A 72089-nucleotide genomic window follows, 5' to 3' on the forward strand; every position below is an offset into this window, starting at 1 on the left:
TTTGTCTTTTGGTACTTAACAATATAAAAAAAAAGTTTAATTAAAAGTTTTCGGTAGAGTTATTTTTCCATATAAAGTTCTAATCATGTGTTTTTGAGTCTGGGTACCTAAAAAGCTCAAAATCTCTCATAATACACTTTTCTCGTAATGTCCTTTCTTTTTTCCATGTAGGATGCTTTGCGTGTAATTTGGCACTTTTATACTTAACAAGCACAAAAACAATCAAAATACAAGTTTTTGGTAATGTTAATTTGTTTCTCCGTAAAGGTTGTTTTGCATGCTTTTCAGCGATTTTGGATGTAAGAAGGTGAAAAACACTCTAAAGACACTTTCTTGGTAATGTTATTTTATATTGCCAAATAGGGTTCTTTCAATGCTTTTTAGGATTTTGATTCCTAACACTCAAGTAAACACTCAAAAGACACGTTTCCTGTAATATCGTTTTACTTCTTCATATAGGGATCTGCCCGCATTAAGATGTTTTGCTACATAATGTGAAAAACGCTCAAAATAAAGATTTTAGATAATGTTGTTCTTTTTCTCTATATAGGGTGCTATTCATCCTTTTTAGCGTTTTGGTACTTAGGAAGGTTACTTAGGAAGCTCAAAAACAGAAATAAAACTTGTTTCTCCAAACGTCTTTCCATTTCCCCATATAGGATGCTTCGTATGTATTTTGACGTTTTGGTACATAAAAAGGAAAAAAAAAAAAACACTCAAAAACACGTTTTTGGTGATGTTCTGTTTCTCTATTAAGAGATATAGAATATATTTAATTTTCATTCAGGCGGTTTAGTGTTTGGTACCTAAGAGACTCAAAATTCTGATAATGCACGTTTCTCGTAATGTCCTTTCGTTTCCTCATACAGGGTGTTTTACATGCATCTTTAAGATGATGTACGTAACAGACTCAAAAAGACTAAAAATACACGTTTTTGGTAATTTTTTTTTTTTCTGTTTGGTAAGATTATTCGTGTTTGTTGCACGTGTTTTAGCGTTTTGGAACGTAAAAAGTTTAAAACACTTAAAAGACATGCTTATTATTTTGCATTTCTATATAAGGTGCTTTCCATGCTATTTAGCGTTTTCGTGCCTAACACGCTGAAAAACACATAAAAACACATTTCTTATATTGTTGTTTAATTTTCTCGTATAGCGATGAAGCATTATGGTGTTTTGCTACCTGACAATGTGAAAAACATTCAAATTACACGATTTTGGTAATGTTTTTTCTTTCTCCATTTTTGCGTTTCGGTACCTAAGCTAAAAAAAAAAAAAAACTCATAATACACATTTTTTGTCATGTCCTTTCGTTTCCTCATATAGGCTGTTTTTGGTGCTTTCTTTCCTAACAGGGTGTTTGCATGTATTTTGACATTTTAGTTCGTAAGAACTTTAAAAAAAACACTCTAAAGACACGTTTTAGTAAAGTTGTTTTGTATTCCCCTAATGGGTGATTTCGTTACTTACTGATTTGGTGCCTAACACGCCCAAAAAATAACAAAAGACAAGTTTCTAGTGATTTCGTTTCGTTTCTTCATATAGGTTGCTTTACATGCATGTTGGCGTTTTGGTAATTATCAATGTAAAAAAAATACCTGTTTTTGGTAAGTTTGTTCTTACGTTCTTACGTTTGTTCTTACGTTTCTCGTAATGTCGTTTTTATTTCCATATGCAGGGTGATTTGTTTGATGACAGGCGATTTTGTACATAATAAACTCAAAAAAAAAAAAAACACACAAAATACACGTTTTTGGTTAGTGTATTCTGTTTCTCTATATATGGTATTTTCATACGTTTTTAAAGTCGTTTCATATATCTAGATATGGGTCTTTGCATGAATTTTGGCTTTTTGGTAACTAACAATGTGATAACACTCAAAATGCATGTTTTTTTTTTTGGCAGTATTGTTCTGTTTCTCCATATAGAGTGTTTTTCATGCGTTTTACCCTTTTGATACTAAGAAAATAAAAAAAAACACTCATAATACACGTTTCTCGTAATGTCTTTTAATTTTTCCCATATAGGATATTTCCGATTCATTTAGGCGTTTTTTTACGTAACAATCTTACAAAAGACTCAAAATACTTGTTTTGTATGCGTTTTAGCGTTTTCGTATGTAAGGAGCTTAAAAACACTTAAAGGCAAGTTATTGGTAAAAGTTGGTTTTATTCCCATGTAATGTGATTGCCCTGCTTTTTAGTGCTTTATTGCCTAACACGCTCAAAAAAATTAAAGACACTTTTCTGGTAATATTTTTTTTCACACATAAAGCTAGTTTCGCATGCAATTTGGGGTTTTGGTAAGTAAGAATGTTAAAAAGATTCAAAATACACCCATTTGGTAAGGTTGTTCTCTTTCTCAATTAAGAGTGTTATTCATGAATTTCAGCATTTTGGTATCTGAGAAACATCTCCATATACACGAGTTTTTGCGTGTTTTGCCTTGTGGTTCTTGTGAAACTATAAAACACTCATTATACACGTTTCTCGTAATGTCCTTTTCTTTCCCAAGAGTGCTTTGCAACTATTTTCGCATTTTCTGTAGGTAACAAGCTCAAAAACTCTCAAAATATAACTTTTTAGTAATATTATTCTATTTCTTCATATTGGTTGGTTTGCATCCGTTCTAATGTTTTTCTAAGTAAAACACTAAAAAGACACATTTTCAGTAATTTTGTTTTGGATTCCCATAAAGAGTGACTTCCATATTATTTATCGTTTTGGTGCCTAACTTGCTGAAAAACACTCAAAAGACAGGTATCTGGTAAAGTCGTTTAATTTCCTCATGTATGTGGCTTTGCATACACTTTAGGGTTTGGTACATAACAGTCTGAAAAAAAAAGGTAAAATTAACTTTTTTCATAATATTATTTTTTCACATAATTTCCCTGAATTTTGCCAGAATTTTGCCATCTCGGTACCTATGAAGATAAATAACAAAAAAAAAAAAAATCCGTTTTTTTTTATTTATTTATTTTCTCTATAAAGAGTGTTATTTGTGGGTTTTAACTCTTTTCGTACTCATGGAACTTAAAAACACTCATAATACACGTTTCTCGTAATGTCCTTTCGTTTCCCAAATATAGTGTTCTTTTGATGTATTTAAGCGTTCTTATACGTAAGAGATGAAAAACACTGAAAATTCATGTTTTTCGTAATGTTATTTTGTTTCTCAATAAAGGGTGTTTTGCATGTATTTTAGCGTTTTGGTATGTAAGGAGCTGAAAAACACTTAAAGACAAGTTCTTGGTAAATGTTTGTTTTATTCCCATGTAATGTCATTGCCCTGCTTTTTTGTGCTTTATTGCCTAACACGCTCAAAAACACTCAAAAGACACTTTTTTTTTTCTGGTAATGTCATTTATTTCCAACATAAAGCTAGTTTCGCATGTAATTTCGGGTTTTGGTAACTAAGAATATGAAAAACAATCAAAATACACGTATTTGGTAAGGTTGTTCTGTTTCTCAATTAAGAGTGTTATTCATGAATTTCAGCATTTTGGTATCTAAGAAACATCTCCATATACATGAGTTTTTGCTTGTTTTGCCTTGTGGTTCTTGTGAAACTATAAAACACTCATTATAAACGTTTCTCGTAATGTCCTTTTGTTACCCAATATAGAAAGATTTGCATCCATTTTCGCTCAAAAACACAAAAAATACCTTTTTGGAAATATTATTCTATTTCATGATATTGGTTGATTTGCATTCGTTTTAGCGTTTTTCTACGTAAAATACTGAAAAGACACGTTTTCAGTAATTTTGTTTTGGATTCCCATACAGAGTGACTTCCATATTATTTATTGTTTTGGTGCCTAACATACTGAAAAACAGGCAAAAGACAGGTTTCAGGTAAAGTCGTTTAATTTCCCCATATAGGTGGCTCTACATGCACTTTAGGGTTTGGTACATAACGGTCTGAAAAAAAAAAAAAGCTAAAATTAACTTTTTTGATATTTTTTTTTCATATAAAAAAAAATTTCAAAAAAAAAGCTATTTTTTAATTTATATATTTTTTCTCTATAAAGAGTGTTATATGTGAATTTAAGCTTTTTTTAGTACTTAAGGAACGTAAAAACACTCATAATAGTCGTTTCTCGTAATGTCCTTTTGTTTCCTAAAGATAAGGTTCTTTGCATATATTTAAGCGTTTTTATAGGTAACATGATCAAAAACACTCAAAATATACCTTTTTGGTAATGTTATTCTATTTCTTCATATTGGTTGGTTTCCATCCGTTTTAGCGTTTTTCTACGAAAAACACAGAAAAGACACGTTTTCAGTAATTTTGTTTTGGATTCCCATATAGAGTGACTTCCATATTATTTATCGTTTTTGATGCCTAACTTGCTGAAAAACAGTCAAAAGACAGGTTTCTTGTAAAGTAGTTTAATTTCCCCATATAGGTGGTTTTGTATACACTTTAGGGTTTGGTACATAACAGTCTGAAAAAAAAGCTAAAATTAACCTTTTTCATAATATTTTTTTTCACGTGATTTTCCTTAATTTTGCCAGAATTTTGGCATCTCGGTACCTATGAAGATCAATAAAAAAAATGCTATTTTTTACTTGTTTTTTTTTCTCTATAAACAGTGTTAATTGTGGGTTTTAGCTTTTTGGTACTAAAGGAACTTATAAACACTCATAATACACATTCCTCGTAATGTCCTTTCATTCCCAAACATAGGGTTCTTTGCATGTATTAAAGCGTTTTTATTGGTAACAAGCTCAAAAACACTCAAAATACATGTTTTTCATAATGTTATTCTGTTTATCCATAAAGGGTGTTTTGCATGGGTTTTAGCGTTTTGGTATGTAAGGAGCTGAAAAAAACTGAAAGGCAAGTTCTTGGTAAAAATTGGTTATATTCCCATGTAATGTGATTGCCCTGCTTTTTAGTGCTTTATTGCCTAACACGCTGAAAAACACTAAAAAGACACTTTTCTAGTAATTTCATTTTTTTCCACATTCTCGCATGTAATTTGGGGTTGGACCACTAAGAATGTGAAAAACACTCAAAATACACTCATTTCCTAAGATTGTTCTGTTTCTGAATTAAGAGTGTTATTCATGAGTTTCAGCATTTTGGTATCTAAGAAACTTCTCCATATATACGAGTTTTTGCGTTTTTTGCCTTATGGTTCTTGAAAACTATAAAAACATTCATTATACAATTTTCTTGTAATATTTTTTTGTTTCCCAATATAGACTGCTTTGCATTTATTTTTGCGTTTTTTGTAGGTAACAAGCTCAAAAACACTCAACTTTTTTGTAATGTTATTCTATTTCTTCATATTGGTTGGTTTGCATCCGTTTTAGCGTTTTACGCTAAAACTGAAAAAACACGTTTTCAGTAATATTGTTGAAATTGCTGAAAACGCCCAAAGACACGTTTCTTGTAAAGTGTAATTTCCCCATATAGGTGGCTTTGCATGCACTTCCGGGTTTCGTACAAAACTCCGGAAATAGCTAAAATGATTTTTTTTTCACATAATTTCCCTGAATTTTCTCAGAATTTTGGCATCTCTGTACCTATGAAGATGAATAACAAAAAAAAAAAAAAAAAAAAAAATATTATTTTTTTTCTCTATAAAGAGTGTTATTTGTGGGTTTTAGATTTTTGGTACTTAAGGAACTTAAAAATACTCATAATACACAATTTTCGTAATGTCCTTTCGTTTCACAAACATAGGGTTCTTTGTATGTATTTAAGTGATTTTATAGGTAACATGATCAAAAAACACTCAAAATACATGTTTTTGGTAATGTTATTCTGCTTCTCCATAAAGGTTGTTTTGCATGCGTTTTGGTATGTAAGGAGTTAAAAAACACTTAAAGGCAAGTTCTTCGTAAAATTTGGTTTTCTTCCAGTGTAATGTGATTGTTCTGCTTTTTAGTGTTTTATTGCATATAACGCTTAACAACACTCAAAAGACACTTTTCTGGTAATGTCATTTTTTTCCCACATAAAGCTAGTTTCGCATGTAATTTGGGATTTTCGTAACTAAGAATGTGAAAAACACTCAAAATACACACATTTGGTAAGGTAGTTCTGTTTTTTCAATTAAAAGTGTTATTCATGAGATTTAGCGTTTTGGTATGTAAGAAACTTCTCTATATATACGAGTTTTGGCGTTTTTTGTCTTGTGGTTCTTGTGAAACTATAAAACACTCATTATACACGTTTCTCGTAATGTCCTTTTGCTTCCTAATATAGAGTGCTTTCCATCCATTTGCGCGTTTTTTGTAGTTAAAAAGCTCAAAAACACTTTTTTGGTAATGTTATTCTATTTCTTCATATTTTTTGGTTTGCATCCGTTTTAGCGTTTTTCTACGTAAAACACTGAAAAGACATGTTTTCAGTAATTTTGTTTTGGATTCACATATTGACTGACTTCCATATTATTTATCGTTTTGGTTCCTAACATTCTGAAAAACACTGAAAAGACAGATTTCTGGTAAAGTCGTTTAACTTCCTTAAATAGGTGGCATGCACTTTATAGTTTGGTACATAAAAATCCGAAAAAAAAGAGCTATAATTAACTTTTTTGATAATGTTCTTTTTTCCACATAAATTTCCTGAATTTAGGGAGAAATTTGGCATCTTGGTACCTATGAAAATCAATTACTACTTACGGAACAGTTAAAAACACTTAAAGGTATTTAAGGAACACTTAAAAACACTTAAAAACACTTAAAACACATGTTTTTAGAAATGTTATTCTGCTTCTCAATAAAGGAGTTTTTTGCATGCGTTTTAGCGTTTTGGTTTGTAAGGAGGTCAAAAACACTTCAAGGCAAGTTCTTGGTAAAAGTCGATTTTATTCCCATGTAATGTGATTGCCTTGTTTTTTTGTGTGATTTATTGCCTAACACGCTGAAAAACACTCAAAAGACACTTCTAGTAATGTCATTTTTTTTCCAACATAGTTTCGCGTGCTATTTGGGGTTTGCCTAAGAATGTGAAAAACACTCAAAATACACGCATTTGGTAAGGTTGTTCTGTTTCTCAATTAATATTGTTATTCATGAGTTTCAGCATTTTGGTATCTAAGAAACTTCTTTATATACACGAGTTTTTTGCGTTTTTTGCCTTGTGGTTCTTGTGAACCACAAGTTCTTTTCCTCAAAAATAATAAGACACTCATTATACACGTTTCTCGTAATGTCTTTTTGTTTCCCAATAGGGAGTGCTTTGCATCCATTTTCGCGTTTTTTGTAGGTAGCAAGCTGAAAAACACTCAAAATGTACCTTTTTGGTAATGTTATTTTTTTTTGTTATTGGTTGGTTTGCATCCGTTTTAGCGTTTTTCTACGATACACGAGTTTTTGCGTTTTTTGCCTTGCTGTTCTTTTGAACTATAATACACTCATTATACACTTTTCTAGCAATGTCCCTTTGTTTCCCAATATAGAGTGCTTTGTATCAATTTTAGCGTTTTTTTGTAGGTAACAAGCTCAAAAACACTCAAAATATACCTTTTTGGTAATGTTGTTTTTTTCTATTTCTTGATATTGGTTGGTTTGCATCCATTTTAGCGTTTTTCTACGTAAAACACTGGGAATACACGTTTTCAGTAATTTTGTTTTGGATTCCCATATAAAGTGAGTTCCTTATTATTTATCATTTCGGTGCTTAACATGCTGAAAAACACTCAAAAGACAGATTTCTGGTAAGGTAGTTTAATTTCCTTATATAGGAGGCTTTGCATGCAGTTTAGGGTTTGGTACATAACAGTCCGAAAAAAACAGCTAAAATCAACTTTTTTGATAATATTCTCTTATCATATAATTGCCTTGAATTTTCCCAGAATTTTGGCATTTCGTACCTATGAAGATGAATAACAAAAAAAAATCCTATTTTTTATATTTTTTTATTTATTTATTTTTTTCTAAATAAAGAGTGGGTTTTAGGTTTTTGGTACTTAAACTTAAAAACACTCATAATATACGCTTCTCGTAATGTCCTTTTGTTTCCCAAACATAAGGTTCTTTGCATGTATTTAAGCATTTTTATAGGTAACATGATCAAAAATACTCAAAATACATGTTTTTGGTAGTTTTATTCTGTTTCACCATAAAGTGTAATTTGCATGCGTTTTAGTGTTTTGGTATATAAGGAGCTCAAAAAGACTTAAAGGCAAGTTCTTATTAAAAATTGGTTTTATTCAAATGTAATGCGATTGCCCTGCTTTTTAGTGCTTTATTGCCTATCAGGCTCAAAAACTCTCAAAAGACTTTTTTCTGGTAATGTCATTTTTTTCTCACATAAAGCTGGTTTCGCATGCAATTTGAGGTTTTGGTAACTAAGTATGTGAAAAGCTCTCAAAATACACGCATTTAGTAAGGTTGTTCTGTTTCTCAATTAGGAATGTTATTCATGAGTTTCAGCATTTTGGTATCTAGGAAACTTCTCCATATCCTCAAGTTTTTGCGTTTTTTGCCTTTTGGTTCTTTTGAACTATAAAACACTCATTATACACTTTTCTTGCAATGTCCTTTTATTTCCTAATATAGAGTGCTTTGCATCAATTTTCGCGTTTTTTGTAGGTAACAAGCTTAAAAACACTCAAAATATACCTTTTTGGTAATGTTTTTCTATTTTTTTTTTTTTAATTGGTTGGTTTGCATCCGTTTATCGTTTTTTCTACGTAAGACACTGAGAAGACACGTTTTCAGTAGTTTTGTTTGGATTCCCATATAGAGTGAGTTCCTTATTTATTTATCGTTTTGGTGCCTAACATTCTGAAAAACACTCAAAAGACAGATTTCTTTTAAGGTCGTTTAATTTCCTCATATAGGAGGCTTTGCATGCACTTTAGGGTTTGGTATATAACAGTCCGAAAAAAAAGCTAAAATTAACTTTTTTGATAATTTTCTTTTATCATATAATAGCCCGGAATTTTCCCAGAATTTTGGCATCTCGGTACCTATGAAGATGAATAACAAAAAAAAAAATCCTATTTTTTTATTTTTATTTATTTATTTTTCTAAATAATGAGTGTTATTTGTGGGTTTTAGCTTTTTGGTACTTAAGGAACTAAAAAAACACTCATAATACATATTTCTCGTAATGTCCTTTCGTTTCCCAAACATAAGGTTCTTTGCATGTATTTAAGCGTTTTTATAGATAACATGATCAAAAACACTCAAAATACATATTTTTGGTAATGTTATTCTGTTTCTCCATAAAAGGTGTTTTGCATGCGTTTTAGCGTTTTAGTATGTAATGAGCTCAAAAACACCTAAAGGCAAGTTCTTGGTAAAAGTTGGTTTTATTCCCATGTAATGTGATTGCCCTGCTTTTTAGTGGTTTATTGCCTAACACGCTCAAAAACACTCGAAAGACATTTTCTGGTAATATTTTTTTCCCACATAAAGCTAGTTTCGCATGAAATTTGGGGTTTTGGTAACTAAGAATGTGAAAAACACTCAAAATACAGGCATTTAGTAAGGTTGTTCTGTTTCTTAATTAAAAGGGTTATTCATGAGATTCAGCATTTTGGTATGTAAGAAACTTCTTTATGTACACGAGTTTTTGAGTTTTTTGCCTTGTGGTTCTTGTGAAACTATAAAACACTCATTATACACGTTTCTCGTAATGTCCTTTTCTTTCCTAATATAGAGTGCGTTTCATCCATTTTCGCATTTTTTTGTAGGTGACAAGCTCAAAAACACATCAAAATATATCTTTTTGGTAATGTTATTCTATTTCTTCATATTGGTTGGTTTGCATCCGTTTTAGCGTTTTTTCTACGTAAATCACTGAAAAGACACGTTTTCAATAATATTGTTGAAATTGCTGAAAAAAACAAACACTCAAAAGACAGGTTTCTGGTAAAGTCGAGTAATTTCTCCATATAGGTGGCTTTGCATGCAGTTCAGGGTTTGGTACATAACTCCGGAAGAAAGCTAAAATTATTTTTTTATAATGAATTTCTTTTACAAAATTTCCCTGAATTTTTCCAGAATTTTGGTACCTATGAAGATGAATAACAATTTTTTTTTTCTCTCTATAAAGTGTTATTTGTGTGTTTTAGCTTTTTAGTACTTAAGGAACTTAAAAACACTCATAATACACGATTTTCTGAATGTCCTTTTCTTATAGGAACATAGGGTTCTTTACATGTATTTAAGCGTTTTTATAAGTAACATGATCAAAAACACTCAAAATACATATTTTTGGTAGTTATTCTGTTTCTCCATAAAGGGTGTTTTACATGCGTTTTAGCGTTTTGGTATGTAAGGAGTTAAAAAAAACACTTAAAGGCAAGTTCTTCGTAAAAGTTGGTTTTATTCCCAAGTTATGTGATTTTTCTGGTTTTTAGTGCTTTGTTGCATATCACGCTCAAAAACACTTAAAAGACGTTTTTCTGATAATGTCATTTAAGCGTTTTTATTGGTAACATGATCAAAAACACTAAAAACACATGTCTTTGGTAATGTTATTCTGTTTCACCATAAAGTGTATTTTGCATGCGTTTTAGTGTTTTGGTATATAAGGAGCTCAAAAAGACTTAAAGGCAAGTTCTTATTAAAAATTGGTTTTATTCCAATGTAATGTGATTGCCCCCCTTTTTAGTGCTTTATTGCCTAACACGCTCAAAAACACTCAAAAGACATTTTTTTTCTGGTAATGTCATTTTTTTCCCACATTAAGCTGGTTTCGCATGCAATTTGGGGTTTTGGTAACTAAGAATGTGAAAAGCACTCAAAATACACACATTTAGTAAGATTGTTCTGTTTCTCAATTAAGAGTGTTGTTCATGAGTTTCAGCATTTTGGTATCTACGAAACTTCTTCATATACACTAGTTTTTGCATAATTTGCCTTGTGGTTCTTTTGAACTATAAAACACTCATTATACACTTTTCTTGCAATGTCCTTTTCTTTCCCATTATAGAGTGCTTTGCATCAATTTTCGTGTTTTTTATAGGTAACAAGCTCAAAAACACTCATTGTTATCGGTGGTATAGGAATTTTAGATTTATAAATTTATCAGTTATTGGTTATTGGGCAATAAATTTATTGCCAATTATCAGTCATCACTGATAAGGTTATTGTTACCGATTTATCAGTTATCATGATCAATTTTTTTCGTCATCACAACCAGCTATATATATATATATATATATATATATATATATATATATATATATATATATATATATATATATATATATATATATATATATATATATATATATATATATATATATATATATACACCACTTTCAAATTTATCAACATTTATTTAGTTCTTGAAGTAATCATATTCATTTCTCTAGTGCTACTTCCAAGTTTCTCTCACTCTATCACTTTATTCTACGACCACCCATCTTTGTTTCTTTATCCTCTTGTCCCATTTCCAACATATGCTATTTCTTAGCTCCATTTATCAATCTTGACTCCGTCATATTCATGTTAATAATCAGATTGGCTCCATTATATTCAGAATTTTCTGATAATTCTCCACTTTTCATTTTGCATGATTATCTTCATGACTGTAGCATCATTTACAGACATATATTTTCTTTGGTCATTTAGCATATAATTTACATAAAATGATATACAAAATTAGAGCTAGTGTGTGTGTGTGTGTGTGTGTGTGTGTGTGCAGTTGATAAAGACATGCTGTTGCTACAATGAGACAGATCATTTGTTGTGGGGGCTGTTGAACCACACTTAACAAGCTGAGGGAAGTGTAAAATATGTGGTCATTTATATATTTTGGTTGTGTGCAAGTACTGTGAGACAAGTCATAAGGGTTCACATGACTGCTGTACTGACAGGTGTGACCCTTTTATTCAGTGTGGAGCCTGCAGGGGCTGACAGATGATATGGAGTGTTTAAGTCACTATAACAGCAGTTTTGTTTTGTATCTGATGAAATTTTTAAGGATGCTAATGAAGGTCAGTATTGACTTTTTTTTAAGGAGGCAAGATAAAAGATATTTTGTAGCTTTATTCATCCATATACAGTATGTACAGTATTAGTAACAAGGGGAACCCACCAACCTCCTTGTAATCTCCTAAATTTCATTTTCATCTTCCTTTTTCCATTCTCCCTTTATTGCATATTTTCTGAAGTTCTTATATCCTTACCCACTGTCTTTTTTCTCTTCACCTTCCCTTCCCTTCTGTTCCATTCCCTGGTGATGGCACAGAATTATCAACAACAAGCTTTTGACGGCTGAGGATGAAGCCCGAATCAACCAGGTACAGGCCAGGTCATTAGCAGCAGGCATGGCCGCCGTGCCCCGCCAAGCCCGGGTGTTGAACCTGAGACCAAGCCAGGTAGGTGTGTGGCCTGTACATCTAGCCACTTGTACTTCTTGTGCTTCACTTCCTATGCTGTCACATGAAACATATTTATTCCTTGTTTTCACAATGTTTCACTCTTAATTTTTGTACTTGTGTTGTGCTATGTATGTATGGCAGCATGTTCTCAAAACACTAAGCAACATAAGAGGGAAGGAAATGAGGTGGTGATTTATTATTTCTCTTATATGACAATAAAAAAAGTTGTCAAAGGCATGTCAAGTTTGTGTGCAGGATTCTGCATTTGAGTGTTAAAGCATGTGTAAATTCACTTGATAAGTATTTAGCTTTTTAAATTGATGTTTGGATGATAATGTGAAGGTTAACATGGCATTGTACTAATCTCCTAAAAAAGGCTGGGAACCATTTGTTCATAATGTGTGTAGGAGCCTCAACGTATCAGGTGTTTAAGCTTTTAGATTGTGATTTGATAGGAGGAATTATGTTAAGAAGGTCACATGACCTTGGTTGTCCATGTTGTATAGAATGTTTTCCAATTAAATTTCTTTCAGTCTCCCTATCTTTTTTACAGAGATGTAGTTTAGATATTTGATTCCAAAGTCAGTTAAGTTTTTCTTTTTTCATTCCTGATCAACTCTGTGCTCTTTCATAAGAGGCATTGATCTGTGCCTTTTCATAGAAGCATGGTCCATGACCTAGTGACATGCAAGGTTTATTGAAGGGACCTGAAACTGATTACAGTGATGAAATTATTCCTTTGAAAGTATTGATGGCTGATCTCTTTCTATAGGTGAGGGTTAGTGTTCTCTACTGTACCAAATACTGAACTGTCTTTTGTACTATTTCTCCATCTGTATCCTACCCAGTAATGGTAATAGACTGAGGAACTCCCCACCTTTGTTAATTTTTACTAAGTATTGTCCTAGTGGTAATCAGATGCAGCATTGATTTGCTTAGGAGTTGGGTATCTGAGAATGAGTGGTTATTGGCACCAAGTGCAGCTCAGTTGTGGGTAACTCCAGTTGTTGGGAGCATTCCATGGTACACAGATGGTGGGATAGTCTTGCCTTGGACTCTTGCAAATGTGTACTATGTCCCAGTGAGTTTTGTTTTTATTTGACATGAATCCCAAGTTTATTTAGGCATTTCAGGGACTTATTGTGGGTGATGGAGATCTCCACAGCACTCTTCTCTTGGTGGGTGGGTAGCTGTTGAAAAATTCATATGAATAGAGATGTCAGATGTAGGTAAAATAGAGAAATGTTGATTTGATTGTGAACTAAATCCCACAACTTATATTATCTTTGATAAGAAAGGTTTCGTTTAAACCATGAAAATTGGATAAATGAAGCTGAGCATTATTTTACTTCAACAAGAAGGCACACAAAGTGAAGGAGATTGCATACTTGTCTTTAGTTTGTTGTCCCTTTGATGGGGAACTTGTGTATCATTGTTAAAAGCTTAAATCCTGTAAAATAGCATGGATCCATCTGAATCTTTATTCAGTCGAAAGTTTATATGATGTGTAGACTATTCAAGCTTGCCAGCCTGGAGCCTGGAGCCTGCTTGTTGTAGAGTTGTCCTATGTTCTGTAGATTTGCTTGATATTATAAACAATTATGGTAAAATTTTTGTAAACAATTTTGTTCTTTATTTCTGTCAGTATCAGATTCAGTATTTTCTCCATCTTATGGCAGCATATATTTTCAACACAGAGTGAGGGCAGTGTCATTCCTCCTGTCCACTACCCCAACTTCTCCTCCCAACACTACCACAGCAATGAGCGTTCTGGTGTGGTGGCTGAGGATTCTTTTGAAGAGGACAATGCTTCTGCTTCATCTGAGCAGGTCAGAAGGTGGATAGCAGCAGTACTAGTAGCAGACTGGTGTTACCTTGATGCTACTGATACATTGCATTATTTGCATAGTTTTTTCAGTTGTCATGGACTTTGTGTAATATGTATAAAAGTATATGAAGCTCAAGAAACTTGTTGATAAGGTTTATGTTCAGCATACAAATTGTAGGATGCAAAGACAAGGATTGAAATATCATTGCCACAATTCCTGACAAAGCATTTGGTGCCACAGAATATTCAGCAATGTAATGTTTGTTTGGCAAACAAACCAGTTTCCCTGAATGATAGCTTTATTTCTGCAGGTTAATACAGTCTCTCTATGGGGGAGAGTTTGGAGACAAAGCCAAGCATATATATATATATATATATATATATATATATATATATATATATATATATATATATATATATATATATATATATATATATATATATATATATATATATATATATATATATATATATATATATATATATATGGTTTGTGAGCCAAGCATACTGATCATTACACTATCATGTGTAGTTTTGATATGTAATTTAGATCAAGGACAGTGCAGTGAGAGAGGAAAAATTATTCACTAGATTTTTTCAGAGAAGTTTTATGACATAAAGGATTAATTGAACGATCAGTATATATATTGGCCCACTAGCTGCATCTCTTTAACACAGAAAGCTTTCACTAATTATCTTGGCCCAATTCATTAAGTGCATTGCTGTTGTGGGAGGGAAGATATGCAGTGTTTCCCTGCCATCTGTGGGAGTTACATTCCAGAACCTCCTGCAAATAGTTAAAATCTGTGAATATGGGAAACCATCCTTATAAGGATCAGAACTACCTATATTTATAGTTTAAATCTTAAACTATGCATCTCACATTTACTAAGCAATTCACTTTAAGACAATAAAAAACAGTTATTATATGTATAGTACATGATATTTTAATTAAAAAATACAGTGCACTATAAAATAAAAGGGGAATAAGTTGATATGTACAATAAACCCTTGATATAATGAACTTCTATTTACCAAATTTCAGGTATAACATCCTATTTAAGGCTGCTGTCTGCTGCCTCTCTCTCTCTCTCTCTCTCTCTCTCTCTCTCTCTCTCTCTCTCTCTCTCTCTCTCTCTCTCTCTCTATATACACATATATAGCAAATTTTCATCTCAAGTGACCCACTCTCCCCCCATATGTGTTCGTTATATCTTGGGTTACTGTAATTTATAACTGAAAGAATAATTTGGGCTCTTTGGGCTGAAAGACTGAGCTGGTGGTGACACCTGGCAACTCTAAAAACTCCCCATTAGTTAGGTTAGGTTAGGGAAAACTCTGCAAATATGCAAAACCATGAATATGTGAGGGAACGCTGATATATGCTATCTCTTATTTGTTGTAGATGTATTCCATTCTATTGGCATAGAATGATAGGAAAATGGCATCAAGGAAGTAGGAATGCCACCAAACTAAGGAAATAGAGAAGTCAAAATTTAGTCATTGCTCTGTTTTGTGAATTGGTAGATATTGTGCCTGGTGGCTCCACTTCACCATTCCTCAAATCAGGGCGGTCAAGTTCTCAACTTAAGCCAAAAGTATTCTAAAAAAGTAGCTTAAGAAAAATATGTATTTAGTACAGTCCATGTAATGAAAAGGAACTAATCATGATTAAACAAAGAACTCTATGTTCTCCTTTATGAAAGAGTGAGAAATTAATATATTATAAATATGGGAGGTATATATATTACAGTCCCTGTATTGAAGGGGAACTCATCATGATTGAATGGATAACTATGTTCTCTTTTATGAAAGAGTGAGAAATTCATATATTATAAATATGGGAGGTATATATATTACAGTCCCTGTATTGAAGGGGAAATCATCATGATTGAATGGATAACTATGTTCTCTTTTATGAAAGAGTGAGAAATTCATATATTATAAATATGGGAGGTATATATATTACAGTCCCTGTATTGAAGGGAAACTCATCATGATTAAATGGATACCTATGTTCTCTTTTATGAAAGAGTGAGAAATTAATTATGAGCAAAACAAAGTTTACTATGGAGGTTGTTGTTTCGTTTTGAGGGGCCTGGCTCAGTCTGACCATAACCCTATTCAATCGCTAATATCTCCAGAACTATGTGGCTGATCGTAACAAAATTAGCATCATATGATAGCACACCTCTATCAATTTTATATGATATAGCTTTCATCTCTTCTATTGGGTGAAGTTAACTTACTAAAAGTAGAAGGGTGTCAGAAATGGGATTTCTCAAAAACTACTCAACCAGTTTTAATGAAACTTAAGAGGTGTCATGTTATAATTTTAATAAAATTCCTTACGTCAACTTTGAAGTAGCACTGTACATGCACAAAGTCAAAATTACAACTTTTTAAGTAATTAACTGATCAAGCTCAAATTTTTGTTGGTAATAAGAGTAATACAAGTTATAATGAAAAATCATATGAAATTTGCAATACTACTGTGCATATGCAAAATACAATACAAAACATTTTGTAAAGTGACCATCAGTTTTCTGCAATTTTCACCAATTTTCTTTTGTCTCAATGAGAGCGGATAGATACCACTGAACACAAAATGAAATTTCCTATCAAGTGGTATATAGCACAACCACTGGGCTCTTGCAGAGTTTTGAGCTAGAGTGATTTGAATATTAGGCAAGTGTGGGGTGCCTGAAGTTGCCTCTCTCTCTCTCTCTCTCTCTCTCTCTCTTCTTGAAATACCCCTTCCACTGATGCATTACTGACATCTTTGCTCGTTAATTGCCTTCCAAGGCATTTTACTGGTATATTATAACTTTTCTTCATTAAATTGTGTAACATTTGCTGTCTTAGATATAATTTTCTATCTGTACAACATCACCTCTCCTCTAGTAAACCTCATCTTTATTTATGATATGCATGTACAGTATTATGAATAAAATAATAAAAAATAATTAGGTAAAAACCAACTTAAAATTTACTTGATGGGTCCTGTTGATGATGCTCATCAAGGCTAGTGTCTTCTGGTATCAACCCTAAGTCTCTTGAGACCCCCCCCCTCAACTTTTTCTTCATTAATTTCTGCAACATTCACAGTCTTAGATCTAGTTTTCAATTTCTAGAACACAATCTCTCCTCTACTAAACCTTATCTTCTTTTCCTCACTGAAACATAGGTGTCTGAGGCAACTTACAATAGCCCCTTTTCTGTTCCCTCCTACTTTCTTTATTCTCATTTTCAATCCAAAGCTGAATGTTGCGTTTATGTGCGCAATGACTTAACCTGCTGTTGTGCCCACACTCTTGAATATTCCGAGTTTTTCACCATCTGGCTACTATTACAGAGTCACTCTCAAACTAAATTTATCTGTGCTGTATACCTCTCACCTAACTCCTCAGACTATAAGAAATTCTTTGACTACTTAACCTCCAAAGTGGAGCACATTCTGACTCACTTCCCTTTTGCAGAGACCTCCATTCTTGGAGACTTCAATGTTCACCACCAGCTTTGGGTTTCCTCTCCCTTCACTGACCATCATGGTGAACTAGCCTTCAACTTTGCTATCCTCCAATTGGTGCAACACCCTGCTCATATCCTTGACCGTTTTAGAGATGCATACTAATCAGTCACTTCCTACACTCATACCTTATATTACTTCCCCCCTGATCTTACAAAACTAACCCTACAAAACTTTATCATCTTTCCTGTACTTTATTTTTAAACACATCTATATGATTTCAGTCTCATATATGTATCAATTTATATCACCTAACCCTATGTGTCATCCCATCCATCTTCATACTCAACTTTATAACAATATAGATATATATTATTCTGTATAAACCTTATCATATTATGTTTTTATTTATCTTCATGATAGATTTTTCGATTTTAAGTTGTCTATTGTGTTTACTTTAAGTAATGTACTTTTAAATTTTTCATTTGCCTGAAAAGCATCAAGCTTATACATAGGCTGGCCAATAATGTATACCTATCCAATAATGAAATGTATAAACCTAGGCTATAATAAAGTGTTTAAGTGTTTAAGTGTTTAAGTGATACACCCAATATTCTTGACCTTTTCCTAACCTCTAATCCTTCTGCTTATGCTGTTACCCTATCTTCTCCATTGGGCTCCTCCAATCACAATCTCATATCTGTATCTTGTCCTATTGCTCCAATCCATCCTCAGGATCTCCTAAGGAGAGGTGCCTCTGGTGTTTTGCCTCTGCTAGTTGGGGGGAACTGAGGAGGTATTTTGCTGAATTTCCTTGGAATGACTACTGCTTCTGTGCCAGAGACTGTGTGCCGAGCGCATAACGGAGGTGATAGTGTCTGGCATCGGGCCCTACATTCCTCACTCTTTTTCTCGACCTAAACCTTCCAAACCTTGGTTTAACACAGCCTGTTCTCCTGTTATTCATGATAGAGAGGTAGCTCACAAAAGGTACTTGAGCCTTCCATTACCAGAATCTCTTGCACTTTATATTTCTGCCCATACCTAAGCCTTCCAAACCTTGGTTTAACACAGCCTGTTCTCCTGCTATTCATGATAGAGAGGTAGCTCACTAAAGGTACCTGAGCCTTCCATTACTAGAATCTCTTGCACTTTATATTTCTGTCCGGAACCATGCCAAGTCTGTTCTCCAACTAGCCAAAACTCCTTCATTAATAGAGTGTCAAAATCTTTCAAGATCTAACTCCCCTCGTGATCTCTGGCACCTAGCCAAAAACATCTCCAATAACTTTGCTTCTTCTTTCCCTCCTTTATTTCAACCAGATAGTACCACTGTTATCATATCTATCTCTAAAGCTGAACTCTTTGCTCAAACCTTTGCTAAAAACTCTACCTTGGACAATTCAGGGCTTGTTCCTCCCTCTCCTCCATCTTCCATGCTACCTATTAAAATTCTTCACAATGATGTTTTCCATGCCCTTGCTGGCCTAAACCCTCGGAAGGCTTATGGACCTGATGGGGTCCCTCCTATTGTTCTCCAAAACTGCTCCTCTGTGCTTGCACCTTGCCTAGTCAAACTCTTTCATCTTTGTCTATCAACATCTATCTTTTCTTCTTGCTGGAAGCTTGCCTACATTCAGCCTATTCCTAAAAAGCGTGACCGTTCTAATCCCTCAAATAACCATCCTGTTGCTGTAATTTCCTGCTTATCTGAAGTTTTTGATGCATCAACAGGAAGATTCTTAAACATCTATCACTTCACAACCTTCTATCTGATCAACAGTATGGGTTCCGTCAATGCCACTCTACTGGTGATCCGGCTTTCCTTACTGAGTCTTGATTATCCTCTTTTAGAGATTTTGGTGAATCTTTTGCTGATACCTTAGACATATCAAAAGCTTTTGATAGAGTGGCACAAAGCTTTGATTTCCAAATTACCCTCCTACAGCCTCTATCCTTCTCTTGGTAACTTGATCTCGAGTTTCTTTTCTGACCATTCTATTGGTACTGTGGTAGATGGTCACTGTTCTTCTCCTAAATCTATTGACAATGGTGTTCCTCAGGGTTTTGTCCTGTCACCCACTCTCTTCCTATTATTCATCAATGACCTTCTAAACCAAACTTTTGTCCTATCCATTCCTATGCTGATGATACCACCCTGCACTTTTCCGCGTCTTTTTGTAGACGTCCAACCCTTCAGGAAGTAAACAGTTCACACAAGGAAGCCACAGAATTCCTGACTTCTGATCTCTCCAAAATTTCTGACTGGGGGAGAGTGAACTTAGTATTGTTCAGTGTCCCAAGAATTCAATTCCTCCGTCTATCAACTCGACACAACCTTCCAGACAACTATCCCCTCTTCTTCAGTGACACTCAACCGTCCCCTTTCTCTACACTGAACATCCTCAGTCTGTCCTCTGTCCTTTAATCATAATCTAAACTGGAAACTTCACATCTCATCTCTAGCTAAAACAGTTTCTGTGAAGTTAGGCATCAGTCTTCTTCACCAGTTTTTCTCACCCCCACCCCTCCTTATCCGTCCATGTATGTAGTATGCTATCTTTTAGATAGGGTGTAATCAAAAGTTTTCCATCTCATCAACTCCTTTCCTCTAACTGACCGTCTTCAGCCTCATTCTCATTGCTGCAATGTTGCATCTCTTGCTATCTTCTACTGCTATTTTCATGCCAACTGCTCTTCTTATCTTGTGAAGTGCATGCCTCCCCTCCTCCCTTGGTTTTGCTGCATAAGACTTTCTTTTTTCTCTCATCCCTATTCTGTCCACTTCTCTAATGCAAGTTAACCAGTATTCTCAATCATTCATCCCTTTCTCTAGTAAACCTTGGAACTCCCTGCCTGCCTCTGTATTTCCACCTTCCTATGACTTGAACTCTTTCAAGAGTGAGGTTTCAAGACACTTAACTTGTATTTTTGACTAACATTTTTGACTGTTTGGGGACTGGCACCTCAGTGGCTGTTTTTTTTTTTTTTTTTTTGCTGGAATTTTTGTTTCCCTTGGCCTGTGCCACTCCTACATGAAGGGGAAAAAAAGAAAAAAAAGGGAGGTAGATGTGATCAGGGACTGAACCAGGAATGAACATACCAGAATACCAAGCCTTAACTAACTGGACCATGAGGTACCTCACAGCTAATCTAGCTTTGGCTCATTTTTGTGTCCTATCACTGCATTACATGGCTCTTCCTTCTAGGTTAATTTCTGATGTTTCATTAATTTAATGTGGTACAATAAGTATCCAAACAATCCAAAGTGTGTGTCTGGGAAGTGTGGTTCTGGTCTTGCAAGGTTTACCAGAGTATTCACTAGGAAGCCCCTGCTCCATTCATGTTTTCTCCCTTTTTTGGGTGGGACACTCATTTCCTGTTTGACGCAACAAAACAATGCCATCATAAGTTCATACTAGGCTTTATTCTTTCCCCTATATGAAATCTTTTAAGACCATCCCACCACCATGTTGCCAATGTCATAGTTAAACAAAGAAATACATTTCCTATTACAAAATTAAAAATTATGAAAAAAAAAATGTATAAACATGGGAAGTGGATGTGACCAGGGATTGAAACCAGATCTGACAAGCTTAAAGGACAAGCCTTTAGCTGACATAATCATAAAGTACATCACATCTAGTTTAGCTTTAGCTCATGTTTTCACATCCTAGCTGAGGTCTAAAAATGTGTACCAAGCATTTATGTTCCTTTTTACATAAGCTACTGTTGTTATTTGTCGACAGTATATAATTTATTTAGAGCTGCCTGTTATTTATTTTTCCAGTTTTTAGAATAACATCTCACAGGTATCAATAATTTTAACCCCCTGAGCAACAAGCAACACAGTGGTGTGCATTTCAGGGCTCTGATGGGTAATGAATGTATGTGCCTCATGATTTTCAATCCTTAAATCAAAATGAAAGTGGGAGAGAGATATTTTGAACATTACTTAGCAACATTTACAAAGCTGCTCCCTACCACTTTTAGTGACTTGCCATCTGGTATTCTATACAAGGCAAGTATCATGGAAGGAGGTGATCTGCCCTCATCCTAATGAATGGCTAAGTGCAAATGCAAGCTAACCTCATCCACTCCCATTAAGTGCTGTTAAACAAGGAGTCACAGTGGAAGAACATTTCTTTTGATATGTGGGGAAAGCAGTGAGGGCAGGTGGGGCAAGTGAGCTGTAGCCAGTACTATATCCAGCATAATGAACACACCTTTACTTCCTGTTGAACTAAAATAATGAGTCAGACAAAAGTACCACTAGAATGGAAAAGGATAGGTGCTTCTTATGCTGTAAGTTTCATTATTCTAGAATCTGTACTAAATGAGATATAACTAGGAATAAGAGTTATTTTTCTCCAAAAACTCATTACAAGAAGAGGTTTCTGCACAAAAAACCCGTTGCTTAGGGGCTAGCAGAAGTTTCTGCATACTGGTAGTCTAGCTGAGTAGGTAATGCTTGTTGAAAGGTGATTACAAAATAATTTTATTACTGTAATATTTAGAGGCACTAGATCATTGATTATGGGGTATTATGAGTGAAAGAATTCACTGAAGAGTGTCTCTGGTATAATTGGCACCCAATCACTAATTGCACATTATGAAGGGACACTGTAATGTCAGTGTCATCAAATTCTGTCCCCCTCCCCACACACACACACACACACACACACACACACAATGGGCAGCAGAATTCTTATAAAAGAAGGAATAATAACAGACAAACAATATGGCTCCAGGAAAAGAAAATCATGTGTAACAAATCTATTAAGCTTCAGCTCAACAGTGATGACATCATGTAGGAAAGAGAAGCATTTGTGGACTGTATATAACTAGATCTGATAAAAAGCTTTTGACAAGGTTCCCCCATGAAAGACTTATGTGGAAACTTGAAAATATTAAGAGCAGTAGACACCTGCCGAAACGATAATTACTCCCAGTGAGGTCTAAAGCACTGTTCAGGGGGTGCTGTGAACTTATCATTAAACCCAGCTGTGACCTCACTGAACGTTTCCCTTTGTGTCTCACAACACAAGGGGGTAGTCACAGCCTGCCCTCTAAAGACAACTCTCTTCCTCCACACAAAACTACAAGCACCTAATAACACACACACCCTTCACTCCAAAAATTTTAAAATCATGGCGACTCCTACACCAGCCTCGGAGTCCCCATCTGGGGAGGGGACCATAAATGTCCCCAGGTCGGACTGCCTTTCCGTCGACGACCCTAAGTGTCTTGACACCCCCCTCAACTTTTTCTTCATTAACTTCTGCAACATTCGCGGTCTAAGATCTAATTTTCAATCTGTAGAACACCACCTCTCCTCTTCTAAACCTCATCTTCTTTTCCTCACTGAAACTCAGGTGTCTGAGGCAACTGACAGTAGCCCCTTTTCTGTTCCCTCCTACTTTCTCTATCCTCATTTTCGATCCAAAGCTGGATGCTGCGTTTATGTGCGCAATGACTTAACCTGCTCTCGTGCCCACGCTCTTGAATCTTCCGAGTTTTCCACCATCTGGCTACGACTACAGAGTCATTCTCATACTAAATTTATCTGTGCTGTATACCTCTCTCCTAACTCCTCTGACTATAAGAAATTCTTTGACTACTTAACTTCCAAAGTGGAGCACATTCTGACCCTCTTCCCTTTTGCAGAGATCTCCATTCTTGGAGACTTCAATGTTCACCACCAGCTTTGGCTTTCCTCTCCCTTCACTGACCATCCTGGTGAACTAGCCTACAACTTTGCTATCCTCCATGACCTAGAGCAATTGGTGCAACACCCTACTCGTATTCCTGACCGTCTTGGAGATACGCCCAACATTCTTGACCTTTTCCTGACCTCTAATCCTTCTGCTTATGCTGTCACCCTTTCTTCTCCGTTGGGCTCCTCCGATCACAATCTCATATCTTTATCTTGTCCTATCACTCCAATCCCTCCTCAGGATCCCCCTAAGCGAAGGTGCCTCTGGCGTTTTGCCTCTGCTAGTTGGGGGGACCTGAGGCGGTATTTTGCTGATTTTCCTTGGAATGACTACTGCTTCCGTGTCAGAGACCCGTCTTTGTGTGCTGAGCGCATAACAGAGGTGATAGTGTCTGGCATGGAGGCGTACATTCCTCACTCTTTTTCTCGTCCTAAACCTTCTAAACCTTGGTTTAACACAGCTTGTTCTCGTGCTATACATGATAGAGAGGTGGCCCACAAAAGGTACTTAAGCCTTCCTTCACCAGAATCTCATGCACTTTATATTTCTGCCCGGAACCATGCCAAGTCTGTTCTCCAACTAGCCAAAAACTCCTTCATTAACAGAAAATGTCAAAACCTTTCAAGATCTAACTCCCCTCGTGATTTCTGGCATCTAGCCAAAAATATCTCCAATAACTTTGCTTCTTCTTCTTTCCCTCCTCTACTTCAACCAGATGGCACCACTGCTATCACATCTATTTCTAAAGCTGAACTCTTTGCTCAAACCTTTGCTAAAAACTCTACCTTGGACGATTCTGGGCTTGTTCCTCCCTCTCCTCCACCCTCTGACTACTTCATGCCTCGTATTAAAATTCTTCGTAATGATGTTTTCCATGCCCTCGCTGGCCTAAACCCTCAGAAGGCTTATGGACCTGATGGGGTCCCTCCTATTGTTCTCCGAAACTGTGCCTCCGTGCTTGCACCTTGCCTAGTCAAACTCTTTCAGCTCTGTCTGTCAACATCTACCTTTCCTTCTTGCTGGAAGTTTGCCTACATTCAACCTGTTCCTAAAAAGGGTGACCGCTCTAATCCCTCAAACTACCGTCCTATTGCTTTAATTTCCTGCTTATCTAAAGTTTTTGAATCTATCCTCAACAGGAAGATTCTTAAACATCTATCACTTCACAACCTTCTATCTGATCGCCAGTATGGGTTCCGTCAAGGCCGCTCTACTGGTGATCTTCTGGCTTTCCTTACTGAGTCTTGGTCATCCTCTTTTAGAGACTTTGGTGAAACTTTTGCTGTTGCCTTGGACATATCAAAAGCCTTTGATAGAGTCTGGCACAAAGCTTTGATTTCCAAACTACCCTCCTACGGTTTCTATCCTTCTCTCTGTAACTTCATCTCAAGTTTCCTTTCTGACCGTTCTATTGCTGCTGTGGTAGACGGTCACTGTTCTTCTCCTAAATCTATTAACAGTGGTGTTCCTCAGGGTTCTGTCCTGTCACCCACTCTCTTCTTATTATTCATTAATGATCTTCTAAACCAAACTTCTTGTCCTATCCACTCCTATGCTGATGATACCACCCTGCACTTTTCCACGTCTTTTCATAGACGTCCAACCCTTCAGGAGGTAAACATATCACGCAGGGAAGCCACAGAACGCCTGACTTCTGATCTTTCTAAAATTTCTGATTGGGGCAGAGCAAACTTGGTATTGTTCAATGCCTCAAAAACTCAATTCCTCCATCTATCAACTCGACACAATCTTCCAGACAACTATCCCCTCTTCTTCAATGACACTCAACTATCCCCCTCTTCTACACTGAACATCCTTGGTCTGTCCTTTACTTATAATCTGAACTGGAAACTTCACATCTTATCTCTAGCTAAAACAGCTTCTATGAAGTTAGGTGTTCTGAGACGTCTCCGCCAGTTTTTCTCACCCCCCCAGCTGCTAACTCTGTACAAGGGCCTTATCCGTCCATGTATGGAGTATGCTTCACATGTCTGGGGGGGTTCCACTCATACTGCTGTTCTAGACAGGGTGGAATCAAAAGCTTTTCGTCTCATCAACTCCTCTCCTCTAACTGACTGTCTTCAGCCTCTCTCTCACCGCCGCAATGTTGCATCTCTAGCTGTCTTCTACCGCTATTTTCATGCTAACTGCTCTTCTGATCTTGCTAACTGCATGCCTCCCCTCCTTCCGCGGCCTCGCTGCACAAGACTTTCATCTTTCTCTCACTCCTATTCTGTCCACCTCTCTAACGCAAGAGTTAACCAGTATTCTCAATCATTCATCCCTTTCTCTGGTAAACTCTGGAATTCCTTGCCTGCTTCTGTATTTCCACCTTCCTATGACTTGAATTCCTTCAAGAGGGAGGTTTCAAGACACTTATCCACCAATTTTTGACCACTGCTTTGACCCTTTTAGGGACTGGCATTTCAGTGGGCATTTTTTTTTATTAGATTTTTGTTGCCCTTGGCCAGTATCCTTCCTACATAAAAAAAAAAAAAAAAAAAAAAAAAAAAAAAAAAAATGGGACAAGTATAAAGTGGATGGAAAATTACTTAAAATGATGAGAAATGAGAACAGTAGCTAATAATGAAAAGTTGGTTTGGAAAACAGTAAAGAGTGGTGTGCCACAAGGGTCAGTACTATCACCAATATGGTATTGTTCATTGTTTATATAAATGATATTCTTGAAAAAATTGATAGCTACAACAGCCTATTTGCAGATAATGCTAAATTACAGAAAGAAATAAAAAGTTGCAAAGACTGTGAATATCTACAAAATGACCAATAAAATTTGTGAATGGAGCAAAAAATGGGAAGTTAAATTCGATGTAAGCAAATGTCATATGATGGAGATGTGCAGAAGTGAATAGAAGACCACATTGGACATACAAGGTAGAAAACAAATATATTAAAAGGATCCAGGAAGAAAAGGATCTAGGAGTAGTAAAGCCAGATAACTTCCAACCAGAGAAGCATATAGGTAGAATATGAGGAACATTTACAGATTACTATGAAACATAGTACAGCTTCTCACCTCATGAACAAAAGTAAGATGAGAAAAATAATCCCTATGATAATAAGACCTAGATTGGAATATGCAGCAGTTGTGTAGTCTCTATGTAAGAAGCATGTAAACAAGCTAGGAAGAATACAAACAATAGGAACAAAAATGGTGGCAGAATTTGAGGAATTAAGTTATGAAGAAAGATTAGAAAAAATATACTTACCAATACTGGAACAAAGGAGAGAAAGAGATTTGATAACTATCTACAAGTTGGCAAACAAAATGGAAGTTGGTAATGACAAAACCATTACTAAAAGAGACAAGCAGTCATGACAGTAGAATGGGACACTCACATAAGTAGGGAAAAGAAGATGTCTGAACAACACAAAGAATAGTTTTCCACAAAGACACACTGAAGTTTGGAATGGACTAAAAGAAGATATGTATAGTTTTGGCAACAAGTGTACACAAACTAAAGGAAAAATTAGACATGTATAGGTATGGAGATGGGACCACTTGAGTGTAGCTCGGGCCCTGTATATTACACCTAGGTAAATACACAACACAGTGCACACCGTGCATGGCTACATGGACTTGTTTCTGACCATTATAGAGATGTTGTGTGATGTTTCAATAAGTGTGATGCCAAGAATGGAGTATTATCTGAACTAAATGTATACTATCTATGGTAAGAAATAGTGGTACAGATATTATAATAACTTTCTAATTAATTATTGATTTGAAAGGTTGCCTGATGGGATCCCTCCTATTGTTCTCCAAAAATGTGCCTCCATGCTTGCACCTTGCCTAGTCAAACTCTTTCAACTCTGTCAACATCTACCTTTCCTTCTTGCTGGAAGTTTGCCTACATTCAGCCTGTTCCTAAAAAGGAAGACTGTTCTAATCCCTCAAACTACCATCCTATTGCTTTAATTTCCTGCCTATCTAAAGTTTTTGAATCAATCTTCCTCAAGAGGAAGATTCTTAAACATCTGTCACTTCACAACCTTCTATCTGATCACCGTATGGGTTCTGTCAAGGCCGCTCTACTGGTGATCTTCTGGGTTTCCTTACTGAGTCTCAGTCATCTCTTTTAGAGATTTTGGTGAACCTTTTGCTGTTGCCTTGGATATATCAAAAGCTTTTGATAGAGTGTGGCACAAAGCTTTGATTTCCAAACTATCTTCCTATGGCTTGTGTCCTTCTCTCTGTAACTTCATCTCAAGTTTCCTTTCTGACCATTCTGTTGCTGCTGTGGTAGATGGTCACTGTTTTTTCCTAAATCTATTAACAGTGGTGTTCCTCAGGATTCTGTCCTGGCACCCACTCTCTTCTTATTATTCATCAATGACCTTCTAAACCAAACTTCTTGTCCTATCCACTCCTACACTGATGATACCATCCAGCACTTCTCCACATCTTTTTATAGACATCCAACCCTTCAAGAAGTAAACATTTCACGCAGGGAAGCCACAGAACACCTGAGTTCTGATCTTTCTAAAATTTCTGATTGGGGCAGAGCAAACTTGGTATTGTTTGTTGTCTCAAAACTCAATTCCTCCATCCATCAACTCGACACAACCTTCCAGACAACTATCCCCTCTTCTTCAGTGACACTCAACTGTCCCTCTTCTACACTGAACATCCTCGGTCTGTCCTTTACTTATAATCTGAACTGGAAACTTCACATCTCATCTCTAGCTAAAAACAGCTTCTATGAAGTTAGGTGTTCTGAGACATCTCTGCCAGTTTTTCTCACCCACCCCCACACTGCTAACTCTGTACAAGGGCCTTATCCGTGCATGTATGGAGTATGCTTCACACGTCTGGGAGGTTCTACTATTACTGCTCTTCTAGACAGGGTGGAATCAAAAGCTTTTCGTCTCATCAACTCCTCTCTTCCAGCTGACTGTCTTCAGCCTCTGTTCATCGCTGCAATATTGCATCTCTAGCTATCTTCTACTGCAGTTTTCAAGCTAGCTGCTCTTCTGATCTTGCTAACTGCATGCCTCTCCTCCTCCTGCAGCCTTGCTGCATAAGACTTTCTTCATTCTCTCACCCCTATTCTGTCCACCTCTCTAATGCAAGAGTTAACTGGTATTCTCAATCATTCATCCCTTTCTCTGGTAAATTCTGGAACTTCCTACCTGCTTCTGTATTTCCACCTTCTTATGACTTGAATTCCTTCAAGAGGGAGGAGGTTTCAAGACACTTATCCTTTAATTTTTGACTACCGGTTTGGACCCTTTTCTGGAACTAGCATCACAGTGGGCTTTTTTTTTATTGGATTTTTGTTGCCCATGGCCAGTGTCCCTCCTAGGTAAAAAAAAAAAGAAAAAAGAAAAAAGGGGGGAAGGGGGAAAAAAAAAATTAATTGCACTATCCTATGATCATATTGCATCAGATATTATATGAGGTTCCCAGAGCCAGAGTGATCTAAGTGCCCTTGTGGTCAAAATTACTATTTTATTGCATTGTCATCCCCAACCTTCCTAACATGACGAGAGAGAGTGCAGACATCAGAATGGACCCCACATTAGGGTCAAAATCCATCCAAGTGAAATTATCCACAGAACCTTTTTGTCACGCTTGAGTGATAGCTATCAGTTGCTGGGGCCAGAGAGAATAACTCCCTCGCCACAGCAGCACGAGAAGAGTCAGCCAATGACAGCTCGTGCAGTGATTCACGTGTCACACTGAGACACTTCCCCACCACGACACCCACACACTTCACACTCTCCCTCCCTCCAGCCTGCTTGCTATCCATAAATAACAGGCTGCTATCTTAATTTTACTTTTACACAACACATAAGCCTTTCATTATTATGACGGACAACAACATACCCCTGAGGAGCCAGAAGCCACATTCCCAGATGTTTCTAAGATTTATCTTAGTGGGCTATGAACATCTTAGTGCTGGTAATTTTTTAAAGCAAAATCATTCGCAACTAAGAACCATGGAACATTCATAGCTATGAATGGGTCAGGGCTTTCATAGCTCACTAAGAACAACAGTTTCTCCTCAACAACAACAACAATGTGAACATATCCTTGTCTGAAAATAAAATCAGAAAAAAAACCTGAAAGTAAGCATTAAGATGGGTTTTATTATCAATATCAAGTAGTCTTCAAACACACTGAATAGTCTTTTGCTTTGAATAAATCATGTGTGTTTAACTGACTTGCTAGGAGAGTACTGAAATCACATTTCTGGAAATTACACTCATTAATAATCACAGCAGCAACACACATGATCCAGTGTGTGTAGCCAACACAAACTAAGGCTAATTATAGTTAACCCAAACATGACAATTGCAAATATAACTTTTTTCATTATGTTCCTTAAAAAGATAAATTAATTCTGTCAGGGCATTTTCTTTCACATTCACAAAAAAAAAAAAAAAAAAATTTAAGTACAAAAGATGAGTGTTTCTTTTCTATGATCAATATCCCTGTGATAATAAGACAAGCATAATATCTCAGGTTCAAGATACATACTCATAAGAATATAAGAACATAAAAAATGGAAGCTGCAAGAAACCATCAGGCATACATGTGGCAGTTCCTGTATGAAATATACTTACCTATTTCCACCTATCAATCCCCATCCATAAATCTCTAATTTTCTCTTAAAGCTTCCTAATGACCCAGCACCAACAACCTGATTACTGAGTCCGTTCCATTCATCTACCACTCTATTTGAGAACTGATTCCTTCATATCTCTTTTTTAAACTAAATTTTTCAAGCTTAAAACTGTTATTTGTTGTTCTATCCTGGTTACTAATCCTAAGAATTTTGCTTACATCCCCTGTGTTGTAACCCTTATAGCATTTAAAGACTTCTATCAGGTCCCCTCTTAACCTACATCTCTCTTAATGTAAATTTAACAGCTTCAATCTCTCTTTGTAAGGAATACTCCTCACTCCTTGTATCCTTTTAGCCATTCTCCTTTGTATTGATTCTAAAAGACCTATATACTTCCTGTAATATGGGGGACCAGAACTGCACAGCATAATATAGATGAGGTCTGACCAGCACCAAATATAACTTTAATATTACTTCGGGACTTCTACTTTTAACATTCTTAAAAATAAATCCTAATATCCTATTTGCCCTGTTTCTGGCCTCTATGCATTGCTTTCTTATATGGAATTTAGAGCTAAATATAAATTCTAAATCTTTTTTGTACCCTAAACCTACCAGAGGTTCATTGTTTATTGTGTACCTTCTGTGTGGATTTCCTCTACTTATGCTAAGTACTTTACATTTTTTTATATTAAACTGCATTTGCCATCTGTCTGTCCATTCGTTCATCCTATCCAAATCTGCCTGCAAGGGAATGGCATCCAATTCTAATCTAATTAATCTACCTATCTTCGTGTCATCCTCAAATTTACTAACGTCACAACTAATTCAACTATCCAAGTCACTGATGTATATTAAAAACATCAATGGCCCTTATACTGATCCCTGTGGCACCCCACTAATTACTTAATCCCACTCCGATTTAGAGCTGTTTATTATGACTCTGTCGCCTGTCACTTAGCCACAACCTTATCCACCGTAACACCTTCCCATCTATTCCGTGTGCCCTAACCTTTCTCAGGAGCCTCTGATGGGGTACCTTGTCAAACACTTCACTGAAGTCCAGATATAGGATGTCATAACTATCAGCATTATCTCCTGCCATGTAAACTTTACAGTAAAATCTTGACAAGTTTGTCAGGTAAGACTTCCCCTTTGTGAAGCTATGCTGTGACCAATTTATCAAGTTATGTTTGTCTAAATGTTCCCTAATGTTCTTTACTATTACAGACTTCATTATTTTATCTACAACAGAAGTTAAGCTTAAATCTCCTTTCTTAAAGCTTAAACTTGCCTCCACATTACCGGTATCTCAAGTGATTTCCTAAAGGCAGAAACTAACAGTTCACTAATAACTTCTTTGCATTCCTTAAGTACTCTGGGATATGAACTGTTCATGTTGACAAGTAGTTGGGTTTAGGAAGGGGGATAAAAACCCAGGGAGGAGTTAGGATTCTTTTAATCTCTAACATTTTGGCTGAATAGCCATCCTCAGAGAGACTGATTTACATGAGTGAAAACACACTATTTATAACAACATACAAAATTTTCTCATTTGACATTCGTACAGAGTATTGCCATCCTGGCGTGTACCTCACCTAATTTTATTTTCCTAGTCAGGTGGCATTATCCGCCTACGTGACGAGCCTTTACTGGGGATTTTCCTTGTACCTGACCTGAGGGCCAATCTGGCGGAATTACCCGCCCACCTGATAAAACCTTCTCTGTGGTTAATGACTCCCCTAGTTGTTATGAGGGCTGCCTCTATAGCTTTTCTTATTCTTTTCTTCAATCCAACTTTAATTTCTTAGCCTCTTCCCATTTTGGTAGGTGTTTACATTTTTCTATGTGCAATACAAGGGAGTTTGATGTGTTGCATTTTAAAACATCTTTCCTATGCTCTGCTATTCTTGTTTCAAGTCCCCTGCCTGTTTCTCCTATGTACTGCTTTGTACAACCTTTGCATGGTATGCTGTACACTACGCTGTTATTATTAACAAGTGAATGAATGTCCAATAAGGACGATTTCATTCACTACCTTTCAGCCCACAGCATGAGAGTCAAATCTGATGTGATTATTGGTTTTTACTTAAGAGCGTTCAGAATTTGCAGCAACAACTTCCTAGAGCAAGAGATATGATATATCATATCAACTTTCAAAAAGCTGGGTTATCCTGAAGGGCTCCTTGTTAGGCTTAAGAATAAGGCAAAGAAAATAACAACTGAAAACAAAGAGAATAAAGATCTCTGTACAACCAGCAAAAGAGAGAGTTATACATGTGTACCAAATTCGGACAAGGCTTCCATAATTAATAAATATTTGTCTAGAACAGGATTAAAAATAGCAACATTAGCGGGAGAGAAAATTGGTGAGCTAACGAGGACTAAAGAGACCGGACTTGTTAATAATAACAGCGTAGTGTACAGCATACCATGCAAAGGTTGTACAAAGCAGTACATAGGAGAAACAGGCAGGGGACTTAAAACAAGAATAGCAGAGCATAGGAAAGATGTTTTAAAACACAACACATCAAACTCCCTTGTATTGAACATAGAAAAATGTAATCACCTACCAAAATGGGAAGAGGCTAAAGAAATTAAAGTTGGATTGAAGAAAAGAATGAGAAAAGCTATAGAGGCAGCCCTCAAAACAACTAGGGAAGTCATTAACCACAGAGAAGGTTTTATCATGTGGGTGGGTAATTCCGCCAGATTGGCCCTCAGGTCAGGTACAAGGAAAATCCCCAGTAAAGGCTCGTCACGTAGGCGAATAATGCCACCTGACTAGGAAAATAAAATTAGGTGAGGTACACGCCAGGATGGCAATACTCTGTACGAATGTCATATGAGAAAATTTTGTTTGTTGTTATAAATAATGTGTTTTCACTCATGTAAATCAGTCTCTCTGAGGATGGCTATTCAGCTGAAACGTTAGAGATTAAAAGAATCCTACCTCCTCCCTGGGTTTTATCCCCCTTCCTAAACCCAACTACTCTGGGATATATTTCATCTGGTCTTGGTGTCTTGAACTTTCTTAGCCTATCTATCACCTGTTCCACTATCTCCTTATGGTAATATCTTTCAGCTTCTCATTCACTTCTGCTCTAAAAATTTCACTATCCAGCATTTCCTGCATGTTTTCCTGGGTGAAGACAGTTAAAAAATACTTCTTCAGAATTTTACTAATCTACTCCCCAGAACTAACCAGCAACCTCAATCCTCACCAAACTTGTAGAACAATCAAGCACTTTCATTCATTGATGATACAAAATTCATTTCTTGGATTGGAATTTAGACTATCAGTTGTCAACTGGTTTTAAAGTGAACCCTAACTTTCATTATGAAATCAGAAGCATCTGAGATCACTGTAGCACAATGGTGATAAGGCAGCATAGTGATAACTGTGATGACAAAATGATTATGCTTATGAAGTGGTTAGTCTAGAAATAGTTCTGATATAAATTATAAAACTTGTGGCATGCAGTGAAGCAGAATTTATAGAGAAAGGGTGTCAGTTCTTTCCTTCCAAGCACAAAGTTTGTCTCTCATCAGTGGTATTACACATTACCAACAAATAGAAACAAAAGTGTTCAAAATTGTTATTTCTGACTCAAATCACTCCAATATGCCATTCAAAAATGGTGAAAAAAAATTGAAAGAATGTACAGATTTATAAATGCTTATCAAAGCTTTAATTATGCTTCATTCTGTCTCTCAAATCTCTAATATTAGAGTTACTAGTTTTAAAAGATTGGACTCCCAACTTTTTTTTACAAGGCCCATGGATCTCATTTGGAGGAAAGTAGAGACAAGGATTTAATATAGTATACATTCACATTTGGAATCATTCCATCACATCTCAACCTCCAGGCTAGATATACAGAAGATGGTATAACTATTAATCATATGACCTTAATCATGTAAGATTAAAATGGAAATTAAAAAAGCTCTTCCCTGGCAGGCAGTGAGGTTAAAAAAGCTTTTCTCTGGCAGGTGGTGAGCTACAGCTACCTGGCTGCACCTCAAGGCCAAAGCCACTCCAAAGATGTGGTCTATGGGTCTGGTGCAGCAGCCAAGCCTCCTTCCTCTGGCCACAGCTTCTCTGCCAGATCTCCAACTCTTAGCCAGACACTTTGACTGGAAATTCAGAAATCTGGTCATACAGCAGCTCCTGGCCATGCCTCAGACCATACTCACCTCAGCACTACACCACCTGTTATTACTGCCTTTGAGTCCTCAAAATTATCTCACATTTCCCCTTCCCCATTAGTCCATTCCTCATCATTCTCTGCACCATCACCTTTTTTCTCCTCATCCTTCTCACCTTCTGCTCACTCATCATCTCCCCCACAACCATCACTCCCTCCTGCCTCTCCATTTACTCATCCTGAAGCCATATTTGCCATGCACCAAACTTCTGCCACAGTTCACCCTGCTGATCCCAGCCAATTTATCATCAAGGACTCCACTTTCCAGGTTAGTAGGTATTTGTGATTTCTCTCTCTCTCTCTCTCTCTCTCTCTCTCTCTCTCTCTCTCTCTCTCTCTCTCTCTCTCTCTCTCTCATTAAAAATGGTAATTTAGATTTGGGTCAATCTGTGAAAATACAAATAAGAAACAAATGCAAACACACACAAATGTACAAATTTGATTTTGGCTACCTTCTGTTCATTCATCTCCCTTTCCCCTTGTTTCTCCACCTTTTTTATTTTTTGTTTGAGAGAGAGAGAGAGAGAGAGAGAGAGAGAGAGAGAGAGAGAGAGAGAGAGAGAGAGAGAGAGAGAGAGAGAGAGAGAGAGAGAGAGAGAAAAAATTGCCTCAGACCAGGGTATTTCCACTTGTATAGTCTTAAAACAGGCCATAGCCATTTTCTTCCATGTCCTGTCCTTTTTCTTATTTGCTTCTACACACCTGCCATTATACCGTTCTTGTTTCCCAATTTTCATTTTATAACCGTACAAACTGTTGCATCCTCTCTCTATACTTGCTCAAAAATATCTCATATTTTTCTTGCACTACTTTACCTTCAAACTGCTCTTTCCATTTAATTTTTCAATAAAACTTACTAAGCTCTGCAAAGTTTAACTTAGCATAGTTCTGTCTCCAATTTCTGTATTGTTCTTTCCTGTGCAACACTGTTTCCTCCTGTAGTACTATCTCTATTGTCACATGATCACTTCTTCCCATTGAACTCAGACAATGTATACTTGGTCTACTTTCTGGGGTTTTCATAAACATTAAATCCAGCTGTGATGGTTCTTCTTCTCTTCTACATCTTATAGGCTCATTCACCCACTGTCTCGTTGTATTCATCATCATGGTTTGCATAAGTTCTTCACTCCATGACCCAACATTTTCTGTTACTTCCATCTCCTCTCAGTTAATTCTTTTAGTGTTGAAGTCACCTACTAAGAGTACTTTGTTACCTTAATTTCCTTATCCATACTATTTTTTTGTTTCTAGTTGCATACTTTTGAATTTATTAGTCTACCATGCATTAGTTTTTGGTGGTATGTATTTCACAATGATTTTCCTTTTTTCACATCTTTTGATCTTAATCACAACACTCATTGTTTCTACCATTCCATCACCATATTCCACTTCCTCAACAACAATATCCTTTTCTTACCAATATCATCACTTCTCTTCCCTTTCCTTTTCTGTCCCTCTTCCATGTACTGTATCCTTCCTTTGCAAATCCCAACTTTATTTCCTCTTCTAGTTTGGTTCCTGTTAAACATACCACATCTGGTTTATTGTTCTTTAAATAGTCTTCAAGTTCCAGTAGGCTGGACACCAAACCATCTACATTAGTATACATAATCTTTAAACTTCTGTTTGGTGGTCTTGTGTGGCATCTTTGTGCCACCATTTCCTCACTTTCATGTCCACAACTTTCCTGTGTTCTCTATTAATTTTTTGACTTTTAGTTTACTTCTCTATTCTTCGTTCATGTCTCTTTTTATCCATATTTCCTTCAATCCTTTTGCTTTTGCCAATTTTCCTGTTCTTTGCAAGACATGTTCTGCTGCTGTTTGTGACATGATTCTTGTTTTACATTGGCTTTGTTCTATTTTTGTCATACTTTCCGATCCTGTAAACCTCTTCAATTTGTTCGACTCTCCCCTCTCCTTCCTCTGCCACTTCTGCTATAATTTCCTTAGTTCTTTTCACTTCTTTCTCTCTAGCTGTTTTCATGGGTAGGTTCTTTTCCTTGACCCCAAATACCACCATACACATCTTTCTCTGTACTGTGTCTCTCACAAGATTACTTTTTTCCTTTATTATTTTAATCACTTGCTTTTCCATATCCTTGTTGTTTCTGTTGCTGTTGCCTTGTTATGTCCTCCATGTCCACCTTTTGCTGTTCTCTCTCTTTCCAACCTTTGACTTCCTCTGTAACTAACTCTCACTCCTCCAACCCTAACCTCTCTTGCAAAGTTTTCTTTAATTCTTCATTCTCTTTCTTGAGTTTCTTAATCTCTTCACAGTATTTCTTATTTAAGTCCACTATTTTTGTCACCTCTTCTCAGTTCTTTGTTTTCTTTTTCCCTTTCCATCTCTATTATATCATTGGATATCTTTTTTACATTGTCGCCACCCACTTCTGTTTCTTCCTTCCATGCCTTTATCATCGCTGTTAAGCTTCTTGTATTTTCACATTTTCTTCTTTAGTTATCCACATTCATGTATTTGTATGAGTTACATTGAGATCCTCTTCCTTGAAGCCCTCAAAAATACCTGTATGTGTGTGTGTGTTAACCTAGTTGATTACACTTATCTAGTTGTGACATACAGAAAAATACTGTTCCATCATTACAGTGCATGTGTCAAGGCTGAAGGAAGGAATTGGATAGTGAATGTGATAGTGTGGGTGATTGGGCCACTCAGGAAAAATTATACGATCAATCATACAAAAGTGTGATGCATGCTTCAAGTGCCAATGAAGAGCATTATGAAGACAAGGATATATATATATATATATATATATATATATATATATATATATATATATATATATATATATATATATATATATATATATATATATATATATATATATATATATATATATATATATATATATATATATATATATATATATATATATATATATATATATATATATATATATACACACACACATTGTATTGGTCTTCTTGATAGCTTGTTTTGCAGGGAAACTCCAGTTTCCTTCAACTTTATTCTTTTGTCAGTTGCTGTTTTGCCTATTTCTGCAGGCAGCTTCAAGCTAGAAAAAACAATAAAATACTATGTAAAAGTTGTATAAAATTCACATCATATGACACTACACACAAAAAACAAAACACTACAAGCACCAAGATTATAAACTGGATTGACAGAAAACAATAAGTATCCACACACATCTTGCCTGTATGGCAATGAGAGAGGGACTGAAAAAGTTGGGTTCCTAACACTATGATAATGGTATTGGAACGGGCCTCCGAAACATTATCTTACAATATGTGATTGACTTGATGTTAAGTTATTATTCAGTACTGGATTTATGTGTTTAATATATATTGCCTCTAATAATTTTGTATCCATATTGGACTCTGTCTTGTGTAGTATTCAAAAAACTTTGTAACAAAAAGGGATGATCATGTTCATGTGAATGGGGACTTATTGCTGAAAATGATGGAACAGCTGGTTGATTATTAGTTCAAGGAGAAATACCTTTATGTTCAGCAATTCTATGTGCAAGGTTATGTCTAGTCTCATAAAGTTTGGTGGCATCCCTACTTCCTTGATGCCATTTTCCTATCGTTCTATGCCAATAGAATGGAATACATCTACAACAAATAAGAGATAGCATATATCAGCGTTCCCTCACATATTCATGGTTTTGCATATTTGCAGAGTTTTCCCTAACCTAACCTAACTAATGGGGAGTTTTCAGAGTTGCCAGGTGTCACCACCAGATCAGTCTTTCAGTCCAAAGAGCCCAAATTATTCTTTCAGTTATAAATTACAGTAACCCAAGATATAACGAACACATATGGGGGGAGAGTGGGTCACTTGAGATGAAAATTTGCTATATATGTGTATAGAGAGAGAGGGAGGTAGGAGACAGCAGCCTTAAATAGGTTGTTATACCTGAAATTTGGTAAATAGAAGTTCATTATATCAAGGGTTTATTGTACATATCAACTTATTCCCCTTTTATTATATAGTGCACTGTATTTTAATTAAAATATCATTTACTATACATATAATAACTGTTTTTTATTGTCTTAAAGTGAATTGCTTAGTAAATGTGAGATGCATAGTTTAAGGTTTAAACTATAAATATAGGTAGTTCTGATCCTTATAAGAATGGTTTCCCATATTCACAGATTTTAATTATTTGCAGGAGGCTCTGGAATGTAACTCCCACAGATGGCAAGGAAACACTGCATATCTTCCCTCCCACAACAGCGATGCACTTAATGAATTGGGCCGAGATAATTAGTGAAAGCTTTCTGTGTTAAAGAGATGCAGCTAGTGAGCCAATATATATACTGATCGTTCATTTAATCCTTTATGCCATAAAACTTCTCTGAAAAAATCTAGTGAATAATTTTTCCTCTATCACTGCACTGTCCTTGATCTAAATTACATATTAAAACTACACATGATAGTGTAATGATCAGTATGCTTGGCTCACAAACCACATATATATATATATATATATATATATATATATATATATATATATATATATATATATATATATATATATATATATATATATATATATATATATATATATATATATATATATATATATATGCTTGGCTTTGTCTCCAAACTCTCCCCCATAGAGAGACTGTATTAACCTGCAGAAATAAAGCTATCATTCAGGGAAACTGGTTTGTTTGCCAAACAAACATTACATTGCTGAATATTCTGTGGCACCAAATGCTTTGTCAGGAATTGTGGCAATGATATTTCAATCCTTGTCTTTGCATCCTACAATTTGTATGCTGAACATAAACCTTATCAACAAGTTTCTTGAGCTTCATATACTTTTATACATATTACACAAAGTCCATGATAACTGAAAAAACTATGCAAATAATGCAATGTAGCAGTAGCATCAAGGTAACACCAGTCTGCTACTAGTACTGCTGCTATCCACCTTCTGACCTGCTCAGATGAAGCAGAAGCATTGTCCTCTTCAAAAGAATCCTCAGCCACCACACCAGACCGCTCATTGTTGTGGTAGTGTTGGGAGTAGAAGTTGGGGTAGTGGACAGGAGGAATGACACTGCCCTCACTCTGTGTTGAAAATATATGCTGCCATAAGATGGAGAAAATACTGAATCTGATACTGAAAGAAATAAAGAACAAAATTGTTTACAAAAATTTTATCATAATTGTTTATAATATCAAGCAAATCTACAGAACATAGGACAACTCTACAACAAGCAGGCTCCAGGCTCCAGGCTGGCAAGCTTGAATAGTCTACACATCATATAAACTTTTGACTGAATAAAGATTCAGATGGATCCATGCTATTTTACAGGTTTTAAGCTTTTAACAATGATACAAGTTCCCCATCAAAGGAACAACAAACTAAAGTCAAGTATGCGATCTCCTTCACTTTGTGTGCCTTCTTGTTGCAGTAAAATAATGCTCAGCTTCATTTATCCAATTTTCATGGTCTAAACGAAACTTTTCTTATCAAAGATAATATAAGTTGTGGGATTTAGTTCACAATCAAATCAACATTTCTCTATTTTACCTACATCTGACATCTCTATTTATATGAATTTTTCAACAGCTACCCACCAACCAAGAGAAGAGTGCTGTGGAGATCTCCATCACCCACAATAAGTCCCTGAAATGCCTAAATAAACTTGGGATTCATGTCAAAAAAAAACAAAACTCACTGGGACATAGTACACATTTGCAAGAGTCCAAGGCAAGACTATCCCACCATCTGTGTACCATGGAGTGTTCCCAACAACTGGAGTTACCCACAACTGAGCTGCACTTGGTGCCAATAACCACTCATTCTCAGATATCCAACTCCTAAACAAATCAATGCTGCAGCTGATTACCACTAGGACAATACTTAGTAAAAATTAACAAAGGTGGGGAGTTCCTCAGTCTATTACCATTACTGGGTAGGATACAGATGGAGAAATAGTAAAAAAGATAGTTCAGTATTTGGTACAGTAGAGAACACTAACCCTCACCTATAGAAAGAGATCAGCCATCAATACTTTCAAAGGAATAATTTCATCACTTTTACGAAGAACTTGCCTTTAAGTATTTTTTAACCCCTTGTATACCAAACCGCTAAAACGCATGCAAAACAAACTTTATGGAGAAACAGAATAACATTACCAAAAACATGTATTTTGAGTGTTTTTGATCATGTGATCTATAAAAACGCTTAAGTACATGCAAAGAACATTATGTTTGGGAAACAAAAGGACATTACGAGAAACGTGTATTATGAGTGTTTTTATAAGTTCCTTAAGTACCAAAAAGCTAAAACCCACAAATAACACTCTTTATTTAGACAATAAGAAATAAAAAAATAAAATAAATAGGATTTATTTTTTTTTGTTATTCATCTTCATAGGTACCGAGATGCCAAAATTCTGGGAAAATTCAGGGCAATTATGTGATAAGAGAATATTATCAAAAAAGTTAATTTCAGCTTTTTTTTTTTTTCGGACTGTTAAGTACTAAACGCTAAAGTGCATGCAAAGCCTCCAATATGAGGAAATTAAACGACCTTACCAGAAATCTGTGTTTTGTGTGTTTTTAAGCATGTTAGGCACCAAAACGATATATAATAAGGAACTCACTCTATATGGGAATCCAAAATAAAGTTACTGAAAACGTGTCTTCTCAGTGTTTTACGTAGAAAAACGTTAAAACGGATGCAAACCAACCAATATCAAGAAATAGAAAAACGTTACCAAAAAGGTATATTTTGAGTGTTTTTGAGCTTTTTACCTACAAAAACGCGAAAATTGATGCAAAGCACTCTATATTGGGAAACAAAAGGACATTGCAAGAAAAGTGTATAATGAGTGTTTTATAGTTCAAAAGAACCACAAAGCAAACAACACAAAAACTCGTGTATATGGAGAGATTTCTTAGATACCAAAATGCTGAAACTCATGAATAACACTCTTAATTGAAAAACAGAACAACCTTACTAAATGTGTGTATTTTGAGTGCTTTTCACATTCTTAGTTACCAAAAACCCCAAATTACATGCGAAAATAGCTTTGTGGGGAAAAAAAAATTTTACCAGAAAAGTGTCTTTTGAGTGTTTTTCAACGTGATAGGTAATAAAGCACTCAAAAGCAGGACAATCACATTACATTGGAATAAAACCATTTTTTACCAAGAACTTGCCTTTAAGTGTTTTTGAGCTCCTTATATACAAAACTGCTAAAACGCATGCAAAACACACTTTATGGAGAAACAGAATAACATTACCAAAACCTTGTATTTTGAGTGTTTTTGATCATGTTATCTATAAAAACGCTTAAATACATGCAAAGAACCTTATGTTTGGGAAACGAAAGGACATTACGAGAGACGTGTATTATGAGTGTTTTTAAGTTCCTTAAGTACCAAAAAGGTAAATCCCACAAATAACACTCTTTATTGAGAAAAAAAAAAAAAAGTTTTTTTTATTTTTCTTTATTTATCTTCATAGGTACCAAGATGCCTAAAAGTGCATGCAAACGTCTTTGCCAGAAAACTGTCTTATGAGTGTTTTTCAGCTTGTTAGGCACCCTAACGGTAAATAACATGGAAGTCACTCTATATGGGAATCTAAAACAAAATTACTGAAAAAGTGTCTTTTCGGTGTTTTACGTAGAAAAATGCTAAAACGGATGCAAACCAACCAATAAGAAGAAATAAAATAACATTACCAAAAAGGTATATTTTGAGTGTTTTTGAGCTTGTTACCTACAAAAAAACGCGAAAATAGATGCAAAGCATCTATTGGGAAACAAAAAGACATTACGAGAAAGGTGTATAATGAGTGTCATTATTTTTGAGGAAAAGAACTTGTGGTTCACAAGAACCATGAGGCAAAAAACGCAAAAACTCGTGTATATAAACAAGTTTCTGAGATACCAAAATGCTGAAACTCATGAATAACAATATTAATTGAGAAACAGAACAACCTTACCAAATGCGTATATTTTGAGTGTTTTTCACATTCTTAGCAAAACCCCAAATAGCACGCGAAACTATGTTGGAAAAAAAATGACATTACTAGAAGTGTCTTTTGAGTGTTTTTGAGCGTGTTAGGCAATAAATCAGAAAAAAAACAGGGCAATCACATTACATGGGAATAAAATCAACTTTTACCAAGAACTTGCCTTGAAGTGTTTTTGACCTCCTTACAAACCAAAACGCTAAAACGCATGAAAAAAACTCCTTTATGGAGAAGCATCCTAGTACCTATGAAGATAAATAAAAAAAAATAAAAAAAATTATATTTTCTTTTCTTTTTTTTATTCTCTATAAAGAGTGTTATTTGTGGGTTTTAGCTTTTTTGGTACTTAATGAACTTAAAAACACTCATAATACACGTTTCTCATAATGTCCTTTCGTTTCCCAAAAAATAGTGTTCTTTGCATGTATTTAAGCGTTTTCATTAGTAACATGATCAAAAACACTCAAAATACTTGTTTTTGGTAATGTTCTTCTGTTTCACCATGAAGTGTATTTTGCATGCGTTTTAGTGTTTTGGTATATAAGGAACTCAAAAACACTTAAAGGCAAGTTCTTGTTAAAAATTGGTTTTATTCCAGTGTAATGTGTTTGCCTTGGTTTTTAGTGCTTTATTGCCTAACACGCTCAAAAACACTCAAAAGACACTTTTCTGGTAAATCATTTTTTTTTCCCACAAATCTATTTTCGCATGCAATTTGGGGTTTTGGTAACTAAGAATGTTAAAAGCACTCAAAATACACGCATTTAGTAAGGTTTTTCTGTTTCTCAATTAAGAGTGTTATACATGAGTTTTAGCATTTTGGTATCTAGGAAACCTCTCCATATACACGAGATTTTGCGTTTTTTGCTTTGTGGTTCTTTTGAACTATAAAACACTCATTATACACTTTTCTTGCAATGTCCTTTTGTTTTAAAATATAGAGTGCTTTGTATCAATTTTTGCGTTTTTTTGTAGGTAACAAGCTCAAAAACACTCAAAATATACCTTTTTAGTAACGTTTTTCTATTTCTTGATATTGGTTGCTTTGCATCCGTTTTAGCGTTTTTTCTATGTAAAACACTGAGAAGACACGTTTTCAGTAAATTTGTTTTAGATTCCCATATAGAGTGAGTTCCTTATTATTTATCGTTTTGGTGCCTAACATGCTAAAAAACACTCAAAACAGATTTCTGGTAAGGTCGTTTAATTTCCTCATATAGGAGGCTTTGCATGCACTTTAGGGTTTGGTACATAACAGTCCGAAAAAAAGCTGAAATTAACTTTTTTGATAATATTGTTTTATCATATGATTGCCCTGAATTTCCCCAGAATTTTGGCATGTCGGTACCTATGAAGATGAATAACAAAAAAAAAAAAAAAGAAAATTCCTATTTTTTAATTTTTTAATTTTTTTTTTATATTTTCTAAATAAAGAGTGTTATTTGTGGGTTTTAGCTTTTTGGTACTTAAGGAACTTAAAAAACACTTATAATACACGTTTCTCGTTATGTCCTTTTGTTTCCCAAACATAATGTTCTTTGCATGTATTTAAGCGTTTTTATAGATAACATGATGAAAAACACTGAAAATACATGTTTTTGGTAATGTTATTCTTTTTCTCCATAAAGTGTGTTTTCCATGCGTTTTAGCAGTTTTGTATATAAGGAGCTCAAAAACACTTAAAGGCAAGTTTTTGGTATAAATTGGTGTTATTCCAATGTAGTATGATTCCCTGCTTTTTAGTGCTTTATTGCCTATCATGCTTAAAAACACTTAAAAGACACTTTTCTGGTAATGTCATTTTTTGCTCACATAAAGGTGGTTTCGCATGCAATTTGGGGTTTTGGTAACTAAGAATGTGAAAAGCACTCAAAATACACGCATTTAGTAAGGTTGTTCTGTTTCTCAATTAAGAGTGTTATTCATGAGTTTCAGCATTTTGGTATCTAGGAAATTTCTCCATATGCACGAGTTTTTTGCGTTTTTTGCTTTGTGGTTCTTTTGAACTATAAAACACTCATTATACACTTTTCTTGCAATGTCCTTTTGTTTCCCAATATAGAGTGCTTTGCATCAATTTTCAAGTTTTTTGTAGGTAAAAAGCTCAAAAACACTCAAAATATACCATTTTGGTAACGTTTTTATATTTCTTGATATTGGTTGGTTTCCATCTGTTTAAACGTTTTTCTACGTAAAACACTGAGAAGACACGTTTTCAGTAACTTTGTTTTGGATTCCCATATAGAGTGAATTCCTTATTATTTATCGTTTTGGTGCCTAACATGCTAAAAACACTCAAAACACAGATTTCTGGTAAGGTCGTTTAATTTCCTCATATTGGAGGCTTTCCATGCTCTTAAGGGTTTGGTACATAACAGTCCGAAAAAAAAAGAGCTGAAATTAACTTTTTTGATAATATTCTTTTATCACATAATTGTCCTGAATTTTCCCAGAATTTTAGCATCTCGGTACCTATGAAGATGAATAACAAAAAAAAAAAAAAAAATAAATCATATTTTTTATTTATTTTTTTTTTTTTATTTTCTAAATCAAGAGTGTTATTTGTGGGTTTCAGCTTTTTGGTACTTAAGGAACTTAAAAAAAAAAAATCACTCATAATACACGTTTCTCGTAATGTCCTTTTCTTTCCCAAACATAATGTTCTTTGCATGTACTTAAGCGTTTTTATAGATAACATGATCAAAAACACTCAAAATACATGTTTTTGGTAATGTTATTCTGTTTCTCCATAAAGTTTGTTTTGCATGCGTTTTAGCGGTTGGGTATATAAGGGGTTAAAAAATACTTAAAGGCAAATTCTTCGTAAAAGTTGGTTTTATTTCCATGTAATGTGATCGTTCTGCTTTTTAGTGTTTTGTTGCATATCACGCTGAAAAACAATCAAAAGACATTTTTCTAATGTCATTTTTTTTTCCCGCATGAAGATAGTTTCGCATGTAATTTGGCATTTTCGTAACTAAGAATGTGAAAAACACTCAAAATACACAATTTGGTAAGGTAGTTCTGTTTATCTATTAAAAGTGTTATTCATGCATTTATTCATTTTGGTATGTAAGAAATTTCTCTATATACACGAGTTTTTGCGTTTATTGCCTTGTGGTTCTTTTAAAACTATAAAACACTCATTATACACGTTTCTCGTAATGTCCTTTATATCCATTTTTGTTTTACATCCATTTTTGCATTTTTTGTAGGTAACAAGCTCAAAAACACTCAAAATATTTCTTTTTGGTAATGTTATTCTATTTCTTCATATAGGATGGTTTGTATCCGCTTTAGCGTTTTTCTACGTAAAACACTGAAAAGACACGTTTTCAGTAATTTTCTTTTGGATTCACATATTGACTGACTTCCATATCATTTATCGTTTTGGTGCCTAACATGCTGAAAAACACTGAAAAGACAGGTTTCTGGTAAAGTCGTTTAACTTCCCTATATAGGTGGCTTTGCATGCACTTTAGGGTTTGGTACATAACAATCCGAAATAAAAAGGTATAATTAACTTTTATGATAATGTTCTTTTTTCCACATAAATTCCCTGAATTTTGGCAGAGTTTTGGCATCTTGGTACCTATGAAGATGAATAACAAAAAAAAAAAAAAAAAAAAATCCCATTTTTAAATTTTTTTATTTATCATTTTTTTTCTCTAAAGAGTGTTATTTGTGGGTTTTAGCTTTTTTGGTACTGAAGGAACTTAAAAATCACTCATAATACACGTTTCTCGTAACGTTCTTTCGTTTCCCAAATATAAGGCTCTTTGCATGTATTTAAGCGTTTTTTTTAGATAACATGATCAAAAACACTCAAAATACATGTATTTGGTAATGTTATTCTGTTTCTCTATAAAATGTATTTTGCATGTGTTTTAGCGTTTTGATATGTAAGGAGGTCAAAAACACTTAACGGCAAATTCTTGGTAAAATTTGGTTTTATTCCCATGTAATGTGATTGCCCTGGCATTTAGTGCTTTATTGTGTAACACGCTCAAAAACACTGAAAAGACATGAAAAGCCTCCCATATGAGGAAATTAAAGACCTTACCAGAAATCTGTCTTTTAAGTGTTTTTGAGCATGTTAGGCACCAAAACGATGAATAATAAGGAACTCACTCTATGTGGGAATCCAAAAGAAAATTACTGAAAACGTGTCTTCTCAGTGTTTTACGTAGAAAAAAACGCTAAAACTGATACAAACCAACCAATATCTAGAAGCAGAAAAACATTACCCAAAATGTATATTTTGAGTGTTTTTGAGCTTGTTACAAAAAAACGCGAAAATGGATACAAAGCACTCTATATTGGGAAAGAAAGGGACATTGCGAGAAAAATGTATAATGAATGTTTTATAGTTAAAAAAAAAAAAAAAAAAACACAAGGCAAAAAACGCAAAAACTCGTGTATATGCTGAAACTCATGAATAAAACTCTTAATTGAGAAACAGAGCAACCTTACTAAATGCGTGTCAAAAACCGTAAAAGGCAAGTTCTTCGTAAAAATTGGTTTTATTCCCATGTAATGTGATTGCCCTGCTTTTTAGTGCTTTATTGCCTAACACGCTCAAAAACACTCAAAGACACTTTTCTGGTAATGTCATTTTTTTTCTCACATAAAGCTAGTTTCGCATGAAATTTGGGGTTTTGGTAACTAAGAATGTAAAGAACACTCAAAATACACGCATTTAGTAAGGTTGTTATGTTTCTTCATTAAGAGTGTTATTCATGAGTTTCAGTATTTTGGTATCTTAGAAACTTCTGCATACAGTCGAGTTTTTGTGTTTTTTGCCTTGTGATTCTGGTGAAACTATAAAACACTCATTATACACGTTTTTTATGTCCTTTTTTTTTTTCCTTATATAGAGTGCTTTGCATCCATTTTCGCGTTTCTTTTTATGTAACAAGCTCAAAATCACACAAAATATACTTTTTTGGTAATGTTATTCTATTTCTTCATATTGGTTGGTTTGCATCCGTTTTAGCGTTTTTCTACGTAAATCTTTTAAAACACACGTTTCCAGTAATTTTGTTTTAATTTTATTTTAATTTTATAGAGTGACTTTCATATTATTTATCGTTTTGGTGCCTAACATGCTTTTTGGTGCCTTTTGCTTCCCAATATAGAGTGCTTTCCATCCATTTTCGCGTTTTTTGTAGGTAACAATTTCAAAAACACTCAAAATATACCTTTTTGGTAATGTTATTCTATTTCTTCATTTTGGCTGGTTTACATCCGTTTTAGCGTTTTCTACGTAAAACATAGAAAAGACACCTTTTCAGTAATTTTGTTTTTGGATTCCTATATAGATTGACTTCCTTGGGTTTTATCGTGTTGGTTCCTAACATGCTGAAAAACACTCATAAGACAGTTTTCTGGCAAAGACGTTTAATTTCCCCATATAGGTGGCTTTGCATGCACTTTAGGGGTTTGATACATAACAGTCCGAAAAAAAAGCTAAATTTAACTTTTTTGATAATGTTCTTATTTCATATAATTTCCTGAACTTTGCCCGAATTTTGGCACATAGTTACCTGTGAAGATGAATAAGAATGAAAAAAAAATCGTATTTTTTTATTTATTTATTTATTTTTTTCCCAATAAAGAATGTAATTTGAGGCTTTTAGCTTTTTCGTACTTAATGAACTTAAAAACACTCATAATACACGTTTCTCGTAATGTCCTTTCATTTCCCAAAAATACGGTTCTTTGCATGTATTTAAACGTTTTTATTGTTAACATAATCAAAAACACTCAAAATACATGTTTTTGGTACTGTTATTCTGTTTCACCATAAAGTGTATTTTGCATGCATTTTAGAGTTTTGGTATATAAGGAGCTCAAATACACTTAAAGGCAAGTTCTTGTTAAAAATTTGTTTTATTCCAATGTAATGTGATTGCCTTGCTTTTTAGTGCTTTATTGCCTAACACGCTCAAAAACACTCAAAAGACATTTTTCTGGTAATGTCATTTTTTCCCCACATAAAGCTGGTTTCGCATGCAATTTGGGGTTTTGGTAACTAAGGATGTGAAAAGCACTCAAAATACACGCATTTAGTAAGATTGTTCTGTTTCTATATGAAGAGTGTTGTTCCAGAGTTTCAGCATTTTGGAATGTAAGAAACTTCTCTATATACACGAGTTTTTGCGTTTTTTGGCTTGTAGAATTTTGGGATTTCGGTTCCTGTGAAGATGAATAAGAAAGAAAAAAATATTTTATTTTTTTTATTTATTTATAGTTTCTTAATAAAGAGTGTTATTTGTGGCTTTTAGCTTTTTGGTAATTAATGAACTTAAAAACACTCATAATACACGTTTCTCGTAATCTCTTTTCGTTTCTCAAAAAGAGTGTTCTTTGCATTTATTTAAGCTTTTTTATTGGTAACATGATCAAAAACACTTAAAATACCTGTTTTTGGTAATGTTATTCTGTTTCACCATAAAGTGTTTTGCATGCGTTTTAGTGTTTTGGTATATAAGCAGCTCAAAAACACTTAAAAGCAAGTTCTTGGCAAAAATTCGTTTTCCTCCAATGTAATGTGATTGCCCTCCTTTTTAGTGCTTTATTTTCTATCACGCTCAAAAACACTCCAAAGACACTTTTCTGGTAGTCTTTTTTTTCCCACAAATCTATTTTCGCATGCAATTTGGGGTTTTGTTAACTAAGAATGTGAAAAGCACTCAAAATACACGCATTTATTAAGGTTGTTCTGTTTCTCAATTAGGAGTGTTATACATGAGTTTTAGCATTTTTGTAACTAGGAAACCTCTCCATATAGACGAGATTTTTCGTTTTTTGCCTAATGGTTGTTTTGAACTAGAAAACACTCATTATACACTTTTCTTGCAATGTCCTTTTGTTTACCAATATAGAGTGCTTTGCATAAATTTTCGCGTTTTTTGTAGTTAACAAGCTGAAAAACACTCAAAATATACCTTTTTAGTAACGTTTTTCTATTTCTTGATATTGGTTGCTTTGCAACTTTTTTTTGGATTTCCATATAGAATCAGTTCCTTATTATTTATCGTTTTTGTTCCTAACATGCTAAAAAAAAAACACTCAATACACATATTTCTGGTAAGGTCGTTTAATTTTGTCTTTGCATGCAATTTAGGGTTTGGTACATAACAGTCCGAAAAAAAAGCTGAAATTAACTTTTTTGATAATATTCTTTTATCATATGATTGCCCTGAATTTTCACAGAATTTTGGCATCTCGGTACCTATGAATATGAATAATAAAAAAAATAAAAAATAAATAAATAAATAAATAAAATTCCTATTTTTTTTATTTTTTAATTTTTTATTTTCTAAATAGTGTTATTTGTGGGTTTTAGCTTTTGGTACTTAAGGAACTTAAAAAAAACACTCATAATACACTTTTCTCGTAATGTCCTTTTGTTTCCCAAACATAATGTTCTATGCATGTATTTAAGCGTTTTTATAGATAAAATGATCAAAAACACTCAAAATACATGTTTTTGGTAATGTTATTCTGTTTCTCCATAAAGTTTGTTTTGCATGCGTTTTAGCTGTTTGGTATATAAAGAGCTCAAAAACACTTAAAGGCAAGTTTTTTGGTATAAACTGGTGTTATTCCAATGTAATATGATTACCCTGCTTTTTAGTGCTTTATTGCCTATCACGCTGAAAAACACTTAAAAGACACTTTTCTGGTAATGTAATTTTTTTTCTCACATAAAGGTGGTTTCGCATGCAATTTGGGATTTTGGTAATTAAGAATGTGAAAAGCACTCAAAATACACGCATTTAGTAAGGTTGTTCTGTTTCTCAATTAAGAGTGTTATTCATGAGTTTCAGCATTTTGGTATCTTGGAACCTTCTCCATATACACGAGTTTTTGTGTTTTTTCCCTTTTGGTTCTTTTGAACTATAAAAAAGAACTCATTATACACTTTTCTTGCAAAGTCCTTTTGTTTTCTAATATAGAGTGCTTTGCATCAATTTTCGCGTTTTTTTATAGGTAACAAGCTGAAAAACTCTCAAAATATACCTTTTTGGTAATGTTTTTCTATTTCTTGATATTGGTAGGTTTGTATCCGTTTTAGCGTTTTTCTACGTAAAACAAAGAAAAAACGTTTTCAGCAATTTTGTTTTGGATTCTCATATAGAGTGAGTTCCTTATTATTTATCGTTTTGGAGCCTAACATGCTGAAAAAAACTCAAAAAACAGATTTCTGGTAAGGTCGTTTAATTTCCTCATATAGGATGGATGCACTTTAGGGTTTGGTACATAACAGTCCGAAAAAAAAACTAAAATTAACTTTTTTGATAATTTTTGTTTTATCATATAATAGCCCTGAATTTTCCCAGAATTTTGGCATCTTGGTACCTATGAAGATGAATAACAAAGAAAAATTTTTTTTTTTTCTCTCTTTAAAGAGTTATTTGTGGGTTTTAGCTTTTTGGTACTTAAGGAACTTAAAAACACTAATAATACACGATTTTCGTAATGTCCTTTTATTTTCCAAACATAGGGTTCTTTGCATGTATTTAGGCGTTTTTATAGGTAACATGATAAAAAATATTCAAAATACATGTTTCTGGTAATGTTATTCTGTTTCTCCATAAAGGGTGTTTTGCATGCGTTTTAGCGTTTTGGTATGTAAGAAGCTCAAAAACACGTAAAGGCATGTTCTTGGTAAAAGTTGGTTTTAATCCCATATAATGTGATTGCCTTCCTTTTTAGTGCTTTAGTGCCTATCACGCTCAAAAACACTCAAAAGACACTTTTCTTGTAATTTTTTTCCCACATAAAGCTAGTTTCGGATGCAACTTTTGGTTTTGGTAACGAAGAATGTGAAAAGCACTCAAAATACATGCATTTGGTAAGGTTGTTCTGTATTCTTAATTAAGAGTGTTATTTCTGAGTTTGAGCATTTTGGTATCTAAGAAACTTCTCCATATACACCGAGTTTTTGCTATTTTTGCCTTGTGGTTGTTGTGAAACTATAAAACACTCATGATACACGTTTCTCGTAATGTCCTTTTGTATTCCAATATAGAGTGCTTTCCATCCATTTTTGCGTTTTTTGAAGGTAAGAAGCTCAAAAACACTTAAAATATACCTTTTTGGTAATATTCTATTTCTCCATATTCGTTGGTTTGCATCCGTTTTAGCGTTTATCTAAGTAAAACACTGAAAAGACACTTTTTCAGTAATTTTGTGATGGATTCTCACATTGAGTGACTTCCATATTATTTATGGTTTTGGTGCCTTTAGGGTTTGGTACATAACAGTCCGAAAAAAAAGCTAAAAACTTTTTTCATAATGTTCTTTTTTCACATAATTTCCCTGAATTTTGGCAGAATTTTGGCATCTCGGTACCTATGAAGATGAATAAAAAAAAATCATATTTTTTCTTTAATTTTTTTTCTTTATAAAGAGTGTTATTTGTGGGTTTTAGCTTTTTGGTACTTAAAGAACTTAAAAACACTCATAATACACGTTTCTCGAAATGTCCTTTCGTTTCCCAAACATAAGATTCTTTGCATGTATTTAAGCGTTTTTAGAGGTAACATGATCAAAAACACTCAAAATACATGTTTTTGGTAATGTTAATCTGTTTCTCCATAAAGGGTGTTTTGCATGTCTTTTAGCGTTTTGGTATATAAGGAGTTAAAAAACACTTAAAGGCAAGTTGTTGATAAAAGTTGGTTTTATTCCCATGTAATGTGATTGCTCTCCTTTTTAGTGCTTTATTGCCCAACTCTCTCAAAAACCCTCAAAAGACACTTTTCTGGTAATATTTTTTTTTCCCACATAAAGTTAGTTTTGCATGTAATTTAGGGTTCTAGTAATTAAGAATGTGAAAAAACACTCAAAATACACGCATTTAGTAATGTTATTCTGTTTCTTAATTAAGAGTGTTATTCAGGAGTTTCAGCATTTTGGTATCTATGAACCTTCTCCATATACACTAGTTTTTGCGTTTTTTGCATCGTGGTTCTTGTGAAACTATAAAATACTGATTATACACGTTTCTCGTAATGTCTTTTTATTTCCCAATATAGAGTGCTTTGCATCCATTTTCGCGTTTTTTTTTTGTTGGTTACAAGCTCAAAAATACTTAAAATATACCTTTTTGGTAATATTCTATTTCTTCATATCGGTCTGTTTGCATCCATCCGTTTTAGCGTTTTTTTACGTAAAACACTGAGAAGACACGTTTTCAATAATTTTGTTTTGGATTCCCATATTGAGTGACTTCCATATTATTTATCGGTTTGGTGCCTAACATGCTGAAAAACACTCAAAAGACAGTTTTCTTGTAAAGTCGTTTAATTTCCTCATATAGATGGCTTTGCATGCACTTTAGGGTTTGGTACATAAGAGTCCGAAAAAAAAACTAAAATTAACTTTTACGATAATGTTCTTTTATCCACATAATTTCCCTGAATTTTAACAGAATTTTGGCATCTCGGTACCTATGAAGATGAATAACAAAAAAAAAAAAAAAAAAAATTATTTCCTTTTATTTCATTTATTTATTTTTATTTTTATTTATTTTTTTTTTGTTTCTTCATAAAGAGTGTTATTTGTGGGTTGTAGCTTTTTGGTACTTAAGTAACTAAAAAAAACACTTATAATACACGTTTCTCGTAATGTCCTTTCGTTTCCCAAACATAGGATTCTTTGCATGTATTTAAGCGTTTTTATAGGTAACATGATCAAAAACACTCAAAATACATGTTTTTTTTTTAATGTTATTGTGTTTCTCCATAAAGGATTTTTTGCATTCGTTTTAGCGTTTTGGTATGTAAGGAGCTCAAAAATATTTAACGGCAAGTTCTTGGTAAAAGTTTGTTTTATTCACATGTAATGTGATTGCCTTTCTTTTAAGTACTTTATTGCCTAACACGCTCATAAACACTCAAAAGACATTTTCTGGCAATATAATTTTTTCCACACATAAACCTAGTTTCGCATGCAATTTCGTGTTTTGGTGACTAAGAATGTGAAAAACAATCAAAATACACGCATTTGGTAAGGTTGTTGTATCTCAATCAAAAGTGTTATTCATGAGTTTCAGCATTTTGGTATCTAAGAAACTTTTGCCTTGTGGTTGTTGTAAAACTATAAAACACTCATTATATAGGTTTCTCGTAATGTCCTTTTGTTTCCCAATATAGAGTGCTTTGCATCCATTTTCGCGTTTTTTTGTAGGTAACCGGCTCAAAAACACTTAAAATATACCTTTTTGGCAATTTCTTCATATTGGTTTGTTTGCATCCGTTTTAGCGTGTTTCTATGTAAAACACTGAAATATCAAGTGTTAAGTGATTTTGTTTTGGATTCCCATATAGAGTGACTTCCATATTATTTACTGTTTTGGTGCCTAACATGCTCAAAAACACTCAAAAGACACTTTTCGGGAAATGTCTTTTTTTTTCTCTCCACATAAAGCTAGTTTCGTATGCAATTTGGGGTTTTGGTAACCAAGAATGTGAAAAACACTCAAAATACACGCATTTGGTAAGATTGTTCTGTTTCTCAATTAAGAGTGTTATTCATGAGTTTCAAGGTTTTGGAATCTAAGAATCTCTTAAACACTTATAATGCACGTTTCTCGTAATGTCCCTTTTTTTCGTCATTTAGGGTGCTTTGCATGCATTTTGGCATTTTATTTTTCACGGAATAGCTGAAAAACACTGAAAATACACGCTTTTGGTAATAAGAACATAAGAACATAAGAAATAAGTAAATATGCAAGAAGGCATCAGGCCTACACGTGGCAGTACTTGTATGAAGTATGCCTACGTATTTCCACTATCATCCCCATCTATAAATGTGTAATTTTCTCTTACAGTTGCCAAATGCCTCAGCACTAACAGCTTGATTACTAAGTCCGTTCCAATCATCTACTACTGTATTTGAAAACCAATTCCTTCCTGTTTCCTTTTTGAACATCAATTTTCAGGCTCAAGCCTGAAAACTTGATGTTCTATTTTTCTTGTTCTATCATGGTTACAGATTCTAAGAATTCTCCTTATGTTCCCCTACCCATATACCACTTAAAGACTTCTATCAGATCCACTCTTAACCTACGTCTCTCTAAAAGAATGTAAATTTAACAGCTTGAATCTCGCTTCGTAAGGAATAATCCTCATCCCCTGTATCCTTTTAGTCATTCTCCTTTGAAGTGATTCTAAAAGACCTTTATCCTTCCTGTGATGTGGTGACCAGAATAGGACTGCGTAGTCTAGATGAAGTCTGACCAGCGTTAAATGTAACTTTAATATTACTTCGGGAATTTTACTTTTAGATCCTGAAAATGAATCATAATACACTATTTGCTTTGTTTCTGGCCTCTTTGCATTGCTTTCTTAGACGGAGTTCAGAGCTAACTTTAAATTTCAAATCTTTTTCTAACCCTGAACCTACCAGAACTTGGTTGTTCATTGTGTAACTACTGTGTGGGTTTCTTCTACTTACGCTAAGTGCTTTGCATTTGTTGATATTAAACTGCATTTGCCATCTGTCTGCCCATTCGTTCATCCTATCCAAATCTGCCTGCAATGCGATGGTATGCGATTCTGACCTAATTAATCTACATACTCTCGTGTCATCCGCAAATTTACTAACAACACTACTAATTCCACTATCCAAGTCATTGACATATATTACAAACAACATCGGCCCAAATACTAATAATCCCTTTGTCACCCCACTAATTACTTGACCCCACTCGGATTTAGAGCCGTTTATTACAACATTCTGTCGCCTGCCGCTTGGCCATGACATTATCCAGATTACTTATAACCTTTTTCCAATTCTTAAATACTGTGGAATATATTTCATCTGGTCCTGGTGACATGAACTTTTCAGCTTATCTATCTCCTGTTCCACTATCTCTTTAGTTATGGTAATATCTGTCAGCTTCTCATTTTCTTCTACTCTAAATATCTTGTCACTATTCGGCAAATCCTGCAAGTTTTCCTGGGCAAAGACATTTAAAAAATACTCGTTCACAATTTTACTAATCTCCTCTCAACAACTAAGCAGGTCCCATTCTGCTGTCTTTAAGGAACTATTGTTTCTCTATTCTTCGTCTTATATGCATGATAAAATCCCTTGGGGTCCATCTTCGCTTGGCTGGCTACCTTTAATTCATAACTATTTTTAGCTTTCCTTGTTAAACTCCTGACTTTTCTAATTCATTATATTATGGCACTTCCCCTGTCTTTAATCTCATATATACTTCTCTTTCGCCCTATGTAATGTTTTAACCTCAGTCATCCATTTAGGATCATTCTTCTGCGATCTTATTCTTCTGTAAGGGATATTCCCTAACTGTCCTGAATGTAATTTAACAACGAAATATTTATTTCGCTTCTCTATAAAGGGTGTTTTGCTTGAGTTTTAGCGTTTCTGTACATAAGAACCTCTAAAACCGGTTTTTAGTAATATTATTTTGTATTCCTTTATGGAGCGCTTTCCATGCTTTTCAGTGTTTTGGTGTCTAACACGTTGAAAAACACTCAAAAGACACGTTGATGATAATGTCGTTTCGTTTCCCGATAAAGGGGGCTTCCAATGCATTTTGTCTTTTGGTACTTAACAATATAAAAAAAAAGTTTAAGTAAAAGTTTTCGGTAGAGTTATTTTTTCATATAAAGTTCTAATCATGTGTTTTTGAGTCTGGGTACCTAAAAAGCTCAAAATCTCTCATAATACACTTTTCTCGTAATGTCCTTTCTTTTTTCCATGTAGGATGCTTTGCGTGTAATTTGGCACTTTTATACTTAACAAGCACAAAAACAATCAAAATACAAGTTTTTGGTAATGTTAATTTGTTTCTCCGTAAAGGTTGTTTTGCATGCTTTTCAGCGATTTCGGATGTAAGAAGGTGAAAAACACTCTAAAGACACTTTCTTGGTAATGTTATTTTATATTGCCAAATAGGGTTCTTTCAATGCTTTTTAGGATTTTGATTCCTAACACTCAAGTAAACACTCAAAAGACACGTTTCCTGTAATATCGTTTTACTTCTTCATATAGGGATCTGCCCGCATTAAGATGTTTTGCTACATAATGTGAAAAACGCTCAAAATAAAGATTTTAGATAATGTTGTTCTTTTTCTCTATATAGGGTGCTATTCATCCTTTTTAGCGTTTTGGTACTTAGGAAGGTTACTTAGGAAGCTCAAAAACACAAATAAAACTTGTTTCTCCAAACGTCTTTCCATTTCCCCATATAGGATGCTTCGTATGTATTTTGACGTTTTGGTACATAAAAAGGAAAAAAAAAAACACTCAAAAACACGTTTTTGGTGATGTTCTGTTTCTCTATTAAGAGATATAGAATATATTTAATTTTCATTCAGGTGGTTTAGTGTTTGGTACCTAAGAGACTCAAAACTCTGATAATGCACGTTTCTCGTAATGTCCTTTCGTTTCCTCATACAGGGTGTTTTACATGCATCTTTAAGATGATGTACGTAACAGACTCAAAAAGACTCAAAATACACGTTTTTGGTAAGTTTTTTTTTTTCTGTTTGGTAAGATTATTCGTGTTTGTTGCACGTGTTTTAGCGTTTTGGAACGTAAAAAGTTTAAAACACTTAAAAGACATGCTTATTATTTTGCATTTCTATATAAGGTGCTTTCCATGCTATTTAGCGTTTTCGTGCCTAACACGCTGAAAAACACATAAAAACACATTTCTTATATTGTTGTTTAATTTTCTCGTATAGCGATGAAGCATTATGGTGTTTTGCTACCTGACAATGTGAAAAACATTCAAATTACACGATTTTGGTAATGTTTTTTCTTTCTCCATTTTTGTGTTTCGGTACCTAAGCTAAAAAAAAAAAAAAAAAACTCATAATACACATTTTTTGTCATGTCCTTTCGTTTCCTCATATAGGCTGTTTTTGGTGCTTTCTTACCTAACAGGGTGTTTGCATGTATTTTGACATTTTAGTTCGTAAGAACCTAAAAAAAACACTCTAAAGACACGTTTTAGTAAAGTTGTTTTGTATTCCCCTATGGGGTGATTTCGTTACTTACTGATTTGGTGCCTAACACGCCCAAAAAATAACAAAAGACAAGTTTCTAGTGATTTCGTTTCGTTTCTTCATATAGGTTGCTTTACATGCATGTTGGCGTTTTGGTAATTATCAATGTAAAAAAAATACCTGTTTTTGGTAAGTTTGTTCTTTTTCTTCAGAGCACTATTGAAGTACTGATTTGGTACATAAGAAAGTAATAAAAAAAAAAAACACACACACAACAAACGTTTCTCGTAATGTCGTTTTTATTTCCATATGCAAGGTGATTTGTTTGATGACAGGCGATTTTGTACATAATAAACTCAAAAAAAAAAAAAACACACACAAAATACACGTTTTTGGTTAGTGTATTCTGTTTCTCAATATATGGTATTTTCATACGTTTTTAAAGTCGTTTCATATATCTAGATATGGGTCTTTGCATGAATTTTGGCTTTTTGGTAACTAACAATGTGATAACACTCAAAATGCACGTTTTTTTTGGCAGTATTGTTCTGTTTCTCCATATAGAGTGTTTTTCATGCGTTTTACCCTTTTGATACTAAGAAAATAAAAAAACACTCATAATACACGTTTCTCGTAATGTCTTTTAATTTTTCCCATAATAGGATATTTCCGATTCATTTAGGCGTTTTTTTTACGTAACAATCTTACAAAAGACTCAAAATACTTGTTTTGTATGCGTTTTAGCGTTTTCGTATGTAAGGAGCTTAAAAACACTTAAAGGCAAGTTATTGGTAAAAGTTGGTTTTATTCCCATGTAATGTGATTGCCCTGCTTTTTAGTGCTTTATTGCCTAACACGCTCAAAAAAATTCAAGACACTTTTCTGGTAATATTTTTTTTCACACATAAAGCTAGTTTCGCATGCAATTTGGGGTTTTGGTAAGTAAGAATGTTAAAAAGATTCAAAATACACCCATTTGGTAAGGTTGTTCTCTTTCTCAATTAAGAGTGTTATTCATGAATTTCAGCATTTTGGTATCTAAGAAACATCTCCATATACACGAGTTTTTGCGTGTTTTGCCTTGTGGTTCTTGTGAAACTATAAAACACTCATTATACACGTTTCTCGTAATGTCCTTTTCTTTCCCAAGAGTGCTTTGCAACTATTTTCGCATTTTCTGTAGGTAACAAGCTCAAAAACACTCAAAATATAACTTTTTAGTAATATTATTCTATTTCTTCATATTGGTTGGTTTGCATCCGTTCTAATGTTTTTCTAAGTAAAACACTAAAAAGACACATTTTCAGTAATTTTGCTTTGGATTCCCATAAAGAGTGACTTCCATATTATTTATCGTTTTGGTGCCTAACTTGCTGAAAAACACTCAAAAGACAGGTATCTGGTAAAGTCGTTTAATTTCCTCATGTATGTGGCTTTGCATACACTTTAGGGTTTGGTACATAACAGTCTGAAAAAAAAGGTAAAATTAACTTTTTTCATAATATTATTTTTTCACATAATTTCCCTGAATTTTGCCAGAATTTTGCCATCTCGGTACCTATGAAGATAAATAACAAAAAAAAAAAAAAATCCTAGTTTTTTTTTATTTATTTATTTTCTCTATAAAGAGTGTTATTTGTGGGTTTTAACTCTTTTCGTACTCATGGAACTTAAAAACACTCATAATACACGTTTCTCGTAATGTCCTTTCGTTTCCCAAATATAGTGTTCTTTTGATGTATTTAAGCGTTCTTATACGTAAGAGATGAAAAACACTGAAAATTCATGTTTTTCGTAATGTTATTTTGTTTCTCAATAAAGGGTGTTTTGCATGTATTTTAGCGTTTTGGTATGTAAGGAGCTGAAAAACACTTAAAGACAAGTTCTTGGTAAATGTTTGTTTTATTCCCATGTAATGTCATTGCCCTGCTTTTTTGTGCTTTATTGCCTAACACGCTCAAAAACACTCAAAAGACACTTTTTTTTTCTGGTAATGTCATTTATTTCCAACATAAAGCTAGTTTCGCATGTAATTTCGGGTTTTGGTAACTAAAAATATGAAAAACAATCAAAATACACGTATTTGGTAAGGTTGTTCTGTTTCTCAATTAAGAGTGTTATTCATGAATTTCAGCATTTTGGTATCTAAGAAAAATCTCCATGTACATGAGTTTTTGCTTGTTTTGCCTTGTGGTTCTTGTGAAACTATAAAACACTCATTATAAACGTTTCTCGTAATGTCCTTTTGTTACCCAATATAGAAAGATTTGCATCCATTTTCGCTCAAAAACAGAAAAAATACCTTTTTGGAAATATTATTCTATTTCATGATATTGGTTGATTTGCATTCGTTTTAGCGTTTTTCTACGTAAAATACTGAAAAGACACGTTTTCAGTAATTTTGTTTTGGATTCCCATACAGAGTGACTTCCATATTATTTATTGTTTTGGTGCCTAACATACTGAAAAACAGGCAAAAGACAGGTTTCAGGTAAAGTCGTTTAATTTCCCCATATAGGTGGCTCTACATGCACTTTAGGGTTTGGTACATAACGGTCTGAAAAAAAAAAAGCTAAAATTAACTTTTTTGATATTTTTTTTTCATATAAAAAAAAAATTCAAAAAAAAGCTATTTTTTAATTTATTTATTTTTTCTCTATAAAGAGTGTTATATGTGAATTTAAGCTTTTTTTTAGTACTTAAGGAACGTAAAAACACTCATAACAGTCGTTTCTCGTAATGTCCTTTTGTTTCCTAAAGATAAGGTTCTTTGCATATATTTAAGCGTTTTTATAGGTAACATGATGAAAAACACTCAAAATATACCTTTTTGGTAATGTTATTCTATTTCTTCATATTGGTTGGTTTCCATCCGTTTTAGCGTTTTTCTATGAAAAACACAGAAAAGACACGTTTTCAGTAATTTTGTTTTGGATTCCCATATAGAGTGACTTCCATATTATTTATCGTTTTTGATGCCTAACTTGCTGAAAAACAGTCAAAAGACAGGTTTCTTGTAAAGTAGTTTAATTTCCCCATATAGGTGGTTTTGTATACACTTTAGGGTTTGGTACATAACAGTCTGAAAAAAAAGCTAAAATTAACCTTTTTCATAATATTTTTTTTTCACGTAATTTTCCTTAATTTTGCCAGAATTTTGGCATCTCGGTACCTATGAAGATCAATAAAAAAAAAATGCTATTTTTTACTTGTTTTTTTTTCTCTATAAACAGTGTTAATTGTGGGTTTTAGCTTTTTAGTACTAAAGGAACTTATAAACACTCATAATACACATTCCTCGTAATGTCCTTTCATTCCCAAACATAGGGTTCTTTGCATGTATTAAAGCGTTTTTATTGGTAACAAGCTCAAAAACACTCAAAATACATGTTTTTCATAATGTTATTCTGTTTATCCATAAAGGGTGTTTTGCATGGGTTTTAGCGTTTTGGTATGTAAGGAGCTGAAAAAAACTGAAAGGCAAGTTCTTGGTAAAAATTGGTTATATTCCCATGTAATGTGATTGCCCTGTTTTTTAGTGCTTTATTGCCTAACACGCTGAAAAACACTAAAAAGACACTTTTCTAGTAATTTCATTTTTTTCCACATTCTCGCATGTAATTTGGGGTTGGACCACTAAGAATGTGAAAAACACTCAAAATACACTCATTTCCTAAGATTGTTCTGTTTCTGAATTAAGAGTGTTATTCATGAGTTTCAGCATTTTGGTATCTAAGAAACTTCTCCATATATACGAGTTTTTGCGCTTTTTGCCTTATGGTTCTTGAAAACTATAAAAAACATTCATTATACAATTTTCTTGTAATATTTTTTTGTTTCCCAATATAGACTGCTTTGCATTTATTTTTGCGTTTTTTGTAGGTAACAAGCTCAAAAACACTCAACTTTTTTGTAATGTTATTCTATTTCTTCATATTGGTTGGTTTGCATCCGTTTTAGCGTTTTACGCTAAAACTGAAAAAAACACGTTTTCAGTAATATTTTTTGAAATTGCTGAAAACGCCCAAAGACACGTTTCTTGTAAAGTGTAATTTCCCCATATAGGTGGCTTTGCATGCACTTCTGGGTTTCGTACAAAACTCCGGAAATAGCTAAAATGATTTTTTTTTTTCACATAATTTCCCTGAATTTTCTCAGAATTTTGGCATCTCTGTACCTATGAAGATGAATAAAAAAAAAAAATATTTTTTTTTAATTATATTTTTTCTCTATAAAGAGTGTTATTTGTGGGTTTTAGATTTTTGGTACTTGAACTTAAAAATACTCATTTTTTTTTTTTTTTTATGTAGGAAGGATACTGGCCAAGGGCAACAAAAATCTAATAAAAAAAAATGCCCACTGAAATGCCAGTCCCTTAAAAGGGTCAAAGCAGTGGTCAAAAATTGGTGGATAAGTGTCTTGAAACCTCCCTCTTGAAGGAATTCAAGTCATAGGAAGGTGGAAATACAGAAGCAGGCAAGGAGTTCCAGAGTTTACCAGAGAAAGGGATGAATGATTGAGAATACTGGTTAACTCTTGCGTTAGAGAGGTGGACAGAATAGGAGTGAGAGAAAGAAGAAAGTCTTGTGCAGCGAGGCCGCGGAAGGAGGGGAGGCATGCAGTTAGCAAGATCAGAAGAGCAGTTAGCATGAAAATAGCGGTAGAAGACAGCTAGAGATGCAACATTGCGGCGGTGAGAGAGAGGCTGAAGACAGTCAGTTAGAGGAGAGGAGTTGATGAGACGAAAAGCTTTTGATTCCACCCTGTCTAGAACAGCAGTATGAGTGGAACCCCCCCAGACATGTGAAGCATACTCCATACATGGACGGATAAGGCCCTTGTACAGAGTTAGCAGCTGGGGGGGTGAGAAAAACTGGCGGAGACGTCTCAGAACACCTAACTTCATAGAAGCTGTTTTAGCTAGAGATGAGATGTGAAGTTTCCAGTTCAGATTATAAGTAAAGGACAGACCGAGGATGTTCAGTGTAGAAGAGGGGGACAGTTGAGTGTCATTGAAGAAGAGGGGATAGTTGTCTGGAAGATTGTGTCGAGTTGATAGATGGAGGAATTGAGTTTTTGAGGCATTGAACAATACCAAGTTTGCTCTGCCCCAATCAGAAATTTTAGAAAGATCAGAAGTCAGGCGTTCTGTGGCTTCCCTGCGTGATATGTTTACCTCCTGAAGGGTTGGACGTCTATGAAAAGACGTGGAAAAGTGCAGGGTGGTATCATCAGCAAAGGAGTGGATAGGACAAGAAGTTTGGTTTAGAAGATCATTAATGAATAATAAGAAGAGAGTGGGTGACAGGACAGAACCCTGAGGAACACCACTGTTAATAGATTTAGGAGAAGAACAGTGACCGTCTACCACAGCAGCAATAGAACGGTCAGAAAGGAAACTTGAGATGAAGTTACAGAGAGAAGGATAGAAACCGTAGGAGGGTAGTTTGGAAATCAAAGCTTTGTGCCAGACTCTATCAAAGGCTTTTGATATGTCCAAGGCAACAGCAAAAGTTTCACCAAAGTCTCTAAAAGAGGATGACCAAGACTCAGTAAGGAAAGCCAGAAGATCACCAGTAGAGCGGCCTTGACGGAACCCATACTGGCGATCAGATAGAAGGTTGTGAAGTGATAGATGTTTAAGAATCTTCCTGTTGAGGATAGATTCAAAAACTTTAGATAAGCAGGAAATTAAAGCAATAGGACGGTAGTTTGAGGGATTAGAGCGGTCACCCTTTTTAGGAACAGGTTGAATGTAGGCAAACTTCCAGCAAGAAGGAAAGGTAGATGTTGACAGACAGAGCTGAAAGAGTTTGACTAGGCAAGGTGCAAGCACGGAGGCACAGTTTCGGAGAACAATAGGAGGGACCCCATCAGGTCCATAAGCCTTCCGAGGGTTTAGGCCAGCGAGGGCATGGAAAACATCATTACGAAGAATTTTAATACGAGGCATGAAGTAGTCATAATATACAATTTTCGTAATGTCCTTTCGTTTCACAAACATAGGGTTCTTTGTATGTATTTAAGTGATTTTATAGGTAACATGATCAAAAACACTCAAAATACATGTTTTTGGTAATGTTATTCTGCTTCTCCATAAAGGTTGTTTTGCATGCGTTTTGGTATGTAAGGAGTTAAAAAACACTTAAAGGCAAGTTCTTCGTAAAATTTGGTTTTCTTCCAGTGTAATGTGATTGTTCTGCTTTTTAGTGTTTTATTGCATATAACGCTTAACAACACTCAAAAGACACTTTTCTGGTAATGTCATTTTTTTCCCACATAAAGCTAGTTTCGCATGTAATTTGGGATTTTCGTAACTAAGAATGTGAAAAACACTCAAAATTTGGTAAGGTAGTTCTGTTTTTTCAATTAAAAGTGTTATTCATGAGATTTAGCGTTTTGGTATGTAAGAAACTTCTCTATATATACGAGTTTTTGCGTTTTTTGTCTTGTGGTTCTTGTGAAACTATAAAACACTCATTATACACGTTTCTCGTAATGTCCTTTTGCTTCCTAATATAGAGTGCTTTCCATCCATTTGCGCGTTTTTTGTAGTTAAAAAGCTCAAAAACACTTTTTTGGTAATGTTATTCTATTTCTTCATATTTTTTGGTTTGCATCCGTTTTAGCGTTTTTCTACGTAAAACACTGAAAAGACATGTTTTCAGTAATTTTGTTTTGGATTCACATATTGACTGACTTCCATATTATTTATCGTTTTGGTGCCTAACATTCTGAAAAACACTGAAAAGACAGATTTCTGGTAAAGTCGTTTAACTTCCTTAAATAGGTGGCATGCACTTTATAGTTTGGTACATAAAAATCGGAAAAAAAAGAGCTATAATTAACTTTTTTGATAATGTTCTTTTTTCCACATAAATTTCCTGAATTTAGGCAGAAATTTGGCATCTTGGTACCTATGAAAATCAATTACTACTTACGGAACAGTTAAAAACACTTAAAGGTATTTAAGGAACACTTAAAAACACTTAAAAACACTTAAAACACATGTTTTTAGAAATGTTATTCTGCTTCTCAATAAAGGAGTTTTTTGCATGCGTTTTAGCGTTTTGGTTTGTAAGGAGGTCAAAAATACTTCAAGGCAAGTTCTTGGTAAAAGTCGATTTTATTCCCATGTAATGTGATTGCCCTGTTTTTTTGTGTGATTTATTGCCTAACACGCTGAAAAACACTCAAAAGACACTTCTAGTAATGTCATTTTTTTTCCAACATAGTTTCGCGTGCTATTTGGGGTTTGCCTAAGAATGTGAAAAACACTCAAAATACACGCATTTGGTAAGGTTGTTCTGTTTCTCAATTAATATTGTTATTCATGAGTTTCAGCATTTTGGTATCTAAGAAACTTCTTTATATACACGAGTTTTTTGCGTTTTTTGCCTTGTGGTTCTTGTGAACCACAAGTTATTTTGCTCAAAAATAATAAGACACTCATTATACACGTTTCTCGTAATGTCTTTTTGTTTCCCAATAGGGAGTGCTTTGCATCCATTTTCGCGTTTTTTGTAGGTAGCAAGCTGAAAAACACTCAAAATGTACCTTTTTGGTAATGTTATTTTTTTTTGTTATTGGTTGGTTTGCATCCGTTTTAGCGTTTTTCTACGTAAAACACCGAAAAGACATTTTTTCAGTCATTTTGTTTTAGATTCCCATATAGAGTGATTTGCATGTTATTTACCGTTAGGGTGCCTAACAAGCTGAAAAACACTCAAAAGACAGTTTTCTGGCAAAGACGTTTAATTTCCCCATATAGGTGGCTTTGTATGCACTTTAGGGTTTGGTACATGACAGTACGAATAAAAAAAAGCTAAAATTAACTTTTTTGATAATCGACTGATAATTTCCTAAATTTTACCCAAATTTTGGCATCTCGGTACCTGTGAAGATGAAAAGAAAGAAAAAAATATCGTATTTTTTTATTTATTTATTTTTTTTCTCAATAAAGAGTGTTATTTGTGACTTTTAGCTTTTTGGTAAATAATGATCTTAAAAACACTGATAATACACGTTTCTCGTAATGTCCTTTCGTTTCCGAAAAATAGGGTTCTTTGCATGTATTTAAGCGTTTTTATTGGTAACATGATAAAAAACACTCAAAATATATATTTTTGGTAATGTTATTCTCTTTCTCCATGAAGTGTGTTTTGCATGCGTTTTAGCGTTTTGGTATATAAGGAGCTCAAAACACTTAAAGGCAAGTTTTTGGTAAAAATTGATTTTATTTCCATGTAAAGTGATTCCCCTGCTTTTTAGTGCTTTATTACCTATCATGCTCAAAAACACTCAAAAGACACTTTTCTGGTAATGTCATTTTTTTTTTTTTCCCACATAAAGCTGGTTTCGCATGCAATTTGGGATTTTTGGAACTAAGAATGTGAAAAGCACTCAAAATACACGCATTAGTAAAGTTTTTCTGTTTCTCAATTAAAAGTGTTATTCATGAGTTTCAGCATTTTGGTATCTAGGAAACTTCTCCATATACACGAGTTTTTGTGTTTTTTGGCTTGTGGTTGTTTTAAACTATAATACATTCATTATACACTTTTCTCGCAATGTCCCTTTGTTTCCCAATATAGAGTGCTTTGTATCAATTTTCGCGTTTTTTTGTAGGTAACAAGCTCAAAAACACTCAAAATATACCTTTTTGGTAATGTTTTTCTGCTTCTTGATATTAGTTGGTTTGCATCCTTTTCAGCGTTTTTTACGTAAAACACTGAGAAGACACGTTTTCAGTACTTTTGTTTTGGTTTGCCATATAGAGTGAGTTACTTATTATTTATCGTTTTGGTGCCTAACATGCTGAAAAACACTCAAAACACAGATTTCTGGTAAGGTCGTTTAATTTCCTGATATTGGAGGCTTTGCATGCACTTTAGTGTTTGGTACATAACAGTCCGAAAAAAAAGCTAATATCAACTTTCTTGATATAATTCTCTTATCATATAATTGCCCTAATTTTTCTCAGAATTTTGGCATCTCGGTACCTATGAAGGTGAATAACAAAAAAAAAAAAAAAAAAAACCTTTTATTTATTTATTTATTTTTCTAAATAACGAGTGTTATTTGTTGTTTTTAGCTTTTTGGTAGTTAAGGAACTTAAAAACACTCATAATACACGTTTCTCGTAATGTCCTTACGTTTACCAAACATAAGGTTCTTTGCATGCATTTAAGCGTTTTTATAGATAACATTATCAAAACAACTCAAAATACATGTTTTTGGTAATGTTATTCTGTTTCTCCATAAAGTTTGTTTTCCATGCGTTTTAGCTGTTTGGTATGTACGGAGCTCAAAAACACATATTGGCAAGTTCTTGGTAAAAGTTTGTTTTATTCCCATGTAATGTGATTCCCCTGCTTTTTAGTACTTCATTGCCTATCACTCTCAAAAACAATTAAAAGACACTTTTGGTAATGTCATTTTTTTCCCTCATAAAGCTAGTTTCTTATGCTATTTTGGGTATTGCTACCTAGGAATATGAAAAAAACACTCAAAATACAGGTATTTGCTAAGGTTGTTCTGTTTCTCAATTAAGATTGTTATTCATGAGTTTCAGCATTTTGGTATTTAAGAAACTTCTTTATGTACACGAGTTTTTGCCTTTTTCTACGTAAAACACTGAGAAGATACATTTTCAGTAATTGTTTTTTGGATTCCCATATAGAGTGAATTCCTTATTATTTATCGTTTTGGTGCCTAACACGCTGAAAAACACTCAAAAGACAGATTTCTGGTAAGATCGTTTAATTTCCTCATATAGGAGGCTTTGCATGCACTTTAGGGTTTGGTACATAACAGTCCGAAAAAAAAGCTGAAATTAACTTTTTTTATAATATTCTTTTGTTCATATAATTTTCCTGAATTTTCCCAGAATTTTGGCATCTCGGTACCTATGAAGATGAAAAAAAAATTCCTATTTTTTATTTATTTTTTCTAAAAAAAGTGTTATATGTGGGTTTTAGCTTTTTGGTACTTAGGGAACTTAAAAAAAACATTCATAATATACGTTTCTCGTAATGTCCTTTTGTTTCCAAAACATAATGTTGTTTGCATGTATTTAGGGGTTTTTATAGATAACATGATAAAAAAACACCCAAATTACATGTTTTTGGTAATGTTATTCTGTTTCTCCTAAAGTTTGTTTTTGCATACGTTTTACTGGTTTGGTATATAAGGAGCTCAAAAACATTTAAAGGCAAGTTCTTGGTAAAAATTGTTTTTATTGCAATGAAAAGTGATTGCCCTGCTTTTTAGTGCTTTATTGCCTATTACGCACAAAAATACTCAAAAGACTTTTTTCTGGAAATGTCATATTTTTCAACATAAATCTAGTTTTGCATGAAATTTGGGTTTTTGGTAACTAAGAATATGAAAAACACTCAAAATACACGAATTGGGTAAGGTTGTTCTGTTTCTCAATTAAGAGTGTTATTCATGAGTTTCAGCATTTTGTGATCTAGGAAACTTCTCCATATACACGAGTTTTTGCATTTTTTTGCCTTGTTGTTCTTTTGAACTATAATACACTCATTATACACTTTTCTAGCAATGTCCCTTTGTTTTTCAATATAGAGTGCTTTGTATTAATTTTAAATATAAATACCTTTTTGGTAATTGGTGGGTTTGCATCCATTTTAGTGTTTTTCTACGTAAAACACTGGGAAGACACGTTTTCTGTAATTTTGTTTTGGATTCCTATATAAAGTGAATTTCTTATTATTTATCATTTTGGTGCTGAACATGCTGAAAAACACTCAAAAGACAGATTTCTGGTAAGGTCGATTAATTTCCTTATATAGGAGGCTTTGCCTGCAGTTTAGGGTTTGGTACAGAACAGTCCGAAAAAAAAGCTAAAATCAACTTTTTTGATAATATTCTTTTTAATTCAATTGTTTTGAATTTTCGCAGAATTTTGGCATTTCGATACCTATGAAGATGAATAGCAAAAAAAAAATCCTATTTTTTTATTTTTTTATTTATTTTTTTTTTCTAAATAAAGAGTAGGTTTTATGTTTTTGGTACTTAAACTTAAAAACACTCTTAATATACGTTTCTCGTAATGTCCTTTAGTTTCCCAAACATAAGGTTCTTTCCATGTATTTAAGCGTTTTTATAGATAACATGATCAAAAATACTCAAAATACATGTTTTTGGTAATTTTATTCTGTTTCTCCATAAAGTTTGTTTTGCATGCGTTTTAGCGGTTTAGTATATAAGGAGCTCAAAAACAGTTAAATGCAAGTTCTTGATAAAAATTGGTTTTATTCAAATGTAATGTCATTGCCCTGCTTTTTAGTGCTTTTTAGTGCTTTTAGTGCTCAAAAACACTCAAAAGACTTTTTTCTGGTCATGTCATTTTTTTTCTCACATAAAGCTGGTTTCGCATGCAATTTGGGGTTTTGGTAACTAAGAATGTGAAAAGCTCTCAAAATACACGCATTTAGTAAGGTTGTTCTGTTTCTCAATTAGGAATGTTATTCATGAGTTTCAGCATTTTGATATCTAGGAAACTTCTCCATATCCACAAGTTTTTGCGTTTTTTGCCTTTTGGTTCTTTTGAACTATAAAACACTCATTATACACTTTTCTTGCAGTGTCCTTTTATTTCCTAATGTAGAGTGCTTTGCATCAATTTTCGCGTTTTTTTGTAGGTAACAAGCTCAAAAACACCCAAAATATACCTTTTTGGTAATATTTTTCTATTTTTTTTATATTGGTTGGTTTGCATCCGTTTTAGCGTTTTTCTACGTAAAACACTGAGAAGACACGTTTTCAGTAGTTTAGTTTGGATTCCCGTATAGAGTGAGTTCCTTATTTATTTATCGTTTTGGTGCTTAACATTCTGAAAAACACTCAAAAGACAGATTTCTATAAAGGTCGTTTAATTTCCTCATATAGGAGGAGGCTTTGCATGCACTTTAGGGTTTGGTATATAAAAGTACGAAAAAAAAGCAAAAATTTTTTGATAATTTTCTTTTATCATATAATAGCCCGGAATTTTCCCGGAATTTTTGCATCTCGGTACCTATGAAGATGAATAACAAAAAAAAAAAAAAAAAATCCTATTTTTTTATATTTTTTTATTTATTTATTTTTCTAAATAATGAGTGTTATTTGTGGGTTTTAGCTTTTTGGTACTTAAGGAACTAAAAAACAATCATAATACATATTTCTCGGAATGTCCTTTCGTTTCCCAAACATAAGGTTCTTTGCATGTATTTAATCGTTTTTATAGATAACATGATCAAAAACACTCAAAATACATATTTTTGGTAATGTTATTCTGTTTCTCCATAAAAGGTGTTTTGCATGCGTTTTAGCGTTTTGGTATGTAATGAGCTCAAAAACACCTAAAAACAAGTTCTTAGTAAATGTTTTTTTTATTCCCATGTAATGTGATTGCCCTGCTTTTTAATGGTTTATTGCCTAACACGCTCAAAATTACTCGAAAGACATTTTCTGGTATTATTATTTTTTTCCCACATAAAGCTAGTTTCGTATGGAATTTGGGGTTTTGGTAACTAAAAATGTGAAAAACACTCAAAATATAGGCATTTAGTAAGGTTGTTCTGTTTCTTAATGAAAAGTGTTTTTCATGAGATTCAGCATTTTGGTATGTAAGAAACTTCTTTATGTACACGAGTTTTTGATACTTTTATGGTAAAGTAATTTTTTTTCCCCACAAAGCTATTTTTGCATGTAATTTGGGGTTTTTGGTAAATAAGAATGTGAAAAGCACTCAAAATACACGCATTTAGTAAGGTTGTTCTGTTTCTCAATTAAGAGTGTTATTCATGAGTTTCAGCATGTTGGTATCTAAGAAATCTCTCCATATACACGAGTTTTTGCGTTGTTTGCTTTGTGGTTCTTTTGAACTATAAAACACTTATTATACACTTTTCTTGCAATGTCCTTTTTGTTTCCCAATATAGAGTGCTTTGCATCAATTTTCACATTTTTGTAGGTAAAAAGCTCAAAAACACTGAAAATGTACCTTTTTGGTAACGTTTTTCTATTTCTTGATATTGGTTGGTTTGCATCCGTTTTAACGTTTTTCTACGTAAAACATTGAGAAGACACGTTTTCAGTAACTTTGTTTTGGATTCCCATATAGAGTGAGTTCCTTATTATTTGTCATTTTGGTGCCTAACATGCTAAAAAACACACAAAACACAGATTTCTGGTAAGGTCGTTTAATTTCCTCATATTGGAGGCTTTCCATGCACTTTAAGGTTTGATACATAACAGTCCGAAAAAAAAAAGCTGAAATTAACTTTTTTCATAATGTTCTTTCATCACATAATTGCCCTGAAGTTTCCGAGAATTTTGGCATCTCGGTATCTATGAAGATGAATTAATTTTTTTTATTTTTTTATTTTTTATTTTCTAAATAAAGAGTGTTATTTGTGAGTTTTAGCTTTTTGGTACTTAAGGAACTTATAAAAACACTCATAATAATCGTTTCTCGTAATGTCCTTTTGTTTCCCAAATATAATGTTCTTTGCATGTACTTAAGCGTTTTTATAGATAACATGATCAAAAACACTCAAAATACATGTTTTTGGTAATGTTATTCTGTTTCTCCATAAAGTTTGTTTTGCATGCGTTTTAGCCGTTTTTATATATAAGGGGTTAAAAAAACACTTAAAGGCAAATTCTTCGTAAAAGTATTTTTTATTCTCATGTAATGTGATTATTCTGCTTTTTATTCCTTTGTTGCATATCACGCTCAAAAACACTCAAAAGACACTTTTCTGGTAATGTTATTTTTTTTCCGAAATGAAGCTAGTTTCGCATGTAATTTGGCATTTTTGTAACTAAGAATGTTAAAAACACTTAAAATACACAATTTAGTAAGGTAGTTCTGTTTATCGATTAAAAGTGTTATTCATGCATTTCATCATTTTGGTATGTAAAAATTTCTCTATATACAGGAGTTTTTGCGTTTATTGCCTTGTGGTTCTTTTAAAACCATAAAACTCATTATACACGTTTCTCGTAATGTCCTTTTGTTTCCTAATATAGAGTGCTTTACATCCATTTTTGCATTTTTTGTAGGTAACATGCTCTAAAACACTCAAAATATATCTTTTTGGTAATGTTATTCTATTTCTTCATATAGGATGGTTTGCATCCGCCTTAGCGTTTTTCTACGTAAAACACTGAAAAGACACGTTTTCAGTAATTTTGTTTTGGATTCACATATTGACTGATTTTCATATTATTTATCGTATTGGTGCCTAACATGCTGGAAAACACTGAAAAGACAGGTTTTTGGTAAAGTCGTTTAACTTCCCTATATAGGTGGCTTTCCATGCACTTTAGGTTTTGGTACATAACACTCAGAAAAAAAACAAAACTATAATTAACTTTCATGATAATGTTCTTTTTTTCACATAAATTCCGTGAATTTTGGCAGAATTTTGGCAATTCGGTACCTATGAAGATGAAAAAAAAAAAAATTCCCATTTTTAAATTTTTTTATTTATTATTATTATTTTTTTCTAAAACGTGTTATTTGTGGGTTTTAGCTTTTTCGTACTGAAGGAACTTAAAAAACACTCATAATACACGTTTCTCGTATAACGTCCTTTCTTTTCCCAAACATAAAATTCTCTTTGCATGTATTTAAGCGTTTTTATAGATAACATGATAAAAAACAATCAAAATACATGCATTTGGTAATGTTATTCTGTTTCTCCATAAAATGTACTTTGCATGCGTTCTAGCGTTTTGGGATGTAAGGAGCTCAAAAACACTTAAATGCAAGTTCTTGGTAAAATTTGGTTTTATTTCCATGTAATGTGATTGCCCTGGCTTTTAGTGCTTTATTGCGTAACACGCTCAAAAATACTGAAAAGACATGCAAAGCCTTCCATATAAGGAAATTAAAGACCTTACCAGAAATCTGTCTTTTAAGTGTTTTTCAGCATGTTAGGCACTAAAACGATAAATAATAAGGAACT

General features: G+C 33.9%; 1 long non-coding RNA gene across 1 annotated transcript; it reads right to left on the reverse strand.

Moving 5' to 3' along the window:
* Nucleotides 1–33950: 33950 nt before the first annotated feature.
* Nucleotides 33951–39238, reverse strand: LOC135110143 (uncharacterized). The gene is made up of 3 exons (XR_010273083.1): nucleotides 39055–39238; nucleotides 37050–37156; nucleotides 33951–34042 (listed from the first exon to the last, which is right to left on the reverse strand). It is a non-coding gene; the product is annotated as an uncharacterized LOC135110143 (long non-coding RNA).
* Nucleotides 39239–72089: the final 32851 nt, after the last annotated feature.

This window comes from Scylla paramamosain, chromosome 20, assembly GCF_035594125.1.
Source record: "Scylla paramamosain isolate STU-SP2022 chromosome 20, ASM3559412v1, whole genome shotgun sequence".
Taxonomy (NCBI): Eukaryota; Metazoa; Arthropoda; class Malacostraca; order Decapoda; family Portunidae; genus Scylla; species Scylla paramamosain.